This window comes from Vulpes vulpes, unplaced genomic scaffold, assembly GCF_048418805.1.
Source record: "Vulpes vulpes isolate BD-2025 unplaced genomic scaffold, VulVul3 u000000652, whole genome shotgun sequence".
NCBI lineage: Eukaryota > Metazoa > Chordata > Mammalia > Carnivora > Canidae > Vulpes > Vulpes vulpes.
Window position 1 is genome coordinate 1,302,125 of NW_027325771.1, and position 70,705 is coordinate 1,372,829.

At 45.5% G+C, this 70,705-nt stretch overlaps 3 protein-coding genes across 12 annotated transcripts in view; 1 reads left to right on the plus strand and 2 right to left on the minus strand.

The window, feature by feature from the left end:
- Positions 1-7,374, minus strand: part of ARHGEF28 (Rho guanine nucleotide exchange factor 28) — a 300,222-nt gene extending 292,848 nt beyond the window's left edge. For 2 of the 7 annotated variants that reach the window (XM_072745372.1, XM_072745371.1), the window contains exon 1: positions 7,093-7,368. The gene's annotated coding sequence lies outside the window, so the exon portion shown is untranslated. Of the gene's footprint in view, positions 1-6,173; positions 6,272-7,092 lie in introns of those variants that run through there. The other 5 variants (XM_072745377.1, XM_072745375.1, XM_072745376.1 and 2 more) reach the window with 4 other exon arrangements.
- Positions 7,375-25,241: 17,867 nt separating this feature from the next.
- On the minus strand, positions 25,242-43,321 carry UTP15 (UTP15 small subunit processome component). Of its 3 annotated transcripts, XM_072745357.1 has the most exons (14): positions 43,230-43,321; positions 42,742-42,850; positions 39,794-39,958; positions 38,261-38,353; positions 37,980-38,164; positions 36,755-36,933; positions 36,043-36,168; positions 34,296-34,431; positions 32,047-32,131; positions 30,886-31,035; positions 30,120-30,221; positions 29,568-29,701; positions 29,333-29,391; positions 25,242-28,631 (listed from the first exon to the last, which is right to left on the minus strand). In XM_072745357.1, the coding sequence occupies exons 3-14, from the start codon at positions 39,881-39,883 to the stop codon at positions 28,417-28,419; spliced, it is 1,554 nt and encodes a 517-aa protein (XP_072601458.1). In that variant the 5' UTR covers positions 39,884-39,958; positions 42,742-42,850; positions 43,230-43,321; the 3' UTR covers positions 25,242-28,416. The 3 variants fall into 3 exon arrangements, with proteins under 3 accessions (XP_072601458.1, XP_072601459.1, XP_072601460.1); XM_072745358.1 differs by lacking the exon at positions 42,742-42,850 and having other exon boundaries at positions 43,230-43,314; XM_072745359.1 differs by lacking the exon at positions 43,230-43,321 and having other exon boundaries at positions 42,538-42,850.
- ANKRA2 (ankyrin repeat family A member 2) lies at positions 43,314-56,479 on the plus strand. Of its 2 annotated transcripts, XM_025982257.2 has the most exons (10): positions 43,357-43,617; positions 44,803-44,933; positions 47,485-47,877; positions 48,484-48,642; positions 51,162-51,227; positions 53,537-53,634; positions 54,118-54,243; positions 54,546-54,612; positions 55,135-55,215; positions 55,966-56,479. In XM_025982257.2, the coding sequence occupies exons 3-10, from the start codon at positions 47,589-47,591 to the stop codon at positions 56,019-56,021; spliced, it is 942 nt and encodes a 313-aa protein (XP_025838042.1). In that variant the 5' UTR covers positions 43,357-43,617; positions 44,803-44,933; positions 47,485-47,588; the 3' UTR covers positions 56,022-56,479. The 2 variants fall into 2 exon arrangements, with proteins under 2 accessions (XP_025838033.1, XP_025838042.1); XM_025982248.2 differs by lacking the exon at positions 44,803-44,933 and having other exon boundaries at positions 43,314-43,617.
- Positions 56,480-70,705: the final 14,226 nt, after the last annotated feature.

Here is a 70,705-nt window from a genome sequence, read left to right on the forward strand (position 1 = left end):
GGAAAAGCTCCGTGACGCTGATGTAGCGTCCGAATGAATGGTTTTCTCGGTCAGCTTTGGCGGGGTCCAGGGCCGAGCACCAAGGAAGGATTCTCGAGACGTCCCTGGTGCCAAACGGTGGTTTTGTTCAAGGTCAGGGACAGACTTTGGGCTGGCAGAGCGGCTGCCTCTGCCCCCCCCCCACCATGGCCAGGAGCACGTGATCAACTATGGGGAGGGGAGAAGTCAAGATGAGGGAAGTTCCAAAAGGAATTTTTTTTAAGATTTTATTTATTTATTCATGAGAGACACAGAGAGAGAGAGAGGGAGAGACACAGGCAGAGGGAGAAGCAGGCTCCATGCAGGGAGCCCAATGTGGGACTCGATCCCGGGACCCCAGGGTCACACCCTGGGCCCAAGGCAGTTGCTAAACCGCTGAGCCCCCCAGGTGCCCCCAAAAGGAATTTCTTACGCTGAAGAAGACTCACAGGATACAAGAGGCCGTGCTATTGTCTAACTAAGGTGCTTTTCCCCACAGCAAGGAGTTAACATTAGGACACTAAGGAGCTTCGAGGAGGACCATTTGTCAATGGGCTGCAGGTTATAAGGACAATTAATTTTATCTATGTTTCATTCTGCCTTTATCTCCTACATCAACATCAGGACTGTTGGATAAGACACCAAAAGCATAAGCAGCAAAAGCTAACAAATGGAAATAGATCAAACCCCAAAGCTTTTGCACAACAAAATAAATAAACAAATAAATAAGAATAAGAGAAATCTCTGCAAATGATCTAACAAGAGCTTAATAGCCAAAAGTATCTGGAGAACTTATACAACTCAAGCACACGAACAAAAATAATCCAGTTAAAAAATGTGCAGGGGGCAGCTGGGCGGCTCAGTGGGTTAAGTGTCTGCCTTCAGCTCAGGTCATGAATCCAGGGTCCTGGGATGGAGCTCCCTATCGGGCTCCCTGGAGCCTACTTTCCCTCTCTCCGCCCCTCCCTCTGCTTATGCTCTCTTGCTCTCTAATAAAAATTAAAAAATAAAAATTAAAATGTTTAATGTGTAGAGGATCTGAACAGACATTTTCCAAACACATACAGATGGCCAACAAGTATATGACCTGGTGCTCTGCACCACTTAGCAGGGAAAGGCAAGTCCAAACCATAATGAAGGGCACCTGGGTGGCTCAGTCGGTTAATTGTCCACCTTTGGCTTAGGTCATGATCTTAGGGTCCTTGAAGTAACAGAATGGGATGGTGGTTGCTAGGGAAAACGAGGAAATGTTAAGATGGCAAAGTTTTTACCTTTTGACCTGTAAGAGTAAGTTCTGCGGATCTAATACCCCTCATGTTGACCGTGGTTAATACAGCATTGAGTAAAGCTCCTGAGAGCAGACCTCAAGCGTCCGTACCGTACCACATACACAAAGAACTTCACTGCAGGACATAAAGATTCGCTGTCTTGACCTTGGTAATCATTCCCCAACATACGTAGCATGTCGTACACTCCAAATACAGATGCTTATATTTGTCAATCAAGTTGAGAGGGGAAAAGAGATAGGTTGGGGTGTCCTTATAGTATCAGCTCCCCAGCACATCAAGTATTCAAGAGTAGCATTCAAGCGGTCAAATACTCCCAAGTAGCTACATGGAGGGGCTGTGCATCTGCTAGAGGCTAACGGGAAAGTTTCAGGTTTCTCTCAATCCTAAAGCTCGGACTTTCCTCAACAATTGCACTCACTTACCCAGACAGAACATACAATTTCTGAAGGGGCCTGTGGAGCTGCCCCTTTACATCTGAGAAGGGCTAGTCCTCTAACCTCCTGGGCAACCTTCACCTTTCTTCCCCTGTAAACCAGTATTTCCCAATGCAACCCACACCTGCTGCACAGAAAAACACGGACAGTGGCCTTTACAGAAAGGCCGTGAACCAAAAGGACTTGCTGACATGTCTGCAAAACTACCAACAGGAGCTTATTCTGATCTGAGCTCCCTGCAAAGTGGCCTAAATCAGGATTTCTGCTTTCAATGAGCTGACAGGTTGGAAAGTCAAGACTGACACGTGGGAGCCCATAATGAAATCAGGGAAGGTGATCAACATTGAATAAACCAGAGGGACCGGCAATATGTTAAAGAGCTCGGGAGGGAAAGAGCTTAGTGGTATTAAGACGGTCAAAGGTTCCAGAAGTATGCTTGAGCTTGCTTTGAGGATGGCACTAGGTTTTCGGTAGAAAGGAGAGACCCAACGTGAGGTCAGAGACGTTAGCAAGTTGTACGGGCTAACTCCGTCCCTGATTCCCAGTCCAGGCCACGTCCACGCTGACCTCTCATTGCCCTCTGAAACCTGGAAAACCTGGTAAAGCTAAAACTCTACTTGACTATTTTCTGTTTGTCATAAATATAACTACTAACGTTTTCTAGCACTCAGTCTCCACCAGGTGCTTCTAGAAGGGCCTTCTGTAAATTACCCCAATGAATCTTCAAAACCACCCAACGGGGCAGGTTATAATGATTATCCCCATTTTAACAAAGGGAAACTTGAGGGAGAAAGAGGTCACAGAGCAGGGACAGGGCCAGGCTGTCTAACTAGACAGTCTGGCCCCAGAGCCTCCACTGTTACTTACTTTGTTATAAGTTTTAGGGAATTTCTTTAAGTTACCAAGTGTTGGGGGGTAAGAAGCACATGCTAGCCTTAAGCCACAAATGGCATAACTTGTGTTTGCCAACAAACCTAGGAACTAAACCATGAATTCATTAACAGGCAATTGATCTCTTGATTAACATGTTACGGGAAGGTCTGTATATTTCAATAGTTAACATTTTAAGTATTTTTCAAGGGTGAAACGGTCACGTGTACACCTCTCAAACAAAGCCTGCCACTTGAAATAGGCTGGTTCAGTCAGTCTCTTCTGGACACGCTACCAAGGAAAGCAAACATGTCCTGCCGGTCTCCACCTTGCTGGCCCTCCCTCATAGATACAAGGTTTTCTTTTAAAGAAACTTTCTCATTAACTTCTTATACAAATGAAACCTCAAATTAAGGGGAAAAAATAAGGATAAATCACCTCTGAAGAAAAAAAAAAAAAGCCCATCTGGTAAATGGATTCAAAATGAAGATCACTGGAACAAATGCCCAATATTCAATTACGTGACGTTTTTTGCTTTCCCTCATTTAAAAAATTATGTCAAATCTCATTATCTTGGTTATCCAGGAGAAGTAGTCCAGGAGCAGTAATGGTAGAAATAAGCAAATTACTACTGTGCCAAGATCAAATTAAGGAAAAAAATTACAGTTGATTAAGATGCACGATCATACAAAGGTACCTGGCGTTTTACCAGTCAAATGTCTAAGTGTCAAGTGTGCAAAAGCCCACAAAATGCAACACATCCCGGGACGCCTGGATGGCTCAGTCCGCTGAGCCTCCCACTCTGGATGTCAGCTCAGGTCACGATCCCAGAGTCATGGGATCAAGGCCTTGTGAGGGCTCTGCACTCAGTGGAGAACCTACTTGGGATTCTCTCTCCTCTCTCCCTCAGCCCCTCCACAGGCATGTGCATGCTCTTTCTCAAATAAATCTAAAAACAACAACAACAACAAAAAAAGCAACAGATCCTGAAAACTCTAAAACCAGAAAAGTACTGCCTGAGACCGGAAATCAACTGAAATTTAGAACCCAAAATAGGAATCACCCAACCTGACCCATCTCTTTGTGGCAAAGTCACATGAAAGAATTATCCTATAGCTTCTCTGTTCTACTAAAGCAATCTACGTTCAGATTCAATTAGACAAAACCTACGGCAACTAGATCTATCATATCTTATCAGTAAATCAAAGCATAATAAAATTACAGTCAGCCTAGGAGTCTGGGCTCTACCATCATCTACCAGACTTATTTGGCAGTACCATCCTAGCCAAGCCCCAACCGTAGAGGGTTTTCCAATATTCATAGCATCCATTTTTCTGGGGAGTCTACTTGGTCATAGACTCTGGCGAGGCTTTAAGTTAGAGCTTAGGTATCAATACAGTACTTACTTTTGAGCATAATGCCTAATATAAGTATTGTATTCCACTTCAATACCTATTGAGAGTACTTTTCCTTTTCCCATATGGCACATACTAAAGGCCACGTATCAGAGCTCACCTGCAATTTCTGCCTAATTTTGTCTTAGCCACCGAAGAACTTTCTTATAAAAGTACAATGAGAAAATATTCTAAACTCTTCTTGCAGTACTTACATGATAAAAAAAAAAAAAAAAAAAAGGGGGCGTGAACTCCAGATGAGGCCCCTGATGACATTTCATCAAGCCACGGTTACCATTTTTCCCCTTTAAGTGTTTCTAGATTTCTTAAAGGGCAGGACAGGTGCTTCAAAGGAACGTCTAATGACACCTGTTACATAACCTCTTCTTGGAGAGGTTATATGGTTGTGACAAGGAAGAAACAGTCCAAAGCAGAACAAACACTAATTCTCTATCCTCCATCCTACTATTAGCCAGGACTAGTCACCTGTGTGCCTCAGTTTCTCTAACCACTAAATGTGAGGTCTGATGTGATCCAAATTCCTAAAGTTAAATGGGCATAATAATCCCACAGAAGATTCACGGCAGGGCTCATAGTGTTGAGATTCTATGTTGTAGAAAAAAGCTCCAAAGGTTTTTGCGGGATTCATTTCCTGCCCTCCACGTACTCCACAGGGCCTAGCTCCGCCATTCACCAAGAGGCGGCAAATACAGAGATGTTTTAAGGACATACCTGTAAAATCCAGGACGTATGTAAAAACCTCTCCTCTTACTCTGCTTGGACTGTCATGTGCAAAGGACAACCCAGATCACCTAGTAGGACAGGTGTCTTTTTGCTGTGGAATCGGGATTCCACTTTCCCTGACAGCTTAGGGCCCAAGAACAGAGCACGGGGAGCTTCAGAAAACTAGAAACCCCACAGGGCCATAAATGATGAGGGTCTGGTTGTTTTTTTTTTTTTTCGTTTCTCCCACGAGTGGCGGGCCCGATGGTGAACCTGTGAGATTCCGGGTCTGCAGAGGTGGGTCCAGACCCAGGCAGGATCCCGGAGGCCGCACACACGCGGGGCCGCGACCTGTCCCAGGAGGCAGGGGGCCCCCCTAGGGATCCAGCCGGCCAGGACCCCAGAGCCGGGTCTGGGAGGTCGCCTGGACACCGCCTTCCACAGCCCTGTGGCGAAGACCAAGGCCCTGTGGCCCCCGCGGCGCCAGCATGTTAGGGCTCTGTCTGGCCGTCACCCCCCAGGCACCCGCGGGGATGAGCCGGCGCGCCCCCCCCCCACCCCAGCCACGGAGCTGCGGGCGCCTCCGGGAGCAGCGGAGGCCTCCCCGCCAAGGGAGCGCGCTCGGACCGCCAGCCTGCGCCCCCTCGGCTCCGGGTCGGCTCCCCGCTCCCCCCGCCCCGCCCCCAGGACCCCCGCCCCCCGCGCGCCGCCCTGCGGGAACTTCCCTCCGCCCCGGGGGCCTGCAGCGGGGTTGGGTGGGCGTGGGGGGGGCACGGGAGGCACTAGGGGAGGGGCGAGGGGGGGCCCGAGGGGGCCGGGCGAGGGGGGCGGGGGGGCGCGGGGAGGGGAAGGGCAGTACGGGAGGGGGCACGGGGGGCACTAGGGGAGGGGCGAGGGGGGCCCGAGGGGGGCGGGGCGAGGGGGGCGGGGGTCGCGGGGAGGGGAAGGGCAGTACGGGAGGGGGCACGGGGGGCCGAGGGGGCCGGGCGAGGGGGGCGGGGGGGCGCGGGGAGGGGAAGGGCAGTACGGGAGGGGGCACGGGGGGCACTAGGGGAGGGGCGAGGGGGGCCCGAGGGGGGCGGGGCGAGGGGGGCGGGGGGACGCGGGGAGGGGAAGGGCAGTACGGGAGGGGGCACGGGGGGCACTAGGGGAGGGGAGAGGGGGGCACGGGAGGGCCGGGCGAGGGGGGCGGGGGGGGCGCGGGGGAGGGCACCGGGGAGCCGCCACCTCCGTGCGCCCCCGGCTGCCCCCAGGCTCCGCAGCTGCCGCCATCCCCGGGGGCCCCGTCCCGCCCCCGCCCCGCGCCCCGGAGCCCGCAGCGGCCCCCGCCCCGACCCCCGCTGTCCCCGCGCCCCCCCCGCCCCCGGAGAGCGTGTTCCCGGGAACAAACTTTCCTGCCCTGGGCCACCGAGAGACGCGGGGTCGGCACCCCGAGGAGCACGCACCTGGCGCCGGGCCCGCCGCCTCGCCCCGGAGAGCCGCCGCGCCCGCCCCGCGCAGCCCCGCGCCGGGAAGGTCTCCCGGAGCCGCAGACGCCGGCGGGGGCGGGCGGGGAGGGGGCGGGGCTGGGGAGGAGGGGGAGGGGCCGGGGGAGGGGCCGGGGAGGAGGGGGCGGGGCCGGGGCGGACCGGGGAGGAGGGGGAGGGGCTGGAGGGGAGGGGAGGGGCGGGGCCGAGGAGGAGGGGCGGGGTCAGGGCGGAGGGGGGGCGGGGGCGGAGCAGGTGCTTGTGCCTGCACCCGCAGCTCCGCCCCCCCGCCCCGCACCCCCCTCCCGCACCCCTTCCCGCACCCCCTTCGCCCGCCCCCCTGCCCCGCCCCCCCCGCCCCAGGACGCAACCCGAAGCCGCCCCGCCAGCCCCTCCCGGCCCGGGGCGCCGACGAGGTCGGTCGGGGGGCGAAGCGGTGGGGCCGAGCGCGCAGCCGACGCCCCATCCCCGATACAGCGCGGCCCGAGGCCCCCGACCAGGCGCCCCCCGCACCCTGGGGGGTCGCGCGCCTCCAGCTGTGCGAGCTCCCGCGGAGAGTCACCGGGACCCAGGAGCCTTCATGGAAACCATCACCGTCTTCACAGTGAAACGGGGGGAGGGGGGGATGGGTGGAGGATGCGGGGTGGGGGGGGATGGGTGGTCCGGGGGGGCTGCTGGGTGCGGGGGAATGGGTGATGGGGGGAGGAAGCGGGGCTGGGGGGATGCGGGGTGCGGGGGCAGATCCGGTGTTCAGATCCAGGTCCGGGGGCATGGGGGTGCGGGGGTATGCGGGGCTGGGGGGGATGCGGGGCTGGGGGGGATGCGGGGTGCGGGGGCAGATCCGGGGTCCTGGGGGATGGGGGGTGCGGGGGGATGCAGGGCTGGAGGGCTCCCTTACCGGCTCGCGCGCCGTCCCTGCTCAGCTGAGCCTCCCCCAGCACAGCGGCTTCTCCAGCAGCCCGGCCTCCCAAAGCAAACTTGAGACCAACTTTAAAGGCAAAATTCCCAAATCGCCTTTCCTTGGGAGCCCCCCTCAACGACGGGCTGTGCCAAGGCCCCGGCACCGGGTGGCCCCAAGATTCTGGCGCCCAAGACCCCGGGCAGGGAGGAGCACCCCACCTGCCTGCGTCCCGGCCACCTGCGCCTCTTCTGAGCCTCGCCAGGCGTCGCCCGCTTTGCCGCTGGAAGGTAGCAAAACACCCAGGTCCTGCCCTGAAGGCCTCCCTGGGGTCCGCCTTCCTAACTGGGCCGCGCCCCTAACCCCAGCTGCAGCCCCAGGTGATTCTGTTTCACGTGGGGGTGAACCCAAGGCTTGGCCTCAGGCCCTGCCTTTAAAAAAAAGAAAAAGAAAAAGAAAAAAGAAAGTTCTTGCCCAGGCCAAGACTTCAAGGTATTCCAGATAACAACAGTAATATTCTTCTGAAAAACAACAAAAAATTCCAACTGTAAAAATGGTTCCCAAGTTCTGATAAGCAAAAAACGGTGTTAGTAGCCTTTGGTATTAATAGTCTTTTGACACCACTAGGATGGAATCACCGTGTGTTTTTCTTTCTCTTTCCTTTTTTTCATTAATTGTCAGACAAGAAGCGAGAAAAAAGTAAGAAAGTGTGGGAGGAGGAACAAGTATGGCAGGAGGTCACCTAAAACTCCTTCCCTGCTAAAAAGAAACCAGCACAACCCGGAATGGTGGAACCTTTCCCAGCTGAGGACGGATAATCAGGCTATCTGCAGCTTTCTGGCCCTCTGGCAAGCTCTGAGCATGATCAATATTTAAATAAGTACTTGGCTTTCAACTTCCCTCGGTTCAAATATTAAGCAAAGTGGATGCGAGCAACCTTAAAAGAAGCCGGTGAATATATGAGGCAGGAAGCTGTCGGGTGTGTCAATGACCCTTTGCGTCTGATTGACTCTGCTCCTCTAGGTACGGGTTACTCTGGACACTCGGCGCTAAACTTGGCGAAGACCCCATCTGTTTAGACTTCAAAGCCTGCATAGGGTCAGTCCCCAGACGGGGACGTTCGCCCAAGAAACCCGGTGGGTAAATCCGTTGGGAAAATTCTAGCTTCCTGTGAGTAGGATGCCAGCGTCCCAGCTCAGTTCTGTCTTTTCCAGTTAATCACCCTTACAGACCTCCTCCATAAACCCCTCTTCGTTGTCCTGGTTTCTGCCGGCCTCTGGACTTGGACGGAGCTTAATGACCTTACCACAATTAAGCATGTGATTATAGTCACTGTCATATGTCAGACTGTTACAGGTTCTCGACCTCTCTTGTCTCAAGTACAAAGACTGTTTCTTATCCCCGTCACCTCCACAGTCCTAACTAGGGCGCCTGTGGAGTCTTTAATACCTGTATTGAGACTCTAGCTCCGGAGTATTTAAAATTGGGTTTTGTACATGGGAGACTCCTAACTCCGGGAAATGAACAAGGGGTAGTGGAAAGGGAGGTGGGCGGGGGGTTGGGGTAACGGAGGGGGACACCTGGTGGGATGAGCATTGGGTGTTATGCTATATATTGGCAAATTGAACGCCAATAAAAATTTAATTAAAAATAAATAAATAAAATGAAATTGGGTTTTGTAAGTGAACTATTCCATCAGTTATGTAGGAAGGAATTTATATCCCAGTTTTCAAACTTCTCTTTAATGATGTGTAACGGCTCCAGATTCTATTATCTATCTAAATCTCTCCTGCTCTTAATTTTATTTGCAAATGATTCTCAAAGGTCGAGTAACTGTCAATCTGATGTTTGGCCACCACGTGGTAGGAACTGGATCAGTGTTTTCTAAGTAAAAGCATGATACTAAAAGACCATATATGTAAGGCGGAGGCCGGGGTACAAATTTTGGCAGGAGAAATAAGATGGCCAAATACTATTTACTGTCATTGTGAAGATTAAATGACTGAAGGTGACTATGGGACACATCATAAGGATGCAGGAAATGGTGGCAACTAAGATTTCAAAATACGGAAGTATTAGAACACTTCAGAGCTTCCAGATAATTAATGGAACATGTCAGACTGAGATCAGAAACTAGTTGTGGAACATACACTTGGTTGCCTAGATTGAGAAGATCAGGGAACACAAAAGAGAAGCCAACTTGATCAAAACCAGGAGACAAATCTCGTGGGGGAGTGCTCACAGTTTTCATTTTAGCTACGCATTAGCATCACCTGACAAGCACTAAAAAACAAGACAAAACAAAAACCTTCGGTTCCCACAGTCTCACCCCAGACCAATTATTTTAGGTTCTCCAGGGTTGGGGGGGCATGTTGGTATTTTATAAGGCTCCCAGGAGATCCCAATGATTGGGAACAGCTGGACTAATGTAACTGCGTTTTGCTGCTGGAGAAGGGTAAGCCAGCCCACAATTATATGAGCTTAAGGGAATCAGCTCTTCCCTTTCTGCTAATGGTGAACAACCCTGTTTAAATTACTGGCCAGCGGTAAAAAAAAAAAAAAAGAAAGAAAGAAAAGAGAAGAGAAGAGAAGAGAAGAAAAAAGAAAGAAAGAAAAAGAAGGAAAGAAAAGAAAATTACTGGCCAGCGGTGCTTCAGTGTAAGGTGCATGTGAATCACCTGCAGATTATTTCAAAACGCTAATTGACTCACTATCAGATGGAGGCTGACACTGCGCTTGTGGCAAGCTCCACCTGATGCCAGTGGTGGTGTTCGAAGAAGCAAAATAATAGACCCAAAATGGACATTAGAAACAAAAGTAGAGGGACACCTGGGGGGCTCAACGGTGGAGCGTCTGCCTTCGGCTCAGGTCGTGACCCTGGGGTCTCAGGATGAGTCCCGCATCGGGCTCCCTGCAGGGAGCTGGCTTCTCCCTCTGCCTGGGTCTCTGCCTCTCTCTGGGTCTCTCAGGAATAAATAAATAAAACCTTAAAAAAACAAAAGTAGAGAAATATTCACATTATTACAAGAAAAGTCTGGACATCTCTGAATATTTTTAACCAATTAATATTTATTCTGCACCGAACTATGCACAAAATACATTTTGCAATCTTTTAAGAAAGAATAGGCCATTGCCAGCCAGTTTTAAATGTGAGGTCTTCTGTAACAAGAAAGTACAGCCTCCCAAACAGGCCTGTAACTGCTCCACTAGGTACAGCCTCCTCACTGCCCAGAGCCCACAGTACTTGCAGGGCCAAAGAAAATGTTCAATTGCTTTTAAAATCAGAAGGAAAAAAAAAAAAGATGAACTTTTAGTCAAACTTTTTAAATATATGACATTAATGTATTTACAACAACGGAATAATAAAATTTAATTGTTCTGTTTTGTTTTTTATGGAGGAAGGGACTCATGAAGGCAAACGTGTGTACCCACAAAAGTCATAATGTGGCTGTGTGTTCAAAGTCCAGTTTAGTCTCTGGTATTTTAAGGAAAGCACATGCAGTTGCTACTGGACAACACAGATATTAAAACATTTACACCATCACAGAAAGTTCCTCTGGACAGTGCTCGTTCAAAAAGTTTTGGGTGGGATCCCTGGGCAGCGGTTTAGCGTCTGCCTTTGGCCCAGGGCGCGAACCTGGAGACCCAGGATCGAGTCCCACGTCGGGCTCCTGGTGCATGGAGCCTGCTTCTCCCTCTGCCTATGTCTCTGCCTCTCTCTCTCTCTCTCTCTCTCTCTCTCTGGGTGACTATCATAAATAAATTTAAAAAAAAAAAAAAGGTTTTGGGTAATGAAGAGTCCATTCCTCCAGGACCCTGTGAGATGCCAGGCTGGCTTGAGAAGTCTGTAGACTTTAGCAGAGACACGGTTTTTTGTGTTTTGTTTTCTACAGCTTCACAGATAGTCAGTTACTCTGTTCTTTTCTAAACCTCCCAAACCAAACTTTGTAGGAAACCAACTGTTTGGGGATCCCTGGGTGGCTCAGCGGTTGAGCATCTGCCTTTGGCTCAGGATGTGATCCTGGGGTCCCGGGATCGAGTCCCATGTCAGGCTCCCTGCAGGGAGCCTGCTTCTCCCTCTGCCTGTGTCTTTGCCTCTCTCTGTGTGTCTCTCATGAATAAATAAATAAAATCTTTTAAAAAAAAAAAGAAATTAACTGTTTGTTGATAGTCCCCTGCCCTTCAGGAAAGCCAGGTCTTTTTGACTTGTGAGGAGCCAGTATATCCTATTTCCTCTCCTTGATTCACACAGGGAGCTGCAGAGGCTTTCCCCAGGACCTAGAACAGTCTTCATGTCGGCGGAAAGTGCTGGTTTATTTGCATCACTAGTTTTGTCCTCGCCAATGTCTCCAGGTCCTCAGTTTGTACCTAACTTCTTTTTTTTTTTTTTTTAAGATATTATGTACTTGTTCATGAGAGACCCAGAGAGAGGCAGAGACACAGGCAAAGGGAGAAGCAGGCTCCCTGCAGGGAGCCCGACATGGGACTCGATCCTGGGACCCCGGGGTCACGCCCTGGGCCAAAGGCAGATGCTCAACCACTGAGCCGCTCAGGCATCCCCAGTACCTGACTTCTTAAATTGTAAACCAACTCAAAGGCCCCTTTTTGATCTCCAGGGCATAACTGTACCAAGCAGGCTAGTTAGATAACACCCCAAATGCTGTGTCTATAAATCTTCCATCGGTCAGCAAATTTGTTTCCAAGAACCTCACTGGAATGCTCAAGTCTGGGATGTGGAGCCAAGTAACCCAACAGCTAGCTTTCCTCCAGTCCCATAACACCTGCTGGATACTCACGTGAACATATTAAATCCCAGCCTGGAGCAAGTTTTCACAGTTAGGAGATAAAAGCTTTCAAAAAACAGAGTTGATCAGTGAGATAATAACACATTTTTAATTAGGGAGGTACAACTCAGTACTTATACGTGTGGGAACTACTGTCACACGGGCCGTAATTATGATGAAGACTCCTGGTGACGTGCCAGGTGGAGAGAATGAAGCATCACGGTGTTCGGCACATGACATCATTTGGAAGCCCCAGAATGCATGGACAGCTTTGGGCAGCTATTATTCAATAAAGAGGATCGAAATCCTGTTTTCCCATTTACAAAGGGCAGGCAGAGGAAGGGAAAAGACAGGAAAATCTATAAATAAAATTGGTATGAACCAGTTACCTCCCCCAGCAACAGCAATGGCAACACCCACATAAAAATATTTTACCTCCGCTTTTTAAAGTTCATCCAGGCCCATTTGATTGCTCATACAGGGAACCCCAAATCACAGTTTGGAATCTTGCCACTAAAGGATCCAAGAATTTGTTTTTCCCCCAATGGCCGAGTCAACTATCCTGCAATTTCTGAATCCCACTCAGAAGAACGAGATCGTTGATGCCAAGAGCAGGGCATGGGCACTGCATGGTCTGTTTTCAGGTCTGGAGAGATCTCGATGCCACACTGCCCCAAAGCTGCACACCTGGGCGGAGCTCTTCCTCCCCGACCCCAGGAGGTACGGCGGGCAGGTAAGCCGATGGAGGCCCAGCGCTCCAACTCAGGGACACCCGAGAATCATTGACGGGTGCCGGGCGGCTGCCTTGGGCTCAGGTCATGACCCGGGGTCCCGGGAGGGGGGCCACGCTGCCCTAGGCCTGCTGCCCTCCCTCTGCCCGCCCCTCCTCGCTCGCTCACTCCCTCACTCTCACGTTAATAAACTTGGGGAAACAAGAAAAAAGAATCATGACATACGGAGGAAAACAAAGAGACTTGGGAACAATGAAGAGTCTGAAAATAACATCTTCAAATCTTCTGTTTTAAAAACCAACGAGTCCCACCCCGAACCCGCCCTAAGAGAATGTCCACGTCCTCACATCCGATAGCACCGCACAATACAAATAATTAATTCATTGTTTTTCGTCTTGAAAAAGCTAGTGTCCGCTGTGTGCCGCGGGGAGCAGGGGACGGGCCCAGGGGCCTGGGGCGGCGCCCGGTGGAGGGGAGGAAGGGCTGTGGCCCCGCAGGTGACACCTGAGCGCCTGGCGCTGTGCCCCCAGAGCCCAGTGACAGGACCGGGCGGGCCTGGCCCAGCCACAGCGTGCTCGGGGCTGCAGGGACTGTGCAGCCCGGGCCACCCTCATGCCCAGACACCCAGACACCCCTCAGGGTGGACGCTCACCACGTGGAAAGCCACAGCCCCACGCGACCTGTCCATGCTAAGCTTCAGCAGTAAACTACAGACATTTAGAATCAAGCCATAGGGGAAGAACGGTGCAGGAGAAAAAATATTTTTTTCTAAATCTCATTAGATATTCCAGAGATACATATTTTTTCTTAAAGGTTTTATTTATTCATTCATGAGACACGGAGACCCAGGCAGAGGGAGAAGCAGGCTCCATGCAGGGAGCCCAATGCGGAACTCGATCCCAGGACCCCGGGGTCATACCCTCAGCCGAAGGCAGGTACTAAACACTGAGCCACCTGGGCTACCTGAGATACGTATTTTTAAAAATATATATATCCAACAAGAACAAGATGCTATAAAAATGGAACAGAGGGAGGACATAAAAACCATACAAGGAAATTGAAAATATAACCTAATACAATCTAAAAATACAACATAGCAGAGTTTTAAAAAATCAAAATTCAGGGATCTCTGGGTGGCGAAGAGGTTTGGTGCCTGCCTTTGGCCCAGGGCGCGATCCTGGAGACCCGGGATCAAATCTCACATCGCGTTCCCAGTGCATGGAGCCTGCTTCTCCCTCTGCCTGTGTCTCTGCCTCTCTCTTTCTCTCTCTCTCTCTCTCTCTCTCTCTCTCTGTGACTATCATAAATAAATAAAAATTAAAAAAATAAAAATTCATTTTAAAAATTCAACAGAAGGTGTTGAAGATAAAATTGATGGAATAGCCCAGAAAGTTTTAAAACAGACAAGTACACAGGAAACAAAAGTCAAAAAAATAAATTAATTAACATGTTTTAAGGATCAATCTCTCATTTTTCAATATCCCACTAAAAAGAGTTCCAGGAAAAGAGAGAAAGAGAAAGAAAGTATCAAAGGTACAGTTCTTTCATTTAACTCAGTGGCAAAAAAAAAAAAAAAAAAAAAAAAAAAAAACATATTTTGATTTTAAAATGGGCAGAACTGAATAGACATTTTCCTGAGGAAGTCATCCAGAGAGACACTCAGCATCATCAGTCATCGCAGAGATAAAAGACAAGATAAGGAGACAAAAGGTAAGTGTTGGGGAGGATGTGGATGGAGGGGAACCCTTAGACAGTTGGCGGGAATGTCGACTGTCACCCCCACCATAGAAAACAACATGGAGGTTCCTCAAAAAATCAAAAAATAGAACTTTCATAAGATTTAGCAATCTCATTCTTGGGTATATATCCAAAGGAAATGAAAAAAGATTTTTAAGGGACATCTGGGTGGCTCTGACTTCGGCTCAGGTCGTGACCCCAGGATCCTGGGATCGAGTCCCGCATCGGGCTCCCTGCATGGAGCCTTCTTCTCCCTCTGCCTGGGTCTCTGCCTCTCTCTGTGTCTCTCATGAATAAATAAAATCTTTTTAAAGAGTAAAAGCGAAAAGGCAAGGAGAACACTAATATGCAGCTGCTTCCAAGAGCAGTCCCTTGGCTGCTTGCTGAGCGGCAGGGGCGCACCCAGGCCGCGGGAGCCGCGCGCAGGAGGGCTCGGCCAACAGGGCCACGTGGTGTCACCGCGGTCCCTGTGAGTTCTAAGCGTGGATCAGTCACTGTGGCACCGGTAGCGGGTTGTCCCTCGGCTGCGGGCGTGCCAGGCAGCGGAGCAGCGAGGGCAGCGCAGGCCACCTCTCCTCGAGCAGACGTGCTTCCGTGGCCCTTGGTGCAGACCCCACGGCCTCCCTCTGCCACAGCCTGCAGCACCTGGCCATGGCCCTCGGGCGGCCTTACTGGGGTCTGTGAGGCCTCCTAGCAGCGTCTCACAGGACACGGGAGGACGCCCGGCCGGCGACACTGTGGCGAACAGAAGGTGCCCGGGCAGCACACGGCCCAGCTCGGGGTGGGGGGCACCCCAACACCCCAGAGGCGGGAGGGAGTCTCCTCCAAGATGACATTTTCTCCTTGTGGGACATTCGCCATCCCCAAATGCTAGACACCTGACAGGTGGCCTCGTTGCCTGCGGGCAGGTCTCAGGAGCGCATACCAGGGCTCCCAGAGGGTGCTGCCTCCCCGCCCTCCTGCCCACGAGCAGCCCGGCCGCCCGTCAAGTCCCCTCCTCCAGGGAGCCCACCTGTGCCACCACCGCCGGCTGTGCTGTGGCTGCACAGAGGCTCTGCCCAAGGCCCCCGCCCAGGCCGGGCCAACCTCGAGGCGCCCGGTGTGCTGTCCCATCCTGCCGGGGCCCCAGGGCCGCGCTGCCAGGACAGCCACTGCGTTTCTTCGGCGTCTTCCGGCACATTGTCCGGGACCACCCCCCCGGAGCCCAGGTGCACCTGTCACCTGCCGGGGCTTCAGCAGCTCGCGGTATGGCCCCACGCGTCTCTGGACACACCGCCTCGGACGTCCTGCCGGGCTCCTGCCCTGCTCTGCCTCAGGGGTCCCCCCTGACCCCCATCCCTTCCTCGGAGCTGCTCTGGGCAGGCTTCTAGAAGCCACCTCCTCATCGGTCACTGCTCTCAACGCAGCCAGGATTGTGCGACGGTCACAGCCTCACACTCGTGATGGCAGCAGCCAGTGGTGGCTTCCGGGGACCAGGTGCTGCTCAGTGACCTCCCGATGCTGGGGGACCCCCGCCCTGGATGCGCTCAGCCCCACTCGGGGACCCCCGCCCGGACACTGTCACCCACACTCAGGGACCCTTGCCCAGACACTGTCAGCCACACTCGGGGACCCCCACCTGGACACTGTCACCCGCACCCAGGGGCCCCCGCCGGGACACTATCACCCGCACTCGGGGACCCCCACCCAGACCCTGTCACCCACACCCAGGGACTCCCACCCAGACCCTGTCACCCACACCCAGGGACCCCCGCCCGGATACTGTCACCTGCACTCGGGGACCCCCACCCAGACCCTGTCACCAACACCCAGGGACCCCCGCCCGGACACTGTCACCCTTACCCAGGGATCCCCGCCTGGACACTGTCACCCACACTCGGGGACCCTTGCCCAGACACTGTCACTCGCACTCGGGGACCGCCACCTGGACACTGTCACCTGCACTCGGGGACCCCCGCCCCGGAGGCCCCCGCCGGCCCCACCCTCTCCTCCTGGGCCCACTCGGCCCAGGAGCCCCGGGAGCCCTGCAGCAGGTCACTGGTCCTCGGCCCCTCCCGTAAGGGCCGGCAGGGACCTCCAGGCTGGGTGGGCTGATGCCCTCCGTGGGGTTGGCCCCAGGTCCCGCCAGCGTGTGGGCACCCGGTGCCACTGCCCTGGCAGGCAGCTCATCCCGGGCTGGCCCGACGCCTAGGGCGACAGCTGACAGCAGCAGCAGCGAGGCCGACCACCCAGCGACAGGCTTCAGAGACCGGGCACCCGAGCCCTCCCGCGGGGCAGCGTGCACCCAGCTCCGCAGCCCTAGCAGCGAGCAGCACCCAGAGGCAGTGCTCACCCAGACTCTGGGTTCCTATTTTCTCCTCCAAACCCTGCCACAATATGATCTTGTTCACTGCGGCTCATTTTGCAGCTGAGAAGCCAGGGCCCCAACCGCCTTCCTGCGTCCCCAAAAGATATCTGCATTCAAACTCCAACTTTTCTATTTTTAAAATTCTATTTATTTATTTGTGAGAGACAGCGCACTGGTTTGCTTTTAGGGAAAAATTAAAAGCAGGCTTTAACTTTATTTTTATTTATTTTTTTAAGCTTTTATTTATTTATTCATGAGAGAGAGAGAGAGAGAGGAAGAGACCCAGGCAGAGGGAGAAGCAGGCTCCCTGCGGGGAGCCCCATGCAAGACTCGATCCTGGGACCCCAGGGTCATGCCCTGGGCTACAGGTGGACGCTCAACCACTGAGCCACCAGGTGCCCCAAAACTCCAACTTTTCTAACAAGAAAGTACTCTTTATGCTTAAATTCTCTCTTTTCCATCCCACCTAGAGTTATTAGTAGGGACCCCCTACAACATGCAAAATAGGATCCTGGAGGCCCTAAATAGATGACACACTGGAGCACGTCCTAATTGTCTACGGCGTAAAGATTGTCGATAGAAACTCTCTTGCCTTCATCTTTTAAATTTTGAGGGCTTCAGAATTAGCTGCGCCTTGTGAAGTGCAAGAGGACACAGAAAAACGAGGAGAAACTGCCCGTGGAACCACACGGTGCTCAAGGACATAAATAAGCTATGGTGGCTCAGTCAGTTCACCATATGACTCTTGATTTTGGCTCCAGTCATGACCGCAGGGTCCTGAGTTCAAGGCCTGCATCAGGCTCCACAATGAACACAAAATCTGTTTAATAATGTCTCTGTCTCTCTCAGCCCCTCCCCTTGCTCTCACACACACTTGCACCCTCTCTCTCCCCACTAAATACATAAATAAAATCTTTTTTAAAAAATATATATTCTCCTGGGACGCCTGGGTGGCTCAGTGGTTGGGCATCTGCTTTCAGCTCAGGGCATGACCCCGGGGTCCCGGGATCGAGTCCCCCATCCATCGGGTTCCCCACATGGAGCCTGCTTCTCCCTCTGCCTGTGTCTCTGCCTCTCTCTCTGTGTCTCTCATGAATAAATAAATAAAATCTTTAAAATACATGTATTTTTATTAATTCCCTAGAACACTCACGATCTATTCCAGGATTACAAAATACATAACCAACAAACCTCATTTGCCATCATTCTCTCAGTGGCTCCGCTGCCCAGCTCTACTTGCAGAGCTCAGTGCCTGTTTGGCCGGCCGTTCGGCACGGTCAACACAAGCCACTAATGTGACTTTAAGGGCAAATACAAAATGAAGTCCTTGAAATATTGCTTATTACGAAACATTGCATTCTTCTTTCACACAATCTAAAGTGTACCAAGAAACAGGGTAAAAAAATTAAATTAAATTAAATTAAACTAAATTAATTAAATTAAAAGGAAAAGAACCAGGGGAAGAGTGTTCCGGAGGAGAGTGGATGCGGTCTTCCCTAAGACCTTCAACGTACGCACTTGACTTTGACCTTTGATGCGGGGATGGTGCGACCAACCGCATGCACCGTGGTGAGTACACATCACCCCGCGAGATCAAAGCCTCAAGTGTGACGTACCATTAATCACACCAAACACTTATTTGCTTTTCTGTTGGCTTCCAAACGCAATTGTTTCCCTCCGAGTTAAACATGCCTCATGGCACAACGCTGATCCGAATCTGCGCGTTTGGCAACATGAAAGGGAGACTTATCATCTTTTGTCCATTGTAGGGAGTGTTTTTCTCCAGCCGAAATGACCAACTGGAATTAAAAGTTTGTTCTGTCCTCCTCTATCAACATTGCCAAACCCTGCAGTTCGAGCGTGAGTAAGGAAGAAAGAATGGCCTGTGTTTGTTCACTAGATTAATTAAAGCATAAGGCCTCCTGGGGAAAGGGACAAAGTCACAAACACATTTGAAAATCTGAAAAAAGCTCAGATCTTCACTCCAAATAATACACATTCACTCATATTCGTTGCATTTTGCACTTACCTCCCAGGGGCTTTTGGCTGCCCCCAAAGACCATTAGTGGCCTACAGGTTAAGAAATCGCACACTGGAGGCACCTGGGTGGCTCAGGGGGCCCAGGTCATCATCCCGGGGTGCTGGGATCGAGTCCCGCATTGGCTCCCCGCTGAGGACTCAGCTTCTCCTCCCCTGTCCCTCTCCCTGCTCGTGCTCTCTCTCTCTTGCTCTCTCTTTGTCTTTCCTTCTCTAATAAATAAATACAAATCTTTCTTTAAAAAGTCTAAAAAAAAAGTACTCACACATTGGAAGAAAAACTTCACAAAGTATGGAAATTAAATCACTTCTATTTCTTGATGGCAACAATAAGAAGTTGAACAGCCTCTTAATGCTCATTATTAATGGAATTTTATTATTTTATTTTATTTTATTTTATTTTATTTTATTTTATTCCTTATTATATCAGCATCACATTACCTAAGATCAAAAACCATGGGGCACCTGGTGGCTCAGCAGTTGAGCATCTGCCTTTGGCTCAGGGCATGACCCCGGGGTCCTGGGATCGAATTCCGCGTCAAGCTCCCCACATGGAGCCTGCTCCTCCCTCTGCCTGTGTCTCTGCCTCTCTCTCTGTGTCTCTCAGGAATAAATAAATAAAATCTTTAAAAAAAGATAACATTTTGAAAGAGAACTTAGTAACAAAAGACGTCTCAGAGGTTTTGCAGATCCTTCTTCCACTGGTCGCTTACAGAGAGCTCGTCCCTAATATCGTGCAAACTATTTGGTAGGCAGTTACTACCTAAAACCTGTAAGAAAGACACTCATACAACTCAACAGCAAAAAAAAAAAAAAAAAATCATATTTAAAAAGAGGCGGACACCCAGACTAGACGCTTCCCCGAAGAAGGCACACACAGGCCAATGTGTACGGAAAGGCGCTCGGTACCATCGATCGCAGGGGGGACGCGAACCGAACCGCGAGTAGTGCTTGAAATTGGAATGTAGGAGCTGAAACAGGCTGTTTGTAGAATCTCAACTCTTCCTCCGACACGAAGGGAAACATCTCAGGGGTGGAGAAGCCCGGCCTCCAGGGGCTTCCCGGGCACCGGGAGGTGGGCGGCCTCGCTCGCCAACCACGCAGCCCCTCCGTGGGCTCTGAGGCCGAGCACGTGGCCCCGGGCCATCCCGAGTCCACGGCAGACAGCCAGGCGGTCCTCGGGATCACCGACCGGCCGCCCTCGACAGCTGCCAGGTCGCCGAAGCCCGGGAAAGACTCGGGAGCCACCACCGCCTGGAGGATTGTAAGGAGACGCAACAACGTGCGGGCCCGGGAAGGGCCTGGAGGAACTGGTACGTCTTAGGGACGGGCCGCACCGACGTGGAGTCCCTCGTTCTGACCCTTGTCCCGCGGTTAGCAGCCCAGGTGGTCACCGCCAGGGGAGACTGAGGCAAGCCACGCCGTTCCCAGAACTTCTGGACGGGTCTACAATGATGTCAAAATAAAAGTGAAAAATAAACTCTAGGGACACCTGAGTGGCTCAGTGGCTGAGGCCTGCCTTCAGCTCGGGCCCGATCCCGGTGGCTCGTTGCTGGTCATCGTGGCAGGAGACGGAGACCCAGTGAACCATGAGCTGGATTTGAAAGCTCCTGTGACACGTGGCACAGTGGCACTTCTGTCCGTATTGCATAGGCCAAAGGCAAATTACATGACCACTTCCCGATTTCCAGGGTGGGGGTGGGGATTGTCCCAGCAGGAGGAGCGGCTCCAGGCCTCGAGGGAAACCAGACGTCTGGCCCTGCGAAGCCCTTGCCCCGCCTCCAAGGAGGAACAGCAAACACCTAACACAATCGCACAACCCACCAAAAAGAGGTTTGTCGCTAGCTGTGTCATGCTGGCCTCGGAAAGTCAGGCCGAACATTTTCTTCCCTAAGTTTTCCATCAGCTTAAATACGTGAGAGTTTTCTGCTCCTCGGAAGTTATAAAGAATTCACTGACAAAAGCGTCTGAGTCCGGAGCTGCTCCGAAGATGCCCTCAGCGACTACCTGGCTCGGTGTTGTTTCCTGCTTCTGGCGCTCTGGAGCCCGCTAGGTTCATTCACATTTTCAAGAAGAGTATCCGTGTCTGCGGAGAAAGGGGAACCCTCCCATGCTGCTGGTGGGAGCGCAAACCGGGCAGCCACCCCGGAAGCAGCACGGGGTTCCTCGAGAAGAGATGCTGCAGCGATTGCACTACCAGGTGTTGAGCCAAAGGATGCAAGGATTCCGAATGCCGAATTCACAGGGATGCAGGCACCCAGATGCTTACGGCACTATCTGCAGTCACCAGACCATGGGAGCAGCTCAAGTGTCCACCAACTGATGATAAAGGTGGGAGCTGCATGTATAATGGAATATTACTCAGCCGTCAAGAAGGAGGTGAAATCCTGCCATTTGCAACGACACAGAAGGAGCCAGAGAGCATTACGCTAAGTGAACTGTGTTATTCAGAGAAAGACCAATGCCGTATGGTCCCACTCCTATGTGGAATTTAAGAGACAAAACTAACAAACGTGGGGGCAAAAAAAGAGATGGAAACCACGAAACAGACTCTTAACTGTAGAGAATGAGCTGATGGTCACTAGAGGGGAGGTGGGGGCGGGGGGCTGTGCTGGTCGTGATGAGCACCCGGTACTGATGGAAGCACCGAGTCACTCCACTCCCGAGACTAACAGAACACTGTGTGTTAACTAACTGGAATTTTAATTCAAAAAAAAAATTTTTTTTTAAAGTATCTGTGTAGGGCAGCCCGGGTGGCCCAGTGGTTTAGTGCTACCTTCAGCCCAGGGCGTGACCCTGGAGACCCAGGATCGAGTCCCACGTCAGGCTCCCTGCATGGGGCCTGCTTCTCCCTCCCCCTGTGTCTCTGCCTCTCTCTCTCTCTTTCTCTCTGTCTCTCATGAATAAATAAAATCTTTTAAAAAATAAATAAAATAAAAAGTATCCGTGTAATCCAGATTTTAAAATATATTTGTATAAAGTTTTGTCCAATACTCTTTTAAGCTGTTTAAATTTTGACTACATCAGTGGTCACTTCTCGTTCCTTTTAAGTGGTTCATTCTTTTTTCTTTCCAGCTTCAGGGAGGTATAACTAACAAAGAAGAATTCTATAAATTTAGGGTATACAAAGTGATGATTTCATGTGCATATACAGTGAAACGATCACTACAGCCAAGCTGATCAACATGCCCATCACCTCACGTCGTTACCACCTTGCTTTTAATTATGTTTAATTTGTATTAATTAGTACAGAAACATGCATTCGCAAAAACAGTAATTTTGATGAAAATAGTAACAGAAGCTCCTCCAGAGTGGTTGTGAAGATTGAATAATAAGTTCATATGGAAAAAAATAAAATAAAATACGTAAGTTCATATGGGAACATTGGTGAGGACAGTACTTTGGTTAAGTATATTGCTAGTGTTAGCCATTGTTATTATTAATTATGTGTATAATTTCCCAGTTTTGATCACCCTGGTACTTACTGTTAAAGCAGAATCACACATGATCCTCTTTACTAATTGGCCAGAGGGTTTCCTATCCTTAATAACGTACTGACTTGTAATATATTCACAGGTAAGGAAACTTGCTGAGTTGTGCTGAAGTCGATGAATAGGACCTTATGGGGGAAAAGCATGTGCACAAGCCCATGGCAGTCTCTTAGGTCACAGAATAAGGAAACAGGCTATGATCACTAAATTTCACTGCGATTGTCTTATCTTTTTCATTCTCATTTTTTTTTTTGTTATCACCTGGATCTTTTCCCACTAGAAAATAAAAACCGGTTAGGCAAGGGAGCCTTGAAATCTTTTATCTTAAGTAGGCGACAGCAAAAGGAAAAAAATCTGCCCACTGCTTTCCACGTGATTCCTATGAGGACACTGTTTTGACTCAGGTTGTTTTTTTTTTTAATTGGAAGCACTTTGTATTTGTTAATACAATATATCTCTTAATACACCTGAAACTAATACAATGCTATATGTCAATTATATCCCAGGTTTTTAAAAAAATTGAAAAAATATATCTCACGTGAGTCCATTGCTTTATAGTCATGTTAACATAAAATTGCCAACACTTGTTAAATTAACATAGTTTGTATTTCTAGCCTTTTGGTCAATGAAGTCATTGCACAGTCCCAGCTAATAAGGAAAGTCTGCATTCATAACTATGTTTAAAGACATAAACAGCCCCATTTGAAATTCCTGCTATAAGACTAATCCAATAGGACTAACATTTTACTTTTGAGACTAAAGGAGTCAAGCTCTTATTTGCATATATTGCGAATCATAACATTTACTTTCAAAATGCTTGGAAGCAGTCTGTCTCTCGTCCTCAGGTAACCATACTCCTTGTTTTATTTAGTTTTTAAAGATTTTATTTATTTGAGAGGGAAAGAGAAAGAGCAAGAACATGAACAAAGGGGAGGGGCAGAGGGCAAGGGAGAAGCAGGACTCGATCCCAGGACCCTGAGATCATGACCTGAGCTGAAGGCAGACGCTTCATCGACTGAACCACCCGGGTGCCCGTCTACCCCTCATTTTATAGTTTATGTGATTAACTTATTTAGAAAACATCCTTTATAACAGGATAGAAGGAAAGTTTCAACCCAACCGTTATCTACGTGGTCCAAATGTTGTCGATCAGGGGAACCAAGGAAAAAGCCTCCCAACTAATGCAGGACAAGTTGACCTCTCATAATCGCAAACGTGTGGCGAGCCCAAGAAAGCAGGCAGGACACCGTCCGTGTGTCCCCGCGCTTGTCCTTGCAAGAGTCCTACAGCGGAGGGGCTGCTGGCGGCCTCTAGCAGATGGGGACGCCGAGGCAGCCGGGCCTGCCCAGGATCCCGCAGGACCGAAAAGGCTGATCCTCAGCTCCAGGGCCGGGGTGGCCCAGCTTCCTTTCTGCGGCTCAGGTTGGCGCCCACTAATGGCCCGGGGCCCAGCTCGCTGTGGCAAAGCGCATCCTGGTTCTGCAGGGTGGGCGCCCACAACAGCTGCTGGACAGTGGGCTCCCCAGGGCCCCGGGATGCGGCCGCCGCCTCGTGGGACCAGGCCGGCGAGCTGGCCGGGCCTCAGGTGGCCTACGGAGCCATGCCACCCTCCCCTCGGGCTCCAGCAGGTGCGGGGGCGAGCCTGGAGCTGCACTACCCTCGGGGAGGCCTCACTGTGGGCTTTCCTGTCGCCCGGCTGCACCCCTAACGCTCCACCCGGTCGGTCACCGTGGATCACCACCCCCCCACCCCGCCCCTGGACATCCTGTCTCCTGGCTGCCTGGCACTGTCCCCAACATCCCTCCGTCGTAACTGTGGGCCCTTCACCAGCACCCCTACGTGTCCCCCACCGCTGGCACATGCGCAGACCCAACGCCACCCAGGCCAACAGTGCATGGATTCAGCCAGGCAGCTGCTGCCCTCACTCCCCCGGCTGCGATTTGTCACCCGTCCTGGCCACACGCGCCAGCCCAACCACCTCATCCCTTTCCGGATGATGTCGCGCTCACCACTGGAAACCCCGAGGCTGGCCGGCCGTGCCCCGGGGTACCCCACATCCACACCTCCCGGCCAGGCAGACAGGCCACGCTTCAAACCCAGGCCATCGACTTCGTGTGGGCCGAGGGCCGCTGGTGAGCCTGCTGCATTCTCTCCTCCTCCTTCTCCCCAAAATAGTAGCTAACAAATATCCTGGACACTTTTCATTCTCACAACCACAACGGGATGTTGTCTGATGAACAGATGAAGAAAGGTCAGTACAAAATGGTAAAGTCACTTGCCCAGACACATGGCTGGTTACTGGCTGAATCTGACCCAGGCCGATGGCTCTGAAGGCTGAGCTCTCGACCTCTCTAGGAGCGGATCTTGTCTTCGTTCGCTCACTCCCAACGCTTTGAGCCTCCTCCTCCTCCTCGTTTTGCTGGTCATCTGGTTTCCACCAAGGTGGCCAGTGAAGAACCCCCGCAAGCCCGCCCCATCATATCTACATGCCTAATGACATCTGTGCCCATATACTTTGCCTTCCCCCTTCAACCATACCCGAACTACTCCTTCTCCTAAGCTAACCCTTCTGTTTGGGTACTCGACCCCAAATCCCCTCCCAAATACATCGTCCCAGCAATTGGCCTCCCTCTCCCATGACTAGCTGTCCCGTCTGCACGAGTATCCTGGTCGGCACATGTTCTGTAATTCTTTCCAGTTTAAATCTTAAGTGAATTACGAATCTCAAAACATTAATGCTCAGTGGAAGCCAGCCCCCAATCCTAAATTCTGTGCGATTCCTTTTAAAACTGTAGCAAATGCACACTAACCTGTGGATCAATGGTGGCACAGAGTTTACTTGACATCCAACTCTCCCAAGTAGAACAGAAATTCCAAGAGAACGGGGATTTGGTCTATAGGGTTCACTGTAACACCCCCAATTTCCTGACCCCTAATGTGTGCCTGAATAAATACCAGGATCCGTGAATTAGCATCTTTGGAGCTACTTGGTTGTGAATGAAGGAAACCACTCACACGCATCTAAGCAAAAAGAATTTATTACAAGGATTCCAAATAGTCTCATGGCTCCGAGGGAAGCACTAAGGTACAGCCAGAAGGAAAACGGAACCGCTGGGAACCCGGTCTCTTCTCTATCCTGCCCTCCTGAGGCAGGATGGCTTGGTCTTGCAGATTTTCTCCGGACTTAGTTTCCTTCTCCTTTCTTCGCTTTCTTTGCTGATGATCCAAAAAGCATTCTCAGAACCCCACATTTGCCAAGATTAAGAATTTGGGGCGCCTCGGTGGCGCATAGAAGCGTCCAACTCTTGCTTTCAGTTCAGGTCATGATCTCGCAGGGTGGGATTGAGCCCCATGTCCAGTACAGAGTCTGCTTCAAATTCTTTCTCCTTCCTGCTTCTACCTCTCCTCACTCTAATAAATAAATAAAACCTTTTTTTAAAAAAAAAAAAGAATTTGATTATAATTCCTAGTTACTACTCCCGGCTGGGTGGGAGGGGTGGGATTGAGCCCCATGTCCAGTACAGAGTCTGCTTCAAATTCTTTCTCCATCCTGCTTCTACCTCTCCTCACTCTAATAAATAAATAAAACCTTTTTTTAAAAAAAAAAAGAATTTAATTATAATTCCTAGTTACTACTCCCGGCTTAGCCTGGGCTTGAGCCAGATATACCACCCCTGGTCTAGGTCACTATCCAGGGAAAGAAGCACGCAGCATAGTCACAGTAAGTGCCTCTTCGTGGCTGAGGGAACATTTTATTCATTGGAGAGACAATTTAGTTACTTGTTAAAGTTAAGCATTTGAAAACTTTCCTTAAAGTTTTAGATTTAACTTATATTCCATCCATAATACTAGTTCATTTTAATAATCACTTTCAAGGGGGCCTTTAATTCATGTTTCATAAAGTAGATTTAAGTTGAACACACTAGATTTAAAATTTTTTTAAACAAATCCACTTACAATCCAAATTCCTTTAAACAATAGCATTTATACACTTAAGATGTTTTTCTTGTAATAGCACTTCAAATGCTTGATCCAATAAGCAGAACCTTCCCAAGTGCTTAACTCTTACAATAAGTGTACAATGAGTTCCTAAGTTCTCTGGGACATATCAAGATTTTTGCAGGCTTAATAATATTTTAAAGTATTTTTCAACTAAAATTCAGAAGCCTTAATATCTGTCATTTTATATTAGAATCCAAAGGCCAACGCAACACACCATAATATGCCTAATATGCCAATTGTTTAAATACTTCAAATAACAAATACTTGTTTGTCCCAATGAATATAAAAACTATTCCTGAAATTACTATACAGTATCAATGGCTATGGGAATTGCAAAACCTTTCTGAAAATTCATCTTCATTCTAGATTTCATTCAAGAACCGCAGCGCTCTGTGAAGTCCTGTTAAAGGAACAGGAGGCTTGGCCCCAGAGGCCAGGTGGGTTCACAGTGCCGGGATGATGAGGGACTCAGGCCTGGGGGAAAAGTGGGCTGACCACTGGAGCTCATTCAGCATTAAGTGACAACACCAACACTGGATGGCTGTGATGAGACTTGAATAAAATAATGTATGGGAAAACTCTTGTCACGTGTTGCACACTTGATGGCAGCTAGTTTTAGAATTTTCAACTTCTAATTTTTACTAGTATACAGCATACTTAAAAGTTAAATACTTTTAAAAGCTTTTAAATACAAAATTTACTTAAATAAATTAACCCTTTTAACATGAAGACAGGGTTTCTGACCTTATCTAATCTCATAATTACTCCGGGAAATAAACTCCTGGTTTCTTCATAAGCCACTGTGCATTCACCAATTCAAGAAAGGGAAACTAGACCCTATTTTTGAGCACATGCCCTTTCCAGACCACAGAAATATTCTTTTCTGCCTTAAAAAAAAAAAAAAAAAAAACCCTGAATTCACAAAACTAAACTCTAAGAGGAGATTCCCATTGCATAATCTTCCTTAAGTTTTTTTTTTTTTTTTTTTTTTTTTAAACACAAAGCAGGTTTCCTTACAGATAACTACTTGAGGTGGAATAGGAACTGGGAAAAGGGAGAAGTAGCAAGTGTGAAATCAGTGTCCTAAAACAGTAGCCAGTGACTATTCATGAATTCACATATCTCAGAGCCAAGAAGAAAGAATATCTTTATAAAAATGTGGCTTACATCGACCTTTAAAAAACAAAAACTATTTTCCAAAACAAGCTACTCTATCTTTGAGTTCTAAAATACAAGATGATTGTGGAGATTAGAGAAACAAACTCTAAAGACTGATTACAGAAAGTGGTTTTCAGAAGGGTAGGAAGCTGTAAGAGAAGCTCCAAACATATGTATAAAAGGTTGAAAGGCTATTTAATTACAAGATAAATGGCAAATTTTATCACTCCTCGAACCTGAAGTTGAAAACTGGGCAGAAAAAAAGCTGTGTATCAAGAAGGAGAAAATTGTGGTCCGATAAGGTCTATCTGTAGACCTTGTTCTGGTAAGAATGGTCAAGATTAAAGGAATGGAAAGAATCTGGAATGGACAGCACAATTTTTAGGTATCAAATCTGCCTCATCACACTCTTTGAATACATGTTCTAACTAATTCAGAGTAAATTGTTCAAAGCTGGCCACTGATGTGTCACATGTGGAGCAGATGCAGTCCCATTACCGGCAGAAGCGGGAACATGGGACCTAGGATAAACAATAACATCAAGGCAAGGGAGGCGAGATCAGCAGGGCTTGGAAATCCCACACTGATTAGAGGATTTATTTCTGTTGCTGTTTCTGTTGTTGTTGTTTGTCCAGGAGAAAAGTAAAAAATAATGCCCTGCCCCTTTGGCAGGATTCCCAGTTGAAACCCATTCCAGGGTTCTGAAGGCCTACCCAAATGTTGATACAGAACTTTGCTGTATTAAAATTAATATCACTTTGTCCAAGGTGGACAATACACTACGACCAAGACAACTCAGATCTTCTAGCCGAAGATGCCATGAAATAATTCAAAGTATTACATGGAAAACCATGTCTTACAATAGGTACTTATTTACCAATTCTAGATATTCCAGTCTCTTCCATCAAACTGCTTCTGTGAATACTTTTTTGGGCTTTTGTTTTGTTTTGTTTTTACTGTATCAGAGATTCTCTTTCCAATAGTTAATAGAATCAAATCTATTTCAAGTTAGCTGTTCTTACAGGTCTCATCAGACACTACGATTCCATCTTGTTCTCTAGAAATCCATCAGATGTATGCTGCAGCACAGAAGTGCTTTCTTTCCTTGTCATAGTAGCAAAAAGCATATCCATCATCCCTAAGGTTTCTAGTAGTTCTCTCTGGTAATCAATCTCTTTTTCTACGAGTCCTTGAAGTAACAAAAACTTTTTATCAACTACGGGTGACTGACCAATCACAGGAAGATATATATCTAGAAAGAGAGAGAAAACACATTAATTAGAGGTACTTTTCTAATAAATGAACAGCAATAGTTAGAAAAGGTATGAAAATATTAAATATAAACATACTGAAAAATCTGTACTTATTTTATAATTTATGATTTATAGAAAATAATCCAGCTAAATAATTTTTTTTTCAAAAAGAAGTACTTCTAGAAAGTACAGTGTGGAGGTTCTGACCTACTTTCATTTTCCCCTTAAAAATTATAGATGTCTAAACAAAAATTGTTTGATTTCAATAACTCTAACTTTAGCAATTCAGAGTCAAACTACTATAAACATTTTACTTCCCTTAAAAGGCACTGATTTACTGTGGTTGTTTTCTTCATGACAATCGCTACTGGAGAATTCATAAAAACAATGTATTGTGATCTATGCAATTTCATTATTTGACATCTCTAGTGCTGCAATTCAAGTTTTTTTTTTTTTTTTAAGGTTTCACATATTTATTTGAGAGAAAGAGCAAGTGAGAGAGAGAGAGAGACAGAGAGAGCACCAATGGGAGGGGGGGCGGCGCAGAAGGAGAGGGAGAAGTAGACTCCCCACTGAGCTGGGAGCCCTACGCAGGGCTCGATCCCCAGACCCTGAGATCAGGATCTGAGCCCAAGGCAGATGCTTAACTGACTGAGCCACGCAGGTGCCCCGAATTTTTCAAGTTTTAACAACTACTTACCAATAATTATTTCCGCAGCATTGATCAAAACAGGGGCAAATCTTGGTTGAGACAGATTCCTACAGAGCAAAAATTATTTTATGAAAAGTGTCAACTTTAAAAATATCCATAAAATAAATTTTAAATTGTTCCATCAGTTCTCTTCTAAGGTCAATATAAAAGTAAAGGTCTCTCTTATTTGAGATAAAGGAGGAGTTCAGATGCAAAATGTATGTTTCATAGACCTAAAACATACCGTATCAAAAAATTAAGAACACGACTGATTTCCTTTTCATCCCGACCTGCAAGGGCATTTGCAAGGACTCCTCTTCGATTTAGCTCCTTTATGATGGAAACTGTAATCTCAGGTGTCTTTATTGTACAACTGGGCTAGAAAAATTTTCAGTAAACATGAGCAGGTAAGACAACGCAGGAAACAATGATAGTCTTAGAACTCACTAACCATTACCAAATTTAAATAGGTTTATATCATTACAGTTTTGAGTTGCGGTAATACACAATTAATAAAATGATTCTTTTAAAAATATGCTCCTCGTAGGTTTAGCAACTGTAACAGATGTACCACTCTGGCGGGGGGAGTGGGGGTGGGGTTATTGATAATAGGAGAGGCTATGATTGTGTGGGCACAGGGAGTCTACAGGAAACCTCTGTACCTTCCCCTCAATTTTGCTGTGAAGCTAAAACTGCTCTAAAAAATTAGTCTTAATTAAAAATATAAACACACACACGCTCTCTCCCTCTCACAGGGATAGCATATTGTATATATGTATATATGCTTCCCACTCACCTCAAGGACTCTGTCAAGTGCCTTAGAGACCCGGAAATTTTTCAGATCCCTGTCATACAATTCTAGGTGTTTCTTTGATGGCCTGTTGATCAAAATGTCGTCCTGTATTACAAAGTAAATTTATAAAGAAAAATCAGTATCTGCACAGTTTCATTCAAAATAAATTTTTTCATTGTGGGATTTTATACTAGGATGACCCTGAACTATTTAATAAATAATGGGCATATCCCCAGAATGCAGACTAATTAAAAATGGAATAATTTGCTACATCAATGTGTTCTTACTCTCCTATGATTTAACTTAGAACACATACACAATACCTCACTCTGGGCAAACATTAGAAAAAAACAAAAATGGGAGAGACTGAGATCTAGTCCCAACGACTCTGATTACCAGTAATGAGATGCTAGATCGACCAGAACTTCTATCTCCATCTTCTCAGATGCCAAACGGGGACATAATAGGCTCTACTACTGTTCAGGGTTGTTTAGGAGATCAAATTAGATAGTGTGTCAAAGACATTGTTTTGAATATGGTAAAATACTAATATGTAACATTGTTACGATTCAGGGTATCAAAGTAGACCTCATTCCCCATTACTTACTAATAATGTCCCCAATCTAGCAATCTGCAAAGAATTAAGGTAGAGAAAAGCAAAATAAAGTTAAATCCCATGTGAACTACACTTTCCAGTAATGTGCAGGGATGGACCTGCCTACTCTAACAAACTACACCTTTTTAAAAAATGTAAGAAATATGCAAATACCCGTTGCTTCATGTAACTTTTTCCTTTAATAAAAGTTCGATATGCAGGCCTCCTTCTCTTGGGAAAAGAATCCTTCTTTGCTTCAGATTTCCGATGTTTCACACTCAATATTCCATTGGTCATTCCGACAACTATCGTCTCATCTTCGTGCTATAAACAATTAGAAAAATAAGTTACTCTATTCCTAACCCATCATTTAGCTTACTTTTTCTTCAAAATACCACTTCTAACATGTTTTCTGCTTATCCATACTTTCACTAAGAGTTCCACTCAGATATAGATACTCTGCCTAACAATAATCTGTGCAAAAAGTTAGAACAAATAATTTTTTCCTCCAGGATACTATTATATTGATAGTGTTTAAATTATCACTGGCAGTTTGAATAATAATACAGTTAATGACATCTTGGAAAACTTCTAAAATAATTTTTTTTTCTGCATCCTCTTATTAGAAAAAGGATCATGTGATGGCATGACTTTCCATAATCTTGCCAAGAAAATATTTTGTAATCAGCTTTTCCTCTTCTAATTCAGATTTCTATATGATGTATTCAAATATCCTCTTTTCAATGGCTCAAGAAATTTGACAGCGGACATCCCAGAAAAAGCAGTCAACAAAGACATACAAGTTCACTTTGTTACTCGCTTTTCTCACTCTTTTTTTTTTTCCCTCAGAGAGCCAACTTGATTTTCTAGAGTATGTTAACTCTAAGTTAAATGTGTTGAAAAATTTATCAGTTTCCCAGATCCTGCCGTTCATGGTAACAATGCCTATAGCTATACTTGATTTGAAGGTGTATAGTGAGCAAGATCTAAATCTCAATTCATACTAAATTATTGAGACAAGTCATATAATACAAATTATCTTAACTATCTAATATGGTAAGAAGAAGACTGGGGTGCCTGGGTGGCTCAGTTGGTTAACTATCTGCCTTCAGCTCAGGGCATGATCCCAGTGTCCTGGGATCCAGCCCCATGTCAGGCTCCCTGCTCTGAAGGGAGCCTGCTTCTCCCTCTCCCCCAGCTTGAGTTCAATCTCTCTGTCAAATAAACAAATAATATCTTTAAAAAAAAATTTACTCACATACAAAGATAAACCCTACAATTCCATTTTACTTTAACAAAGTTAGTGAAAGCTTTAAAAAGAATAAAAGTACTCACCGCAAGTGCAAGACTCAAAATTGAAGCTGCATAATCAAAACTGTGGACTACTTTATAGGAAGTCGTACTATATACTTTCACCTTCCTAAAAGAAAGAAAGAAAGAAAGAAAGAAAGAAAGCTTTGTTACAAATCACCTTGGAAATGAGTGTAAAATGCAAATTTCCTATTTTTTAGAAACTCAATATATAAATATTAAAATTTATAAAGCAATGAAGAAAAATGATTAACAATATTAATTACAAACTAATTCCTTACTGAATCTAAAAATCAACTGTTAGCAGTAGCTATGTTTATATAAAGACAAGACTAGCCACCAAAAGGACAGACCATGAACCACTGTCACCTGAAGATGAAACTTGAGAGTAAAGAAAAGGTTTCAAAGTACACTGGGAATCAAAAGAGCAGGGTTTCTCAACATTACCATGATTACCACCACAGGCCAGGTAGTCTTCGTTGTGGAGGCTGTTCTGTGTGTGGTAGGCTGCCCAGCAGCATCTGCCAACTACCATGAACAGAGCCAACTCACATTTGATTTTTAAGGGACATATCTAAAAATCAAATCCTAAATTGCCTAGTAACACCATTTCAAGGAATCTGTTACATATTTACATAATAAATTCCTTTGTGTTAAAACTATATTCTAGGGCAGCCCCGGTGGCCCAGAGGTTTAGTGTCGCCTTCGGCCCGGGACGTGATCCTGGAGACCTGGGATCGAGTCCCGTGTCAGGCTCCCTGCATGGAGCCTGCTTCTCCCTCTACCTGTGTCTCTGCCTCTCTCTCTGTGCCTCTCATGAATAAATAAAATAAAATCTTACAAAATATATATGTGTATGTATATGTATATATATATATTCTATATATATATTCTATAATATATATATTCTAGCTTTTAAAACATATATACTTTTTAATGAACATACTGAAAAACCAAGGCTTTCCATAACAACAAAAATAGAAAATACAGACATAAAATAATCAAAAACAAATAAATATGACTACTAGAAATGCGCCATAGCTCCAGCCACATGCTACTGAGTACTTGAAATGTGGCCAGTGGAAATAAAGAACCACATTTTTAATTTTGATTTTAAATAAATTTTAATTTGAAAACTGAGGTAGTGTAAAAATATTTTTCTGTTAAACAACTACATTTCACTTTAATCACTATAAAATATTATTACTGTATCATAGGGCATGTATTGGATGCTTAACTGTTCTGTCTTGGTAATATTTTTACATTGATTACATATCGAAATAATATTTTAGATACCCTGAAATAATTTTACTGAGTTCTTTTTGCCTACTTAATGTGGCTACTAAAACATTTAAAATTTTATATGTAGCCTACATCATATTTCTATTGGACACCACTGTTTTAGAACATTAACTAATGGAATACTACTAATTGGAAATATAATATCTGAGGGGCGTCTGGGGGGCTCAGTGGCTGAGCTTCTACCTTCGGCTCAGGTCATGATCCCAGGGCCCTGGGATGGAGCCCGCATCAGACTCCCTGTTTGATGGGAAGCCTGCTTCTCCCTCTCTACCACTTGTGCTCTTATGCATGCTCTCTCTCACACATAAATTTTTAAAAAATCTTTTAAAAAAGAAAAAAGATAAAATTTTAATCACATAAATGTATATAAGTTTTCACATGAAGTTTCAAATTTTGAAGAATATAAGCTAGAATACATACATACACTCATTAAATTTTTAGATATACACATACACAATAAGGATTTTTAAAGAAATCACAGAATGAGAGACTAATTAAAAAAAAAAACAATGTTCAAATGGTTCAATAAAATTCCTTAAGTATATACGCTGAAGCACTTTTTTTAAGATTTTTAAATTTTTAAAATTTTTTTAGATTTTATTTATTTATTCATGAGAGACAGAGAGAGATAGAGGCAAAGACAAGAGGCAGAGGGAGAAGCAGGCTCCATGCAGGGAACCCGATGTGGGACTTGATCCTGGGTCTCCAGGATCACGCCCTGGGCTGAAGGCAGCACTAAACCACTGAGCCACTGGGGCTGCCCTGAAGCACTAACTTATGTCAAGCAAGAAAATAAGTTTGCTGTGTATGAATAAAAAAAGATCAAAACTAATTTTCAACTGAAAATATTTTTTCACAGAAATTTGACAGAACATTTACTTTATCACAAATACTTCAGAAATAACTCATTTCCTCAAGCAGTAAATATCCATACACCAGTAATAATAAAGAAAGAAAATTAAAACGCTAACCTATCCAGGGACCCAGAAAGTAACCTCTGTCCAGAGCTGCTCAGATATAAACACGTCACAGTTTTATGATGATTTTTCAAAGACACTAGTAATTGTCCTCCTTTCAGCATGTCCCAGATTTTAACATAACGGCCTCCTACAAGAAGAAATAATCATTAATTTGAAATTCTGCCTAATATTTAGTATTTTAAAGATTTGAAAAGCATTCTACACTGGACAGGGCACAGCATGGAGGTGAAGTGAGGGGTCCCAGAGCAAAACTGCCTGGTTTCAGTGCTGGCTCCATCACTCACTGACTTTGAAACTGAGAATAATAATAGTTCCTACCTCAAAGAACTGTTATGATGATTAACTGCATGTTTGTAAAGTTCACAGAACTTCCCAGCAAAATAAAAAGTATAACCAAAAAAGATTATGAGAATTTTAATAAAATCATTTGGCAAAAGAAATTTTGGGTCACTATGGAAATGAATAATATAGCTTTACTTCCTAAACATTTTGTGAATCTCACCAAAACTAAAAAAACTTCCCTAAAACTTCTACTCGAAGAGTTAGAAGGTTCCTTAAAGGCAATTCACTCTAATAGTTTAAAAACAATTCTTTTAATACGGCATCTTTTATTTCAATGAAATGTGAAGCAAAAGTCTAGAAGGTAAAACAGGAAAATGAGTTTGAGAGGGAGGAGCAAAGGTCTTACCTATCCTAACTGGGAAAGGGGCACATAGGCCAGTTCACAGTCCCTGTCTCACCACCTGCGGCAGCTCACGAGAGAGCATAGTTTAAAACAACTGATTCCGTCCAAGCTCACATTTCCAAAGCCTACAGGGGCTGAGTGAAGGGACTGCCCAAGATCGTACAATTAGCTAGTGACACAGAAGAGATGCCCATTCTCCCTGTTCAACTTGAACTTATTTCCGTTTCTCAAAATAACAGCAAGAAAAATGGATACATCTGACAATGTTATCAACTTATTTTGAAATTAAAGAGGTCCTGGGGAAGAAATATAAAACAGGCTAATTTTTATTTGGATTTTAAAATTGAGAGAAAAAAAGGCTACACACACAGTCACACATATGCTATAAGTTATACTACCTACGTATCCTACTGTCAACACATTAATTTTGACATGATAAATGAAAAAAGTCAATTTACTCTTTCCATTTTAATTTTGAAAAATGCTCTATGATCAACATAACGAAAAAAGACGTCAGTTACAAGTTGATGTAAACTGTGTCAAGACCCCTTCTGACTCCACATTATATCCTCCTCCAGAATTACTGGCTATTTTCTGGGTAAAGTCATCTCAATCAAGAGACACAGAAAAGAGACAAATCTGATTCTAGAATGAAAAGGACTGTGTTTTCAAAAGCTGTCACAGATCTCTTCGGTAGGGATAAACAGGAATACAACCTGGATTTCTAGGTTAAATACACAATGTAGTAGACTCTCAAGTCCTAGGATTTCAGATCTATCACTTTATCTTGTAAAAATTATTTCCGTAGCTGCAAAATATGGAGAAAACTACCTACCTTCTAGGCTCAATAATATGTATATAATAGCACAGTATCTGGCTCACCCTCCGTACTCAATAAATAACTGCTGGCCTGCCCTACTTATCAGCTGAGCAAAACCTAGGTATGCAATTCAAGGGCACAGTGTTAAATTATAAGAAGTAACTAAAAAAAAAAAAAAAAAAATCACTCATTCGAGATGACCAACAATATTAGTAAAGCAATTTTTAAAATACCTGCTGATGCCAGAAGTCCTCCAGAGGGAAAAAGCAGGACACTTTCCACTGGCTGCCCATGCTCAACAGAGATCACACTCTGGTTTGTTCGTGCATCAAACATCTTCACAGTATGATCATATGACCCTAAAATGTCAATTTTTGTATTATGTGAACTTATTATTTAAAACAACAAAAACTAAGTATGTGTGTTTATCCAAATATAAATTTTAAAAGGAGAAGAGGCTTAGATGAAATTTTAAGGTGTAATAAGATGAAATTTTAGATGTAATAATGTACACATATGTACATTCATGAAAACAGAGTATTTCCATACTCTCTGGTACTACTGCTTTCTGAAAAAGCATTTTACTGTACTATATTATACTATACTACATTATACTAGATCTTAAACTATTCGGATCTTCAAGCTATCATCACTACTGAATCATGTGGGAACCTTTGCACAAGCACCCACAAACACTCTACGGCATTATCTTTGTTTCTTGGCTGCTGTGAAAACCATTACAGTTCTGACACTCATGTTTCCAGGGAAGCCTGATGCTTCCAAACGCTGTTTGGAAGACAGTAAGAACAATCACCAAAAGAAAACAACTGGAAAAACAGAAACATACTCCTTTATAAAAATGTTTAAACTGCTCTATCCCAAAACAATATCAAATTATATCACAATTAAATTATCCACTTCAGGAGGGAAAAACAGTTCACCAACCTGTTACAAACAGATCTGGGTTCAGTTTGCTAGCACATCCACACCTCACATAATCAGAATGTTCTTTGAATGTCACAATTTCCTTGCAGTTTGGAATATCCCACAATTTAACTGTATAATCATCAGCCCCAGAGACCACATGATATTTGTCAGCTGTAAAATCAACTGTGTGAACTGCTCTAAAAAATCAAGAATCAATATATTAAAAAGCAAGAAAAAAATTATATCTCTGGCATCTTCTAACATAAAAACACTCCTTTTCTCTAAATAACAAAAAAAGTAGCTCAGAAAATCTTTAAAACAGGTGTTTGTCCCTAAGCCAATTTAAAATTTTAAATACCTCTACTCTATGAAGTTAATATAAACAGTCTTAAAATTATATCTTCTAATATGTTGACAATTCTACAAAACTCAATGAAAGTAAATGTTCTACAGGTTGGAGCAAAGGTACTTTTAATTTAAAAAAATTTCAAAACGGACAATTAATTACAAAATCCTAAGACAGACTTGTCATGAAGTAGTATCATACTAAGTGAATTTGTTATTCTTTAAATGTTTCCCTGATGAGGAAAGATCCTCCTGACAATATACTATAAAAAACAATTGAGATTTTAAATCAGTAGCAAACTTCAGCAATGAACTAGGTAATCTTGATATAAAGTTATAACTGCCCTGGCCATTTAATTTACTAAGTGGCAAAATACTAACTTCAAGAAGAAAAAGAATCAACCTTTCAAACCTGACTTCAAAATAAGAACCTCTAATGTAGTCCAGATTAGTTCTGATTTATAGTTATAGGGTTGCCTTTGGATCAGTGGTTTATAACCTGGCCTGGTCACAGAACTCACAGATTAGGCAAAAACTATAGGAAATCTTCCTAGACAAAGGTACATTTCTCGAAATGTCACATACAATTCTAGGGAATTCATGAGCCCCGTCAAACTGGACCATACAACTGGACCAGATGAAGTACTCTATTGTAGAACCACCAAGAAATAAAGGATACACTGGTACATAATCTTCATAGAACTGCTCTGTGTTTTTATTCAAAGCCCAAAAACCAAACAAAAACTGTCTAGATGGTGACAGATGTTAACTAGACTTTTTATGATCATTTTGCAATAGACACAAATATTGAACATATGCCCAAAACTAACAATGTTTTGTTCATTATACCTCAGGTTAAAAAAAAAAAATGTAAACATTTTTGAACAGTGGCTCTTACTTAGTATGACCTTCAAACTGCCTGAGGGGAGCTCTCCCACTTATATCAAAAAGCTGAACTCCACCATCTTCACTGCCAGCCACAAGCAGTTTACCATCCTGACGAAAAGTAGCACAGTATGCTGTGTCTTTAAATCGGGAAAAGGTTTTTATAGGTTCTTGAGAGTACCGGCCATAAATGTGAATCTACAAAAAGATAAAAAACGTAGTATTTGACCAGATGGCTCAAGATCAGTAGCAAATATAAACTACATAAAGGAAAAACAAACTTAATATATTTACCCTTGAGGAAGCGGTGACAGCGTAATTGTACGGAGGCTGCGGAGAAAAATCTACTTTTGACACTGCACCAAACTCCTTGATTTGAACAGGGGTCTTAATAAAAAAAAATAATAATACAGGAGATTAACAGAGTTACAATTGGAAAGACCTTTTAAGATTACATAATTTCTTATTGATCATTTCTCTTTGCTCTTAATAACATTTACTAGGATGTATTTAGTAAAGAAGTATGATAAAAGCAAAAAAAAAAAAGAAAAATTCAAATCCATCACTCAGACTATCCTGGTTGCCATTAAAGTAGATAAATATATGGCTGGAAAACCATACCCTACTCTTCCTCTTCAGCAATAGAGTTTTCTGTGATTATTACTGGGGGGAAAAATAGTTATGCCTGTACCAGCATACATTTAACCATGTATTCTGTAACTGACACAAAGATCATACCATGCATGCAGGCTGTTCTGCACCTTGCTTTTTTTCACTAACACATCTTAGGTAACTTTTCATATGCTCAACAGATTTGCCATCCGTTATAGGATACATCATAATTTACGTTACCAATCTACTACTAAAATACAGAGATTTTTCCAAAATTTCTAGTATTAAAAATAATACTTTAATAAACACCTACATACATACATCTTAGCAAATTTAGGGGAGTATAATCATTAAGTTCCAAACTGCAGAATTTACATGGCCAAAAGATATTTTTATCATAATGTCAAAATGCCCTCCAGAAAGTTTACATCACTTTTCCTCCCTCGAGTAGCAATGATGATCAAAATTTTTCATTTGTGTCACTGTAACAGATGAAAAATGTATCCAAATTACTGTTTCAATTTACACTTTTTAAATTACGAGCAAAGCTGTAGCTCTTTGTTATATTTACTGGTCATTTAAATTTCTGATTCCAGGAGCACCTGGGTGGCTCAGTCAGTTACCCGTCGCCTTTGGTTTAGGTCGTGATCCCAGGGTCCTGGGATGGAGCCCCACATCAGGGTCCCTGCTCAGCAGGGAGTCTGCTTCTCCCTCTCCCTCTGCTGATACTCCCTGCTTCTCCTCCCTCTTTCTCAGATAAATAAATAAAATCTTATTTTAAAAAGTTTCTTGTCCCATAAGCCTCCCATCCCAATCTTTTTCCATTTTTCTATTTAATTGTTCATTTTCTTAAAAAAAAATCATTTCCGAGCCTTTGTAGACAGTCTGGAAGAACTAATTCTGCATCACTTCTTAGTTTGAGAAAAGCAAAAGAAAAAAATAATGCAAGATTCAAATTCAAAAATTTATTTCACTTGGCATCCATGAATCATCTGTTTATTCTCTGCTAGGCAGTTGTATGATTAAAATCACTAACCAATACGGACTTTTATTTTAAAAATTCCAAGAAAAACTATCAGATATCAAATTTCCCACCCAAACTAAACTGCTGATAGATTCTTTTTAGTTATTAGTTCTCTATTAGAGTATCACAAGTGTAACAAATGCTGGAGAAATAAGCATAAACGCAAACCCTTCATTACCATCTACATTTACCTTATAGTTGTTCCAGTACAGTGTGTCCTGGGTGATTTTTTCACCAAGTACAGGATACGTCTGAATAGCTGCAGGCTTGTACCCAGACATAATTTCATTCGGTTGGACTGTTATCCAAGGATAAATAGTTGAAACTGACGTTAGAAATAAGTGACTGCTTTATGTCTGAAAAAGAAAATATTTTATATATATTATTTTCAAACCTGTATAGTTACCATTTACACGCTGTGTCTTTTCAAAGGACTGTGTAGTAGTGACCAATAAACCATTTAATTCTAACACAGAAGAAACAATCTAGAAGAAGTAGAATACAGATAGGGCTACCAAAGCGCACCATCCATTCAGTTATACACAAAACTGCACACAAATGTTCTCACACTTAACTAACCAATTTATAACACACGGGAATACATCTCGCTTAGCCACCCAGTAGCCAAAGCAGAAGTAGTCCACTGGCCTAGACTGTTAACAACGCAAAAACATTAACGTGAAACTGCAAATATAAGTCTCCTGAAACTAAATCTAGGATGACATTTAATTTACTTGAACATGGTCTAGGGTCTTAACCTCCTGAAAGTCTTACAAATACCAAAAAGGAAAACAAAGCTAGAGACGCCTGGGTGGCTCAGTGGTTGAGTGTCTGCCTTAGGCTCAGGGCATGACCCCTAGGGTCCCTGGATCGAGTCCCACATCGGGCTCCCTGCAGGGAGCCTGCTTCTCCCTCTGCCTGTGTGTCTGCCCCGCGCACGCGCTCTCTCTCTCTCTCTCGAATAAATAAATAAAATCTTAAAAAAAAAAATAGAAACAAAGCTAATATTCTAATATAGAAGCTTAAATTTAAATTTAAAAGCTTAAAAATAGGGATCCCTGGGTGGCGCAGCGGTTTGGCGCCTGCCTTTGGCCCAGGGCGCGATCCTGGAGACCCGGGATCAAATCCCACGTCGGGCTCCCGGTGCATGGAGTCTGCTTCTCCCTCTCTGTGTGACTATCATAAATAAATAAAAATTAAAAAAAAAATTTAAAAAAACAAAAAAATTTTAAAAAATAAAAAATGAAATAAAAGCTTAAAAATAGGGCAACCCGGGTGGCTCAGCGGTTTAATGCCGCCTTCAGCCTTGGGCCTGATCCTGGAGACCCGGGATTGAGTCCCACGTCAGGCTCTCTGCATGGAGCCTGCTTCTCCCTCTGCCTGTGTCTCTGCCTCTCTCTCTCTCTGTCTCTCATGAATAAATTAATAAAATCTAAAAAAAAAAAAAAAAATGGACGTTCATTTTTTTAAAAAGCTTAAAAATAAAAGGTAATATTCTGATGCAGCTCAAATTTAAAAGCTTAAAACAAACATTTTTTAAAAATTAAAATGAAAAGAAACAAGAATAAAGCAATTCTGAAATTAAATTCTCAATTTAAATGACAGAATAGGGGACGCCTGGGTGGCTCAGCAGTTGAGCATCTGCCTTCAGCCTAGGGTGTGACCCCAGGGTCCTGGGATCGAGTCCCACATCGGGCTCCCCGCATGGAGCCTGCTTCTCCCTCTGCCTGTGTCTCTGTGTCTCTCAGAATAAATACATAAAATCTTTAAAAAAATAAATAAATGACAGAATAGGATAAAAATGAGTTATAACTTTTAACTGACATGGAATTAAGCCAAAATGTCTCTCCAGGACTATTCAACTGCAAAAGAGATTCATTTTATCTGTGGTGCAAATCATCATCTGTTTCAAAAAGCCTGAAAAGAGTGCACCAATAACACCAAAATAAATAGGTCTGACATTTTCTAAAGGTTGTTTTGATGAAACATAGCAACCAACGATCAAAAGGAAACTGTTCTGTGCAAGTACCTACAATATATAGGACGCTGCTCTAGGTTCTGGACGTACAACACTGAGTAAAACAAACAGTGCCCTCACACCCTCCGATATTTTCCATTTTAGCTGGTGAGTGGCAGAAGCTAGGAATATGGAATTTGCCTTGACTTGTCCTTCCTCTTCACTTTTAACACCCAAACAAAGAGTTAACAAGACATGCTGATTTTACCTCCCTAAAGTACAACACGTCCACTCCGCCAGGTTCCACTGCTCCGATCTAGACCTTCCCATCTACAGAAACAGCACAACGTGAGGTCTCCTTGACTCCCTTGCCCATCATCTAAACAGCCGTCAGCAAGACCTGACTACACAGCAAATCAAGCTTTTGCTACAAAGCACAACACTCCCTGAAAACAAGGGTCCGCCCTGCTCAACACAGCCTATGATCTGGCCCTACCTAACTTACCTTTTCAGCTTCACCCCCTTGCTATCCCTTTAACACACCCTCCTCTTTCTTCTCTGTCTTTGCTCATCTGTCCTCTTTGCCAGGAGTGAACTCTTCTCTACCCACTTTTCTTATCTTTTAAAATTCTTTTTTTTTAAATTTTTATTTATTTATGATAGAGAAAGAGAGGCAGAGACACAGGCAGAGGGAGAAGCAGGCTCCATGCCGGGAGCCCGACGTGGGACTCGATCCTGGGACTCCAGGGTCCCGCCCTGGGCCCAAGGCAGGTGCTAAACCGCTGAGCCACCCAGGGATCCCTCTTTTTCTTCTTCTTTTTTTTTTAATAACAAACACCCCCCTGCCAAATAATTATAGGTACAATTTTCTGTTTACGAACGAAAAGAAGAGACTTTTTTGGACAAGGGAAAAGCACTTCACTTACTTCGGGTTTGAGGTCCGTGTTTCCTATCATCGGACACCTTGCAAATACTCACCTGTAGAAAGCCTTCCAGGCTCAGCGGCTGCCCGAGGAGGAAAAAGGCGCCGGCCTCCCCCCCCCTCACTGCATCGCAGGCAAAACCACCCCTTACTACAGCAGCCGCGGCGGAGTTCAGAGCTCCGCCTGCAGAGAAACCCCTTAGAGCTCTAACAGGGGGCAACCCCGGGGGGGGGGAGGGGGCTCAGCGGTGGGCACCTGCCTTGGGCCCAGGGCGCGACCCCGGAGTCCCGGGATCGAGTCCCGCGTCGGGCTCCCCGCAGGGAGCCTGCTCCTCCCTCTGCCTGCGTCTCCCTCTCGCTGTCTGTGTCCTGCGTGAATAAATAAATAAAATCTTTACAATGAAGCGGCTGGCGGAAGAAAGGGAGGAGCGGCGCTGCGGAGGGGGAAGGGGGGCGCCCCGACGTGGAGCCGGCGAGGAGGAACGCGGCCCGGGAGAGACGAGAGCGGGGGCGGCCGCCGGCGCACGCGGGGCGCGCAGGGCTCGGGGCCGAGGCTCCGCCCTCCCCGCAGCCCCGAGGCCGCCCGCGCCGCCCGCAGCCCGTGGGAGCGGCCCGACCCCGGGGACCCGCGCGGGCGCGGTGAGAGCAGACACGCGGGGACGCAGAGCCACGTTAGGCTCGGCGGCGGCTGCGAAGCCTGCCCCCGCGGCCCTCCCCGCGCCCGCCGCTCCCGGCGCCCCGGGCTCACCTGCCAGGACCGCGCGGGCCTCCCGGGGAGCCGCCGACACTCGGCACCCACGCTCGGGCGCGTCGCACAGCAGTGACGCAACGACGTCGGCTGGCGCGCGTGACGCGGCGCGAGAGGGGCGGGGCCGGGCGGCGTCGCCGCGGTGGCCGGGTCAGGTCTCGTCCAGGGGCCGGCGCTCCGTTGTGCTCGCGCCCCGACGACCGCGCGGCGGCGGGGGGGACCCCGCAGGGCGTTCCGGGGCGGCGACGCGGGGCGTTCCTGCCGCCGGGAGCCGGGACCCGGGAGGAGGTGGCGGAAGTGACGTCACGCTCCCACGCAGCCGGGGCTGGGGGCCTGCGGAGCCCGGGCCCGCAGATGGAAAGGCCCGACGGGCTGTCGGCGGTCGAAGGTAGAGTGGCGGCCCCGCGCCGGTGGGGTGCGCGCCGGGCTGCGGCCCTCGGCGAGCTGGCGGCGGGCGGCGGGGGCGGGGGCGCCTCCTTCCCTTGCAGGCGACCCCGGGCGACCCCAGTCCCGGAGGGGCGGGGCTGCTGCTCCCAGGGCCCCCGGGTCTCCTGGTCCCTGCGCCCCCAGCCGCGCGGCCGGCTCCGTCCTACCCCCCTCCCCGCCCGTCCCTGGAGTCTCGGAGGAGCCGCAGGGCCCATGTTCCCGTCCCCCGCCTCCTCGCCCCGGTTTCCCCCTCCGAGACCCAGAATTCCATTCCGCTTATAAACCCAGATTTATTTTTTTCTTTAAAGACTTTATCTATTTATTCACGGGAGACCCAGGCAGAGGGAGAAGCAGGCTGCATGCAGGGAGCCCGACGCGGGACCTCGGATGCAGGAGTCGAACCCGGGACCCCGGGGTCACGCCCTGGGTCGAAGGCGGGCGCTTCATTGCTGAGCCACCGGGGCTGCCCTGTTTATTTATTTTTAAGGATTTTGTTTACTTATTCATGCGAGACACAGAGAGAGAGGCAGAGACCTAGGCAGAGGGAGGAGCAGGCTCCATTCAGGGAGCCCGATAGGGGACTCGATCCGGGGTCTCCAGGATCACACCCTGGGCCCAAGGCAGGTGCCCAATGATGAGCCCCGCAGGTGTCCAAGTTTGTATGATTTTTTAATAAAATATTGTATTTATTTATTCATGAGACACAAGAGAGAGAGGCAGAGGGAGAAGCAGGCTCCATGCAGGGGCCCAGAGGCAGGACTCGAACCCAGGACCCCAGGGTCACGCCCTGCGTGGAAGGCGGGCGCTCCACCGCTGGGCCACCAGAGCTGCCCTGTTTATTTATTTTTAAGGATTTTATTATTCATGCGAGACACAGAGAGAGAGAGGCAGAGACACAGGCAGAGGGAGAAGCAGGCTCCATGCAGGGAGGTCCACGCAGGACTTGAACTCGGGACCCTGGAATCAGGCCCTGGGCCCAAGGCAGGCGCTCCACCACTGAGCTCCCCAGGGATCACCTAAACCCAGTTTTACGATGTTGAAGATGTTTCCAGCCACAAAGAATATTAGAGATGTCTATTTCAACCATCTAAATTGTATAAAGTAATAAAATGACTCTCAGAAATCGTATTGTTTTTGTTCCATCCAGGGTCGCACAGGTAGTGAGTGGTGATGTCGAGAAGAAGGTGAAGCTGAAGCTCATTTAGCAAAGCCTTCGCTGGGCATCTTGCAGGATCATTTCAGGATAGAAAAGAATATGGAAACGATGTCAAAGTTCAGGTCAGGAAGCGTTTCTGGAACACCTGATAGCATCACACCCTGCCTTGTATGCGGAGATTAGTAGTGGTCTCCATCCTACATCCCATGTCTTGGGAGTTAAGTGGAAATTTTCAAGAGAATGATAAAATACTGAAAATAGAAATAAGTGCATTGTGCTAAGAGAGCTTAGGACCCTTGCTCTGCGCAGGGGTCTGTGGGAGATGGTTCTTCTCTCAGAAAACAGTTCATATCTTGAGATACATTTTTAAAGCCCTTTGCTCCTCCGTCTCCATTTGAATCATATAGCTCATTTTCTGTTCTGGTTTCCATCTTTCCTTTTGCTGAAGTATGTTGACTTTGTTACCTGTTACTCCTGTTACTCTTTTTATCACTATTGTTACTATTTGTTATTTCTTCAGCCTTGTCCCTTGGAAGTTTGGATTAGTATAGTGCTGCTTCTTATTTTAGTGGTCAAGGTAATGTAGCCAAATCCCGGGATGGGTCCACCATAATATACAAGCTCCCGTTTCCTCTTCTCTACATAGGAAAGAACAGTTAACTACCATCACTACTCAAAGGATTGTTATAAGGATCAATCTTGAAAAATGTTTTAAAACCGAAAATAGTGGTCATATGTAAATGTATGGTTTGCCAGCCTCTGTTCCACTGTGATCCTAATGCATTTTTTTTTTAAGATTTTACTTATTTATTTGAGAGAGAGAGAGAGAGCAAAAGCAGGGGAGCATCAGAGGGAGAGGGAGAAGCAGGCTCTCTGCTGAGCAAGCAGCCCGATGTGGGACTGAATCCCAGAACCCTGGAATCATGACCTGAGCCAAAGGCAGGCACTTAACCAACTGAGCTACCCAAGCAGTCCTGCATTTTTCTTTTTAAATTCCAATTTTAAAACACCCTGCACCCTCTCAAAATTCCTAAGAGGCAGTAAACCCTAAATAAAAAGATGAACCAAATGTTTTGATTTTCTTCCTGTCTCAGGGATTATATGCATTGGGTATTTATAATCTTGGAATTCTTAATTTTTTTAAAGCAGTTTTAGGTACAATAATGAAATTTTCTTGAAATTATATTAAGGTTCTTAGGGAAGTACCAATGATTACTAAAAATGAATTATAAAACAGTAGTAAATGATTCCATAACAGGTGTACTTATAGTCTATGCTTTGAGAGTTTGCATTTATTGAATTCATGCCTTGATTACCTATATTTGAAAAAAAAAGTTCTTATAATTAATTCTTATTTCTTAATACTTTTTACAGAAATTGAGATCTAAAATTTCTAGTTTGATCCTAATACCCTAGAGATGATAAAGCAAAGGAAGCCAATCTATAATCTGTTTGTATAGTAACAGTTTTCATAAAAACCTATATTAAGTTACTACCATTTGAACTGAACAAAAACTGATAAAAAGTATATCTTCAGTTCATCATAACCAAAACTTGGTAAAGCCTGTAACCATCCAAGAATCACAGGTGTTGTAGATGCTAGTAGGCATGGGTACAACATGAGTTCTATCTTAAATTCAAACTGAGAGCCACTTGTAAACATAGCATATTAAAAGATGAAGTATAGGTAAGCATTTAAAGTATTCATGAAAGGTTTTTTTTAAAAGAAAGATTTTATTTATTTATTTATGAGAGGCAGAGAGAGAGGCAGAGACACAGGCAAGGGGAGAAACAGGCTCCCTGCAGGGAGCCCAATGTGGGACTTGATCCCAGGACCCCCGGATCATGACCTGAACCAAAGGCAGGTGCTCAGCCACTGAGCCACCCAGGTGTCCCAAAAAGGTTTTTTTGTGTTTTTTTTTTTTTTAATTTTTAGCCATTTTAATTAATGAAATGAAGTCTTGGCACTTGAACATTAGAGGTGGTTTAAAGGACCTAATAGTCAATGAAAAGATCACTCATTTGAACTGTGAAAACAACAAATGCCAAATTTTGAGAAAAAGATGCTATTAGGAATTTTTTATGGTGTTTGGTCTCAGCAGGAACTAGCTTCTTTCCATCTTAGTGAAGTGCCTCCAAGTACTCTGTAGGCTTCTGCAATAGCAGGAATTTTGGGTAGTTCTGGAGGCCGGAAGTCTAAGATCACGGTGCCAGCATGGTTGTGTTCTGGTGAGGGCCCTCTTCCTGGTTCATAGCTGCCATCTTCTAGGTCTATTCTAACTTGGTAAAAGAACATGAAAGTTTATTTTCATTGTTAGCTTGATCTTCTGTCCATTTGGCAATGTTCAGGAATAGGAAAGGGGAGAAAAGAGTAAAATTTGTTGGAACCTAGTGAGGAAGGTGAGAGTGTTCCTGTACTTAAGTTGGTCTTTACCAAGATCCTGTGAGGTTAATAGTGACACCTCCATTTCCAGGTGAGACTGAGGTTTAGAGAGGTTGAGGGACGTACAGGTTCACACAGCTAACAAGTGGTAAAGCTTGGATTCACACCCAGGTTTCTGCCTCCGAACATTGAATGCTTATTATTATGTTTAGGTGCTTATGAGAGCACTCTTTGCGTACTTTGAATACTTTTACCTAAGTTGATACAATATTTTTAATTTTTTTTTTCAGATTTTTCAATATCTGAATTCCAAGAACACACTGGATACCACTCCTATAAAACAAAGAGGAAATCATGAAGGAATGTTTTAATTATTGAAACTACAATTGAAATCATGGCTACATCAGCAAATCTGGATATTGGAGCCCAGCTGATAGTGGAAGAGTGTCCCAGCAGTTACAGTCTAACTGGCATGCCGGATATTAAAATAGAACATCAGCTGGACTCAAACGCAGAAGAAGGATCAGTTCAGGGTGTTGCCATGGGAATGAAATTCATATTACCTAACCGATTTGATATGAACGTGTGTTCAAGATTTGTGAAGTCCTTAAATGAAGAGGATAGTAAAAATATTCAAGATCAGGTTAACTCTGACCTGGAAGTGGCATCTGTCCTATTTAAAGGTTGAAAGTTATGGTATAAATATCTGCATTTGTTTTTGTTTTTCTTTGTGTTCATTTTTTCCCCCCATTCTAAACATGAGATTTTTGAGTTTGAGAAGAGAGTTTGGAAGTCGTCTTTTAATATGATTTTTCTAGAATCACACCAAAATAATTTCATGTTACATGATGTATATGTTGATTTTTTTTTAAATTTTCTTGCTTGACTTTATTTACAAATTAAAATACCCTTTTAATTATAGGAGAAAAAATTATTTATGCCTTTTAAGAAATGAATTATCTTAAATTCCCTATTCCATGAATATTTGATTAGCATCAGCTTCCCATGCTTTAATGCAGTTAAGTTTGTCATCACTTTTGTAGACTTACTTTAATAACGATCTATTGAATAAAAAAAAAACTGATCTCAGAATAAAATTGCTCAAAATTAGTATAGATTTTTCTGATACTTTCATGTGATAATACATTTTATAGCAAAGAATATCACTTAAGAAACAGTTGAAGATGTACCTCACATATTTCTTTTTTAATGTAAACATTGACATAGAAATTTTGAAATGTTTTGTCATTAAAATATTGTTTCAATGTGTTCAAATTTATTTTACTTAGCGGAATGCAATATCCATACATCTCCTTCTCCGGGAATTCAAGTAAGACATGTCTACACTCCCTCTACAACAAAGCACTTCTCACCCATAAAACAATCAACTACTTTGACCAACAAACACAGAGGAAATGAAGTCTCAACCACACCTCTATTAGCAAATTGTAAGTATTTCCCACTAATGTACTCAAATATTCTTATTACTAGTATGATACTTTCAAAAGTTTGGCTTTGAAACGTTATTTTCTTTAAATGCATATCCTATTTTGGAAAGCTTACGTGATGTCTTAATAGTTTCACTAATTTAAATTTTTTTTACAATTTTACTGCATAATCGACTATTTTCATGTTTTATATTGAAAAATGGAAATTTTTTTTTTTTGAAAAATGAAAATTTTAATATAGACTTTATACAGGTTTATACAGATACAGGTTTATATTTGTTTATACACATACAGATTTTATACAGGTTTTCTTTTTTTTTTTTTAAGATTTTATTTATTTATTCATGAGACACACACACACACACACACACACACACAGAGGCAGAGACACAGGCAGAGGGAGAAGCAGGCTCCATGCAGGGAGCCCGATGTGGGACTCAATCCCGGGTCTCCAGGATCATGCCCTGGGCTGAAGGTGGCGCTAAACCGCTGAGCTACCCAGGCTGCCCTCTTTTTTTTTTTTTTTAAGGGGAAGAGGGGAGCTATGGAGGGAGAGGGAGAGAGAATCTTTTTTTTTTTTTTTTTTTTAATTTTTTTTTTTTTTTTTAATTTTTATTTATTTACGATAGTCACAGAGAGATAGAGAGAGAGGCAGAGACACAGGCAGAGGGAGAAGCAGGCTCCATGCACCGGGAGCCCGACGTGGGATTCGATCCCGGGTCTCCAGGATCGCGCCCTGGGCCAAAGGCAGGCGCCAAACCGCTGCGCCACCCAGGGATCCCCATGGGAGAGAGAATCTTAAGCAGGCTCCACACCCAGCTCTGAGCTGTTGCAGGGTTCAATCTCAGGACCCTGAGATCATGACCCTGCAGTCATGACCGGAGCCTAAATCAAGAGTTAGACACTTAACAGCCACCCAGATGCCCTTACAGGTTTTCTTTCTTTAAACCTTTGGAGTCTTACTATAACAATTTGTATTCTCAACTTTGTGCACACTAAGACATTGTGAGTGTTTTTCTGTTCTTGGAGTGCAAGGCTTTACATTTTACTTATAAATGTAAATTTATAAATTTACTTATAAATTAGATCAGTGCTCAGCTAGTGATTTATAGTAAAACCTGGAATGTTACTACAGTAATTTTGAATTTGACTATAATTGTGCATGTGAATATGAAATTAACCCTTTTAAAACCTTGAATCTACAATTTTTTAAAGTACAGAATCATTCTATAAGAAACAAAATTTAAAAAAAGAAAAAGAAACAAAATAAAGTTTTTCTATATAAATCAGAAAACATTCTGTATAGCGTAGGTATGTTAATGAGACAAAACCAGTTAGCAGTTTGATGTTAGGAACTGTATATGACTATATAATGTAAATGCATCTATATTTTAAAGCATGGTGAGATACATGTTTTTACTTTGGAAACACTGTATCCCTCCTGATTTTGAATCACATGTATAACATTTAAGCCAGGAGGAGTTCATGACTCTTACTTCACCTCTTAGCCATTTTTCTTTTTTTTTTTTTAAGATTTTTTTTTTAATTATTTATTTATGATAGTCACAGAGAGAGAGGCAGAGACACAGGCAGAGGGAGAAGCAGGCTCCATGCACCGGGAGCCCGATGTGGGATTCGATCCCGGGTCTCCAGGATCACGCCCTGGGCCAAAGGCAGGCGCCAAACCGCTGCGCCACCCAGGGATCCCTTAGCCATTTTTCTTCTACTTAACTAGATTTGCATGGGCTTCGTAATTGCTTTCCTTTGTATTAAGGCCACTCAGTCATACGGCTGAAGTCAAGGATCAAGTGATACTAATTTTTAAGATGAACCCTCATAGAATAGGGCCTGTTCAGTTTTATTTTAAAATAAAGATGTTATCTTAAAAAATAAATACATGAACAAATGGATGGATGAGTAAATGAATAAATAAAATAAAGACATTGTTCTAAAATAGTCTAACCATGATACTTTCGAACTGAAAAGAAACACCTAGAGATCATGCGGTTCATATCCCTCATGTTATAGACAAACGGTCAATCATTTATTCAAGGTCACACAGCTAATTAGCCATAACTACTCTGCATTCAAGAATTTACTCTGAAAGTCATTTTTCCATTTACTACTCAATCCAAAAGTTAAGAAGAACTCATGGAGTCTTGAAATGATAATATTTGGGATTTGTGTTTAGACCCCAAATCCTCATAAGTTTGGATATTGAATTAGCATTTTAAAATTAAATACCTAACCCATTTCTTTTATTGATAAGACAATTTGTGTTCATAACAGCATATTCATTGATAACAGTACTTTCCAGATGTCAGAATTCCGTTTAACATATATCATTTCTCAGATACAGAATGGCTACTTGTAATGTTAGAATATATTTTAAATTACATTTTTTTAAACAATAATAGTTTTTGTTTTAGAAAAGAGAAGTGCTACACAAAAATGAATGACATGATGAAAGTGTACCCTGCAGGTAGGAAAACATGAAGCTTTTTGTGGTATCATTTCAGCCTTATCTGTTCACCAGTTGGCCGCCCAGGGAGAGATGCTCTATCTAGCTACTCGGATTGAACAAGGTAATAGCCTGTCTTTTTAAATGTACTTAAACATATTTAATCAGATTTATTTTATTTTTGTTGTTTTAATACTGGAAGGTATAAAAACAAAACGAAAAAATAGTCACATAATCTCACCAGGCAGATAATTCTATAGATAGGAAAAATAAATGAATAAATAAAGTATGACAAAGTATTAAAGTTACAGCCTCCCTTATCACCCCAGCCTTTTGCCCAAAAGCAAACATGAATTTCTTATGTTTTCAGGAAACTCTTTTAGAAAGCATTCCTGCTTAATTTTGGAGTTATGTGTGAAAATATATATGTGCTTTTTGTTATGTACACAAGAGGGAAAATACTACGCACACTGCATTGCGCTTTTTTTCATTTAATATTTTGGAGATCTTTCCATATGACCACATGAAGAATGATTTCATTCTTTTTTAAGAGGTTCATAATTTTGCACTGTATTGCTGCATACACATATACTGTGTTTTTATTTTGTAACTAGTCCCCTTGGTGGTTGTTCCAGTTTTTTGTTATTAAATAACATTCTTGTTGGCCTCCTTTTTAATTCCTACTAGTTCATATGCTGGGTCAAAAGGATATGGGTTTTCTTTTTTCTTTTTTTTAAATATTTATTTGCTTATTTATTCCTGAGAGACAGAGACACAGGCAGAGACACAGGCAGAGGGAGAAGCAGGCTCCTCTCAGAGAGTCCGATGTGGGACTTGATCCCACGACCCCGGGGTCACGACCTGAGCCATAGGCAGATGCTCAACCACTGAGCCACCCAGGTGTCCCAGGATATGGATTTTCACCTTTTTTTTAAAATATTTTATTTATTTTTTCATGAGAGACACAGAGAGAGAGAGGCAGAGACACAGGCAGAGGGAGAAACAGGCTCCATGCAGGGAGCCCGACATGGGACTCGATCCCGAGACTCCGGGATCACACCCTGGGCCGAAGGCAGACGTTAAACTGCTGAGCCACCCAGGGATCCCCAGATTTTCACTTTTATATATATTGCCAGATATTTGTCCTATCCTCATACCAGAGTTAACTCTGGTGAAAAGTGGTATCTCAGACTTGTTGTGTTTAGATTCTTAAAATTAGGGTCGATTTAAGCCTTTTGGTATGTGAACTGCCTAAAATTTATTGATTTATATGACCTCAACTAAATTAAAGAAATTTACATTTTGTTGTTTATGTTGCTTTTTTTCTTTTTTTTTTTTTTAAACCAGTTTGTCATTTTCCTTTGATTTTCATGTTCTCAACAAAAGCTTAGCATTTTGTAGTGGTAAATTTCCTTTTTCCTTGTTAACTTCTGAGTTTTATATCCTGCTTTGAAAGGATTTTCTACTTCAAGATTATAAGTAAATTCACCCCTTATTCTAGAATTTCTGTGGTTTCTTTTTTTACATTTCAATCTTTGACGCATATGGAATGTTTTGATGTAATGAGATACAGAGCAAGTTGTACTCTGATTTTCATTTTTCACAAAGTTAGCAGTTGTCCCAACATTATTGATTGAATACAGGGTACGTGATTTAAAAGGTTGTTTTTTTTCTTTTTAATTGTGCCATTCTTTTATAAGACATGCTTCATTAGTATATTTGTTTATAAATACTTGAAGTTTCATTCTCAGTCTTCTAAATAAATTTAGGGGAAAACTGTGGACTTTATAACTAGTAGATTGAATCTAGGAAGCAAAATGGAGTTCAAGGTAGAATTACATGGTACTGTGTTTCAGATTATTCAGTCTTCATGCAAATAATATTGTTAGCAAACCAGCAAGAGTGAAAAAAATTCCAAGGCAGCAGTGCTAGCTGTAGAGTAGAATATGGCTTTAATAAGATTTTGGGGTTTTTACAATGCATATTTATATAATTCTAAGGGCTGTCATATAATCTCATTTTGTGTTTCTGCCAACTACGCTTTGAGATAAGCGAAGTATCATTCGGTGCATTAGACAAATGAAGTGCTGTGCCTAGAACCACACTGCTACAAAGTGACAGAGCCAGGGCTCAGACTGTGGTTCCCTGATTCTGAGTCCATCTTCTGTGGACTGCCTTGTGCCCAGCATTATGTCATGCCTGGTAGTTTATACGTCAGAGAATATGCTATTTGAACTGAGTTGTGTGTATGGAAGCACATTTTAATACATTCAGACAACAGGTTATAGCACATAATAGGACTGCAGCTAATAGTAAGCAGGAAGTGAACCTCACTGAATAGTGCAAGCCACCTTTTAGAATGCCAGTATTTGCATAATGATCTTAATAGATGGTTGGTAAATTAGATGACAAAAGTTGTTTTCTTTTAAATAGAAAATGTTATCAATCACACGGACGAAGAAGGATTTACCCCTCTGATGTGGGCTGCAGCACACGGGCAAATAGCTGTGGTAGAGTTTCTCCTTCAGAATGTAAGGAAAATGCCTCGGAAACGTATACGTGTAGTTATTAAGTCTTGAGTAAAGATTTTGTATCTCCAGCCAATTAGATATGATGGGAGAGGATCCAAAAAATTTTGTGTGCTTTTCATATTCTTATGGAACTTGGATCTAGTTGGGCAGACAAGATTAATCATACGTGCAATGGCCAGAGAATTTCATGCCCAGTCCCTCGAAGTGCAGTGGGAACAAAAGCACTGTCGGCCCCGTAGGAGAACTTCATGGGGGAGATACAGTTTAACTCTGGAGTGAGAGGATAGTTAGCCCTGAGATGGAGGAAGGAAGGAAGGCCTCCAGGCAACCTTGACAATAAGAGCATCCATGAGTAGAAGTTTGTGTTATTAACCCCAGAACATTACTTGACCTAAATACTGAACTGTAATTCTTATTGACAGAAATAACAATATTCTTGTTTATATGAATTGAAAAGTCTTTTATCTCCACTTGACACTCCAGGGTGCTGATCCCCAGCTTTTAGGAAAAGGTCGAGAAAGTGCACTCTCATTGGCATGTAGTAAAGGCTACACAGATATTGTCAAAATGCTGCTTGATTGTGGAGTTGATGTAAATGAATATGATTGGGTGAGTCTCTGATACTGATTTTTAAAATACTGTAATAAATTCTAGGAACTATTTAGTTTGGAGAGACATAATAAATTTTACCAAACATTTGGAAAAATAATTAACTTAGCCAATTAAACACATGGAAGAAAAAGTTAATGGCACAAACTCAATTATTGCTTCTGATCTAGTCTTCACAAAAATATGAAAATTGCCTTAAACTACTTTTACATGCCCAGTTCTTAGTAAAACTTCTCACAGCAACATTAAATTATTCAGATCTTGGTCACCTTGAAAAACTAAATCACCTTTTCCTTTTGCAGAATGGAGGGACACCTTTGCTTTATGCTGTACATGGAAATCATGTTAAATGTGTAAAAATGCTTTTAGGTAAGCCAATAAAAGTGAAAATGTTTAGAAAATACCATGTGAGGACTTTAATTTTTTTACAAGCTGGCCTCCCCTGCTATTACTCAGGAGAATCATTAACTATTATTAACTATGTCAGTCCTGCTGCAGCACCCGCTACCAGAGTTGCCCAGGTGAGGAGCAGCTCCATCCTGCAGCGCGCCAGTGCTTAGAGCGTTTGTCTCTGTTGCTTTCCTTTCGAGGGTCAGATCTGGATCAGGTCTGAAGCTGTTGTCCTTTGCTCTGTCCGCAGTGTTTTCATGCCTTACTTTTGTCTGCGGTTGTTGATGAGTTTCAGCTGTTACAGAGGATGCCTGTGTGTTTGGTGTGTCTTCCTCCTGACTCACCAAAGTGAATTCTGTGTACTTCATGTACTCTGTACTTTGTCAGACCATCCCGAAAATACGCAGTTTGCTGAAAATCTGTCCTACTACACGAGCCAGTAATAGACAAACACATCTACATTTTCATTTTATTTATGCAGATTTTTCTATTTTGATACAGAAAATGGAGCTGACCCAACAATTGAAACTGACTCTGGGTATAATTCTATGGATTTAGCTGTAGCCTTGGGCTATAGAAGTGGTAAGTATTTTAGAACGATCAGGTTTTATTTTAGTTGGTAAAGCTCTATAAACAGTACAGACTAGCAGTCTAAACTATTTTCATCACTTATAGTCATAAAACATGGCATGTCATCCTAACTCCTGACATTAACTTTTAACTGTGGGCAAAATCAACAAATTCTTAAGGTCTAGGAGTGAGTTTATTACTGTTACTTTTCACCAACCCAAAAATTATTTGCTACAAGTACACACCTATTTACACACAAGATTTAACATTTTTGTATCAAATTACTTATAAAATGTTTGATAGTTGCCCTTTCTCTGCTCTTTAGAACACACTCTGTACAAGAACAGAATCCACCACCACCCCCCCTCCATGCCCTCCCTGGTTTCTTACGTAGTTGACCCTCCTTTCTAGTCTGCCTGACTTGCGGCCCCCCTTTCCTCTCTGTGGCAGTTTCATATTTGCTAAGACGAATTTGCTCATTAAACATTTTGTTGTATTTTAAAAAAGAAAAAAAAAAAGAACAGAATCCAATAGCTTGGACAATTACTAAGTCAGTGACAGAAGAAGTAACTTAAGTAACCAAGTGTTACGTTGCAATCTCGACCATCCTCAGACTAGGAGTATGTATCACCCAGAATATATCCTCAGAATATGAGGAATGACTTTATTTTAAGGAAGAGTTGATGTTAAGTTGAATTTGATAGTTCTGTGTAAAATTTTGTGATCAATCTGCTGTGGTATTGATAAACCTGTCTGTTCTAGTTCAACAGGTTATCGAGTCACATTTACTGAAGCTGCTTCAGAATATCAAGGAGTAGACATAGTTGTCAGGAAGTGTTGTCTGCCCTTCCACTTACTTTTTGGCTCTTATAAATGGTAGTTTTGTTTACTTATAAATTTTTACCTCAGTTGCAAAATTTACTGGTTTTAGTAAGTTTTAATAAATATTCCTCTGAGTAATTCACTGGTTTATAATAAAATTAATGTTGATGCTTTTTTATAAATGTGTTTTACTGCATATTTAAAATTATAAATTAATGTTTTGTGGCATGTAAATTTTTATGGTACAGATAGTTATCTGTCTTTGTATCAAGTGCTGTAATTTAACATTTTCAAAAATTATCTACCCTTTCATCTTTACTCTTGTATTAATTCATTGACTTCACACAGATTTGCTATAAATCTAAAGGAAAAAAATTTGTTATTGTTGAATTTAAAAATGCACAGTGTGATTGTTTACAAAATGATGTTATAAATAAAGTACTTTTTTCTGTTAGTTTGCATGCTAGTTTTTTTTAATTTTATATGATGATTAAGGGATTACTTCAGGATTTTTACTTTAACCCTTCTGTCTTATGAGGACACTCCATTAGATCAAACAATAGAGTAAAATCAAATGTAAAACAGTCAATGAAGACTTGACTGTTATTTTTACAAGTATATTAAGAATAATTTTCTCTTGTAAATAAGTTTTCAGTAGGAAATATAAGTCCTTCAATAAAAGTCAGATATTCTTTAATTCCAGTAAATGAGCAGTATAAACCTGTGTTACACCAAAATCTAAAAAAGAGAGCTGTTGGCTGGAATTTGGCTTGACCAGTGAGTGTAAGACTTGGGTTACTCACTTCATCTGGAAAATAGATGTTGTGATCATCAGTTGTGATACTTTGGTTGTAAGCCATATACAGTCACCTAATTGAAGCAAAAGGGAATTAAGGAAAGACACAAAATGGAGAGGAAAGCTCAAGAAGCAGGCAATAGCAAGGACGGAAACTAGGCCAGGGGTCTCAATCAGGAAAATCATGGCCAGTTATGGTGGATGCCGCCTTGGTAACGTTTAGCTTAAAATCCATTGTTTATCATTGTGCTCAAGATTTAAGTTCCTAGGAGTCAGAAATGTAGCATGGGATATAAATATCATACTACGTTGATTTTGGAGGGAGAAGGGGATGACTGGTTAGCAATCCACCATTGCCCCCAGACTACCTGGAATGCAAGAAGCAGAGGCTGCCAGAAGGAAAACCACAGAGAAAAGAGAAAAATAATGGATGTTCCTTCCAAAGGCCGTCCAGAATCATGTGAAAACATACTAGTGTTTCATCCATTGTCAGGCATATATTTTAAATCAATTTTCTAGCACTTCTGATGGACTTAACCCAAGACCATTAACCCTTCCATTTGGTTCCTTATTAATGATACATACCCATGAAATTTTAGTTCATATTTATAGTATAAGGTAACAAAATCCAGTGATCCATTTGGGCATGTCCCAACTGCTTTCCACAACTGAAAAGCAGCCCAAGTGACTTAAGCTGGAATGGAATCTAAAATAACCACTTTTTTTAAAGAAGCATAAATAAATAAATAAATAACCACTTTGCTCCTGCTCTGATTCTTAAATCAACAGATCTCAGAAATATCTTAAAGAAAATTCCCCTTTCCAGGGCACGTGGGTGGCTTAGCGGTTGAGTGTCTGCCTTTGGCTTAGGGTGTGATCCCAGGGTCCTGGGATCAAGTCCTGCATCCGGCTCCTTGCAGGGAGCCTGCTTTTTCCCTCTGTTTATGTCTCTGCCTCTCTTCTCTGTGTCCTCATGAATAAAATCTTTAACAACAACAAAAAAAAGTCAAGTGCCTCTTATGTAGTATTTACTGATTTCACAAATATTTATTCAGAACTTATGTACCAGACACTGCTTGATGTGAGGATAAAATACTGAGTAAAGACAAGACACAGTCTTACCATCATAAGTACTTGCTCCCTAGTATTAAGGCTCATTATCTCCAGTGTGAAATACGTTGATAATAAATCCAGCGCCTTAGTTTACTGAGCAACTACACAGACCAAAAAAATTACTCTATTCAGAAACTTTCATAACATATCTCGGACCTTTAAAAGCCTCAATTATCTGTTCCTCTGCTCCAAGACGAGGACCCTCAGCCCCAGAAAGTCACTGGATTTCACCAAGGATTTCACTAAAACAAGGTAAAACCTTCCCTTTTTGAAGTCTGCAAAATGTGTTAAGGTCCTTGCCTTCCCAGGAAACAACCTTCCTGGGAGGCTTGGGGGCCTCAGTGGTTGAGCCTCTGCCTGTGGCCCAGGTGGTGACCCCGGGGTTCCTGGATCGAGCCGGCATCAGGTCCCTGCATGGAGCCTGCTTCTCCCTCTGCCTGAGTCTCTGCCTCTCTGTGTGTGTCTCTCCTAAATACATAAAATCTTAACAAAAGAAAAAAGAAAGGAATCGCTATCTTCATCTTCTCTAAAGGTAAAGGCCCCGCAGATACAAGGCAGGTGGGGCACCGCTTGGCCCTCCGTGCACCTGTGCCCGGGAGGAGGGGGGGCGGGGGCGCTGACCCCGGGGGCCGCGGGTCCCCCCCCCCGGCCCCCCCCCCCCCCCCCCGTTTCTGTGCAGCCTGCGAGACAAGCAGGTGCCTGAGTGGCCTTCCGAGGGTGGAGGGAGCTGCCCCGCGACTTCCAGGGGGCAGGGCCCTGGGGGCGGCCTCCCTCCCCGGCCCGCACCCCGCCGAGTGGCCTGGCCATGGCTGCAGCCCTGGACCCCGACGCCCCACCAGGCCACGCCCCTGCCCCCCCCCCGCCTCCCTCCAGGTCAGGCCGCCCTTCCCCGCCCCCCCCCCCCCCCCGTCCTCCCTCCTGCCCTTCCACCTGCCCTTCCCGTCCCCCACCTCACCGCCCCTCCTCGCCGCCCCTACCCCCTCCCCTCACCCCCCTCCCCTAACCCTCCCCATCCACCGCCCTTCCCATCCCCTCCTCACTCCGTCCTCCCCCTCCCCTCCTCCCCCTCCCCCCTCCTCTCTCAGTCTTCCATCCGCCCCTCCCTTCCCCCTTTCCCCCTCTCCCATCCCCCTTCCCCTTCCCCATCCCCCTTCCCTCCCATCCCCCTTCCCATCTCCCCTCCATTACCCCGTCCCCTCCCCTCCCCCCTCCCCTCCCACTCCTCCTCTCCCCTTCCACCCTTCCCCCCACCTTTCCCCCTCCTCGCCTCCATTACCCCCTCCCCTCCCCCTCCTCACTGGCCCCTCCTGGCCTCTGTCCCCCCTCCCCCCACCCCCTACCCCCCACTCCCTCCCCTTCCACCATTCTTCCCGTCCCCCACCTCACCACCCCCTCCTGCCTTTCCCATCCCCCGTCCTCCCTCCCCTCTCCCCTTACACCACCCTTCCTGTCCCTCTTCCTCCCCCCTCCCTTCTGCCCCTCCCCCCCTTCCCCCCTCCCCTTCTCCCCCCTCCCCTCCTTTTTCCAGGGCCCAGCTGTGACTCCAGACTCCAGAAGACCAGCCCTGGGGCAGACAGCAAAGGTTCAGGGCCTCCTCCCACCCTCCCTCCCTGCCTCAACCTCCCCCACAAACCTTCCTGGGAGGAGCCCTGGCCCAACACAGTGCACGCACCTATGACCAACCCTCCCCCGGCTCCCAGGGCCACCACTCTGGTCGTTCCTCCATCCTGTGGGGCAGGTGTGGCTGCCAGGCTGGGCTAGACTGTCCTGCTGAGAGCCCCGGACCCCCTGACCCCAGTAACGGATCCCCACGTCTTTCTTTCTGAAAGTGCCCTCTAGGCCAGCTTTACAGGACGCAGTCACCCTGCTGAGCCTGACACCTTCTCCCGAGGCCCCACCCAATCAGCGCCCTTCTCTGCACCCCTCTTCCTCCCCGGAGGCCCTCCTAGGGACCAGGCTCCTTGGGGGAGCCTCTGCTCAGCCTCAACTCCCCTCCGGGAAGGTCAGTTCACGCCCTCGTGTCCTCTCACCCCAAGCAAGTTGCCAGCCCAGCACCAGTACAACTGCCATTGTCACCGAGGCGTTGGGGAAAGAACTCTTTGCACCATGAAGAAAATGCCTTCACATCTGAATCATTAAAAAAAATTATAGTACTTGGACTTTTCTGTCTAAAATCACAGGGACTCCCGTCAAACAAGAGTCAGGGGGCCATGGGCCCGGGAAGCCGCGGGGGGATGTTTCCCTGGGTGTCTGCTCTGGGCTGCGAGGGTTTCCCACCTGGGCTCTTGAGAGGCTCTACGGGAGGGCAGGCACAGGTGACTCCCGGTGACCAGGCTGTTGCCTGGCCCCTGGGGATCCCTGGGAACCAAAAGTGATGCACGACAATGGCCCAGCTACCGCCACCGACAGTCACACCTGATAATCAATTTTCCATAAATGTCAACAAGCGTATATCGACATAGACACAGAACATACACACATACAGATGCAGTTTGGTTGTAAAGCATATTTTGATTTATTGACATACCGAACCACACAGTCTCCAATTCAAATATAGGCACCGCTTAATATTTTTGCCAAGTCATACATGGGCTGAACCATTCCCCAAATAGTGAAAGCCACTCATCATCTTTCCTGCTAAAGATCATTTTCCACAATTGTGACCTGAGTAGATTTTCACAGGCCACAGGATCCCAAATGTCAGATTTGTGTGTGTGTGTGTGTGTGTGTCTGTGTGTGTGTGTATTTTCAGGTGCCAGGGTAATACACTCGTAATCTTCTTGTCAGTGATTTAGTCATGAACCTGGAAGGATTATTCCAAATAGAGAATTTCCAGAGGAAATGGACAGGGGAATCCACAAGTGGCGACCCCCAGAAAAGGTCCGAAAAGCCTGTGTCTCCCCATGCTTTGAGCAGGTATGGGTCTGGCCCCCCACCGGGTCCCCAGGCCTTGGGGGAGCTCACCCGGAGACAGCCAGGGGCTCTGAGGCCGGCCATCTAGTTCCCACAGGGAGTCGTCGTCCTCCCGTGGAGGCCTGGCCACACCTGCCAGGTGAGCGTGTGAAAGTCGAGGCTGCCCTTGGGCCCCGGGGTTACCCCCCAGCAACCTGCCCGCTGCCCTTGCGCCCGCTCCGGAGTGGGAGTCCCGCAGGGTGACGCTCGGTCGTCGTTTCTAAACCTCAGAAAGAGGCTAGCTCCCTCACACGACACGGATTTCCATCCAACCCTTCGATTTTGTTCCAAATTATTGTAGAAGGCAAAATAATTTAAACAGAAAAGGTTTGTTTCCTGTACCACAGGCCCTTGCAGGACTCTCTCCAAACTGTTTTCAGCGACCCTCCTCGTGCACCTGTGGGGGCCCTTGGCCGCTGCCAGGGTGCTCGCCCTGACGCCCCCGTGCTGCATCACGGGGCCCCTCGCCGTCCAGAGGGCTGTGAGCGTGGCCGTTGGCAGTCGGGGAGCTGACGTCGGGAGGCAGGGGACACAGCCCGTGAGAAGGGACAGAGCCAGGCGCCCAGGCTCGCGCTTTGTGCAACCCCGGCCAGAAGCACAGGGACAGCTGCAGCATTGTCCAGGCTGGAAGAGAGGCCCCCAAAGCCCCATTAGGCCAATCTTGTAAGGTCTGCTGTAAGGTGGGCTCTTTTTATTTTGTTTTGTTTTGTTTACTTGAAAGAGAGGACGCCAGGGTGCCTGGGTGACTCTTGATTTCAACTCAGGTCAGGATCTCAGGGCGCAGCCTGCTTAGGGTCCTCCCCCCCGCCCCGCTCCTCCCCACAACACGCAGGTGCTCTCTCTTTCTCTCTAAAAAAATAAATAAATAAGATAAAAAGAAAGAAGATGCTGACCATAAACAATTTTCTATCTACATTTTCCAAAATTTCCACCTCCAATTTCTTCTACTGATAGAAGAGCATTTTTTTCTCAGAGGTAGACAGTGGCAGCGAGCACAGTGTGCACCGCTGTGGGTACCCACAGCGGGTAGCTGTGGCCTACTGTGTGCAATGGCGATGCTCCCTCACCACTGGGGGATCAACCAGGATTTCATGAATCGAATCATATTTTAAAGGACCAAAGTCATTATTTGAGGGCCAACTATGAAAAATGTATGCAAAATGTAAAAATCAGTCTCTAAATTTTCTTTTACGTGAATATATCATGTTTCAACAACTCTAAAGAGCAGTTTTTTGTGTTTTTGTTTTGCTTTCTTTTTCTCCCATTTTAACCTTCCCCGAATCAGCCTGTTTCTCAGGAAGCGGGGTGCAGTCTATGTGGCCTCCGAGAGCCGCCGCCAGGTGGCAGTCGTGATGTAACGTGAAATCCTTGGCTCTTGGGTCAGGATCCAGGAAGGGTCAACCTCAAAAGCACCTTGATCCCATGAAATGCATAATGCCTTGTTTGAGGCAAAATACAACCACAGCAAGAGTTGTCACCCTACCCTTGATGGCTAATCAAGGTCCTCTTTCTTTCTTTTTTTTTTTTTAGATCTTGTTTATTTATTCATAAGAGACCCAGAGAGAGAGGCAGAGACCCAGGCAGACGGAGAAGCAGGCTCCATGCAGGGAGCCCGATGCGGGACCCGATCCCAGGACCTGGGATCACGGCCTGAGCTGAGGCAGACGCTCCACCGCTGAGCCCCCCAGGAGCCCCTAGTTCCGCTCAATGACTTTCCAACCACAGATCCCCTCACTCTGCTGCTCGGCTATGGATCCTCAGTCGTTTCTGCTAGAGCCGGAACTGGGCTTGCTCTGTGTCCCCTACTGCAATAGTCTCCAGGGACGTCTTCCTCAACCTTGTAACAAGCGTCAGGATGATTTCGCTGGTACACCCTTTGTCTCTGCGCACCTGTTTCTGACCACATGGCGTTGCTGCCCAGAAAGACCAGAAATGGAACTTGGTCTCCCATAGAGCTAGGACATGTCACCAGGGGAACCCAGCCGATCCTCCCGGAGCCCAGCCCCACTCACCCATATGCAGCATTAAACAAACATCCTCCCCTGAAATGGAACCACGGGGCTGGCTGCGCTCGAGGCCTTGAACAAGTGCAGCTGGCTCCCCCCAGGCCAGACCGCCGCCACCTGTCGGGCCCCTGTCACCCAGAGAAGCTTGCTGCTGCTCCTGCACCATAATCTCTGGTGCTCCTTGGAAGCCTGCCCTTTGGGGCACCTGGGTGGCTCCGTCGGTTGAGCATCTGACTCTAGATTTCAGCTCAGGTGGTGATCCCGGGGTCCTTGGATCGAGCCCGGGTCAGGCTCCCTGCTCAGCACCCAGCGGGCTTCTCCCTCTACCTCTGGCCCTCCCCCTGCTTGTCCTCTCCCTCTCTCCCTCTCTCCCTCCCTCTCTCTCTCTCTCTCAAATAAATAAATAAATAAAATATTTAAATAAAAAAAGAGAGAGAGGACGCCTGCCTCTGTCCTCTGTCATTAATTCCTCGGATGAGAGCCACCCATTTGGTGTTCTCAGGCCTGGCGGACGGCTCACAGTCCTTTCCGGGCGCCAGCTGGCCCGGACCCGCTCCTTCCCTCCAGTCACATGGGTAAAGGGCCTGGTGTGTTCGTGCCCACAGCCCCTGGGGACACAGACCCTCGGGCATCTCCCCTGGATGCTCCAGATCTGGGCCGGAGCCCAGGAATACGGGGGCTTAAGAACCACCGCAGGCTCCTTATATTCAGGGCAGACTGAGAGCTGGTGTCCTGCTGCAGCCCCGGGCCGCTGCGGGACAGCGAGGGAGGCCTGAAGGGGACCGAGCTCTCCCGGGGTCGAATTCCCCTTGTTGCAGGTCCCTGCGGGACAAGCCCCAGGCCAGCACACCGGGTCCCCGGGTCCCCGCGCCTCGCTGGCCCCTGGAGCCAGTCACCCCCTCGCCCAGGGCCTCGTGTCCCACCAGCGTGCGTCTCCTTCCCGAGCTGGAAACCCAAAGGTGGCCCCCCGGGGGAGGGAGGACAGGCCTGGAGCTATAGTCACCGCATCCACCTGGCACCAGCTCCTTCACCCTTAAAATAAGGTCATTGGACCAGATCAGGACCTCAAAACATTTCCAGAGAGAGAGACAGAGACAGAGAGAGAGACAGAGAGAGACAGAGAGAGTGCCCTGTTGGCCAGGAGCTAAGAAGGGAGTTACAGTAAGAGGAAAGGAGGGAGGGAGGGAGGGAGGAAGGAAGAAGGAAGGAAGAAGGAAGGAAGGAAGGAAGGAAGGAAGGAAGGAAGGAAAGAAGGAAAGGAATCGGTGGGCAGCTGTTAGAGGTGAGCCACCCTGCAGTGGGGAGGGGACCTGGGAGACAGGACAGCTCCGCCCTCCTCCCCACCCCGCAACTCCAGCCCCTTCACACTCTAGGGACATCACTGCAGGCCCCAACTCTCACCAGGTTATAAGCATTATTAAAATGTTATCTCAATAGGTAGAACCATGAAACGATGTATAAAGTCCACGTTTATACATTACTATTTAATTGAAGAAAAAATAGAAATCGACTACCATAAAGGTAATGAAATGCAGATTTGCAAATTACTTTAACATGATAGGCCAGTGGATGGTAGTGTCTTGAGTAATAAAACCGTCAATTCGGGGTTAATGGTAGACAAATGTTAACTCAGTTTTGGTTATTATATTCAGTCTGTCCTTATATTGTGGGTTTGAAAACACAACTCCTGGGAATGCCTGTTCGCATAGACACAGGGGCAGGAGAAACAAAACTTCCAGGTAGGGGACTCTAAGGGGCAACGCAGGTGTCACCTGAAAAGTGTAGAGTTCTCTCTTCATTTGAAGATACCAGGCTGCATTCCGTGGGTGCCTAATCCGATTGCTGTCATGCTCCAGAACCGAACCACCCTCCAGGGCATGCTGACCACTAACATTCTTAAAAATTCGACAATTAGGGGATCCCTGGGTGGCTCAGTGGTTTAGCGCCTGCCTTTGGCCAAGGGTGCAATCCTGGAGTCCCGGGATCGAGTCCCGTGTCGGGCTCCCTGCATGGAGCCTGCTTCTCCCTCTGCCTGGGTCTCTGCCTCTCTCTCTCTCTCTCTATGTCTATCATAAGTAAATAAATCTTTTTAAAAATTTGACAATTAAAAAATGATACCTCCAGAGACTGAGACCCCAGGGCACACCTACCGGAAATGCGGACACGGGTGTTACGGGTAAGTTACTTTTTAGTCTGTGGTGCCTGTATTTCGTGTGTGCTGAGGTGACTCCGTCCTCCCCCCACGTGTCTGGCTCGGCTGCTGCGGAAAGCCTCAGGGCTGAGCACACCAGGAAGCCCACCAAGCTTCAGGTGCTCTAAGTTCAAGGGCAGAGCCGAACGGAAGGATAAAAACAAGGATTCTGGTCATACAGTCCATTCCCCCGTTGTTATCTGGATGGTTAGAATGTGCTCCTTGTGACCGTCACAGATTATCTTCCCAATGAAGACAAATTCAGATTTTTTTTTTTTTTTTTTTTACAGGAAATAGTCATAGGTTCTTGGGAAACTTTGTAAGAGCTCTGAGAAAGGTGAGATGAGCTAAGTTAAGCTCCATTTGCCCTGTCGCTGACTGGCTTCCCATGGCTGGACAGGCGTTCACGTCTCTGGGCACCTGCTTCCTCAGCTCTGAGATGGTCCTGCGAATCCCGAGCCTCGGCTACGGACTCTGGAGCAGATGAGACAGTGTAGACAGCGGCGCTCAACCAGTCCTCCCGCTGCCTCCAAATGGGAAGCTCGATCACAGGCAGGGGTGTGGTGGCAGATTTACCTCCAGACACTCCAAAATGTCCTAGCCGGTCACCGCCGAGTCACGAGGGACAGGGATGGGTGACTCCTGGTGCTCCCGGTCCCCCCGCGGCACCACTCGAGAGCAAGGTGGTGGCTCAGGCAGGAGGCTGAAGCCCTGCAAGGACGAGGGCCTGCGCTGCTCCTGCCCCCTCGCCCTGGATCCGATGGAGGATCAGCAGCAGGACAGGAAGCAGGCCTTGGGGGGCGGGGGCGCCCTGGGCTCGTGGCTCTAGTCCCCACCTTGTCCAGATGCTGCCTCCGGCCTGCGTGAGCTGCCCTGTGGTCTCACTCCACGTGGTTCCTTCTCCCTCCTCTTGGCTCTTCTGGCTTAGAGAAGACGCGGGTTAGGGCCCGAGACCCCACGAAGTCTCCCCACGCCTGCAGGAGGATTTCCGCCTGCACGGGAGCCACTGAGGCAAGGACGTACGCCCTGGCACTCTGCAGTCTAACGACGCCGGTCTATGTCGATTTCACTTTATTGGTTTCCTCATTCGTTTTGAATCCCTTTCAGGACTGTCACACTGAGGAGCAATGACTTCTTAGAAGTAGCTTCCTTTCTCTTTTGCCACGCACAGCCTCATCATCTTTTAGAGTGGAGAGATAAATTCTTTTTTTTTTTTTTTAAGATTTATTTATTTATTTACTCATGAGAAACACACAGAGAGAGACAGAGAGAGAGGCAAAGACACAGGCAGAGGGAGAAGCAGGCTCCATGCAGGGAGCCCGACGTGGGACTTGATCCCGGGTCTTCAGGGTCACACCCTGGGCCGAAGGCGGCGCTAAAACGCTGAGCCACCGGGCTGCCCATGGAGAGATAATTTCCAAATGAACCACACTGGGTGATCAAGAGAATCCGGTGGGATAGAGGAAGGGGGCAAATATTAGACCTTTTATTTTTTTATAACATATGTAATTTTGCCCTTCTTAAATTTCAATTTTGGACAGTGTTTTATAATACAATATATTAGTGGACGAGTACAGATGTGGATTTAGAAATAAAGATTTGTATATGGGGGAATGCTAATTTCATTTTATTTATTCATTTTATTATTGAAGGGATATACCATCATAAAAGTTTGGAGACCTCTATTCTAGAAGACTGTTCACAATTCACTGCAGGCCCTCCGGCCTCCATGCCTTGTATTCGCCCCTCTGCTCATCTCTCAGAATGCACAAATCATCCTAGCTGTGTTTCACAATCATCAACAGATTTAACAAAAATTTTTACTTTGCTGCAACCCCATCCTAGACTCAGGGAGCCAATCTTCACGAACAAAGCATGAACTATGCGAATTTTTTTTAAAGTGCCCCTTAATTTTGACACAAACCCTCCTGCTAAAAATCCCAAGGTTCTCCAGACTGTAAGCTCACTAAGGACAGGCTATGTTGATCCATCTCGTTCACCGTTGCATCTACAGGCTCTGGCACCATGCCCAACATAGTTTTCCATAAATATTCGCCGAAGGAATGAATGATGAACAAATGAACCACAACACAGAGGCAGCTACAGATAACTCCTCCAGCTGTGTTTTTCATCCTCAATATTCTTATTTTTATTTATTTATTTATTTTATATAAATATAAATATAATGTTTATATTTATATTTTATAGTTTTATGCTTTTGAGAATTCATCGTGTATAAAATTGAGTATGTTTTAAATCACTTTTAGTAAACAAGTATTTAATATTTAAAGTGACTCAAGTGTTTTAATATCATTTAGCATTTATTATCTTCTATTATAAATTACAGTATGTAAAAGAAAATCTTCCAACTAGAGCTTTGTTCTGTATATTCTATTATAGGACTAGGGCAGAGTCCTAGAAATGGGATTGCTTTTGTTTTGTTTTTTTAAAGATTTTATTTATTTATTTGACACAGAGAGAGAGTGAGAGAGAGAGAGCACGAGCAGGGGGAGAGGCAGAGGGAGAAGCAGGCTCCCCGCTGAGCAGGGAGCCCGATGCGGGACTCGATCCCAGGACCCTGGGGTCATGACCTGAGCTGAAGGCAGGTGCTCAACCAGCTGAGCCACCCCGGCACCTCCTAGAAGTGGGATTTCTAAATCAAAGATTAAGGACATTTTAAAGGGTCTAAGTCCTTGGGAAGGACAAATTAATATTGATCTCAGGAGATGGGATCAATATCGCTCCTTAAACCAGAGCTGACAGGGTTTTGTGACCCAGCAGAGAGAATCTTCTGGAGCTTCATGTTGTGGCAGGGAGGCCTGGAGGTCTGATTGAGTTCTCATCTCTGTTTCTACCATTTTAGTGGCTGTGACACCGAGAGTCTTTAAGCTTAAGTTTCTTCACCAATAATGTGACTATTCACATGACAGGGTGTTGATTTTGTGAGCACTGGTAGGTGCTAGTGGCACCTGGTGGCTCAGTGGTGGAGCGTCTGCCTTTGACCCAGGGCATGATCCCACCAGTCTGGGGATCGAGTCCCACGTTGGGCTCCCTGCAGGGAGCCTGCTTCTCCCTCTGCCTGTGTCTCTGCCTCTCTCTCTCTCTCTCTGTGTCTCTCATGAATAACTAAATAAAATCGTTAAAAAAAATTAAGTATTTCCAGCCTGTTTACCACTCCATATACCAAACCAGAACTTTCTGGAGATCCGTTATTTTGGGTGTAGATATATTTGAGATGTAAGCATCGTCAGCTGGCTATTTACTTCTTAACTTCGAAATCTCACAATTTAAAAAATCACACTATTCTGACAAACTGCTGCTCATTGCTGAGGGAGTAGGTTCAGGGCACTGAGGCAATGAGCGGTTTACCTGTGTCGTGGGGTGAGGTGGCGGTAGCAAGCCCGGGGAGGCGGGCCCGCGGCCGGGTCGAGGCCAAGCTGCAGCCGAGCTGTCCTGGAGCGTCTGGGCCCGGGCCCCTCGCACGTCAGCGGGCACCTGCTCGCCCAAATGCCCACAGCGAGGAGCAGGCCGCGGGCCCGGGCAGGGAAGTGCCCGGGCAGGAGGCAGCAGGTAGTTGCATGATCTGAGCGTGACCTTCAGGGGCGGCGCGGGCCCACCTGCCGTACTCTCTCGGAACCTTCCAGACTCGCCATAGCCACAGTGGGAACACTTTGGGGCCCCTTGGGTCTCGCGTGGAGATCTCACTGCCCGCTCGCCGCCCTCCCTGCCTCGCAGGCCCGTGGGGGTCAGACGGCCCAAGCTAAGGAACAGTCACCGCAACCAATGTCACCTGCAACGAACTTTATTTCAGATGTTACCATGCAGGAATGTCCCTTCTAGAGACAAGGCCGCTGCCCCGCTCGGTCCAAACGCCTATCAGCCTCCCACAAACCCGATATTCAAGTGTCCCGACCCGAAGACGGGGACGAACGTGGACAAGTGTGTGACAAAGGTTGTTCAGATGAATTGGGCAAAACGAAAAATATATGCGATGGATGTGTGGGGTTTTTTTTTATGTCCATACAGAAATCCAATTTTCCAGATATTATTTATGTGATGAAAAAATAACTAATAATGTTTTGTATTTATCCAAAATAACTAATAATGTTTTGTATTTATCCAACACAATGTTTTTGGGGAAAAAAACGCCTCGCTTTACATAACTCCATGAATGTGCGAGTTCCTGCTCTTTACCCATACGGTAACCCAGGGGGTCCTGTTTGGCCAGGAGTTTTGTGTCTAGGTATACTTGACACATGGCGTCACATTAGTTTCTGGCGTGTGCCTAGTGACTGGGCCACTCCGCAGGTTGCACAAGGCTCACCGCGACAGCTGCCACCATCTGTCACCACGCAAGGCCCTCGCAAGACCCGACTGTTCTCCCCCTGCGGGGCCGTCCACCCGGGGCCTACTCATTCCATAAGGAAGAGCCTGCCCGCCCCCACCGCCCCCAGCCATCCTCCTAATTCCCATCAGTTTGTTCTCGGTATTTTTGGGTCTGTTTCTGCTTTTTGTTTGTTTACCCATTTGTTTTGTGTTTTAGATTCCACATGTAAGTGAAATCATATGGTATTTGTCTTGCGCTGCCTAACCTCACTCCGCGTGAGGCCCTTTCGGCCATCCGGGTGTTACCACGGCAGGGTCCCGATGTCTTCCGTGGCCGCTGCGCCACAGTGTGCGTGCGTGTGCCGCTCGGTGCTCGTCCATCCACCCGTGCACGGCCACGTGCTGCTCCCACACCTGGGCTCTTGGAAAGAGCGCTGCAACAGCCGGGGAGGCACGTATCTCTTTTGAATTAGTGTTTTCGTTTTCTTCGGGTAAGTATTCAGCAGTGGAATGAGTGGATCGCATGGTATTTCTATGTTTTACTTTATCTTTTTGAGGAACCCCCATACGGTTTTCCACAGTGTGTGCACTAACTTATATTTCCACCAAAATTGCACAAGAGTTCCGGTTTTCTCCACATCCTTTTTGCTTTTGTTTCCCCTGCCTCAGAAGACACATCTAGAGAAACGATTCTCTGCCCCACGTCAAAGAAATTACTACCCATGTTTTCCCCCAGGAGTGTTATGGTTTCAGTCTCAAAATTAGGCCTTTCATCCATTTTGAGTTTATTTTTGCACATGGTGTAAAAACAAAGTGGTCTAGCTTCATTGCTTTGCACGTAGCTGTCAGTTTTCCCAGCACCGTGTGGGGAGGAGACTGTCTTCTCCCCGTTGTAAGTTCTCGCTTCCTTCGTTGTGGATTGACTGTGAGCGTGGGCTTATTTCTGGGCTCTCTGTTCTGTTCCATTCATCTATGTGTCTATTTTTGTGTCAGTACCACACTGTTTTCATTACTATAGCTCTGTAGTATATCTTGAAATCTGGGGTTGTGATGCTTCCAGCTTTATTATTCTTTATTATTCTTTCTCCAAATTGCTTTGGATTGATTGAAGGGTTTTTTTTTTTTTTAGATTTTATTTGGGGATCCCTGGGTGGCTCAGTGGTTTAGTGCCTGCCTTCACCCAGGGCATGACCTCAGGGTCCTGGGATCGAGTCCCGCGTCAGGCTCCCTGCATGGAGCCTGCTTCTCCCTCTGCCGGTGTCTCTGCCTCTCTCTCTCTCATAAATAAATAAATCT

Bases quoted from the DNA above. Each gene is read 5' to 3' on its own strand.
- UTP15 (XM_072745357.1), bottom strand. From the start codon at position 39,883: ATGTCTGGGTACAAGCCTGCAGCTATTCAGACGTATCCTGTACTTGGT. The intron at 32,132-34,295 runs GTTAGCGTTTTA...TCTTTCTTTTAG, and splicing joins CTTTCTGGGTCCCTGGATAG to GAAGGTGAAAGTATATAGTA. The intron at 28,632-29,332 runs GTAAGTAGTTGT...CTCTCTTTCTAG, and splicing joins TGCTGCGGAAATAATTATTG to ATATATATCTTCCTGTGATT.
- ANKRA2 (XM_025982248.2), top strand. From the start codon at position 47,589: ATGGCTACATCAGCAAATCTGGATATTGGAGCCCAGCTGATAGTGGAA. The intron at 47,878-48,483 runs GTTGAAAGTTAT...TATTTTACTTAG, and splicing joins GGCATCTGTCCTATTTAAAG to CGGAATGCAATATCCATACA. The intron at 53,635-54,117 runs GTAAGGAAAATG...TTGACACTCCAG, and splicing joins TAGAGTTTCTCCTTCAGAAT to GGTGCTGATCCCCAGCTTTT.